The sequence below is a fragment of the Lycium barbarum genome, chromosome 7, assembly GCF_019175385.1.
Source record: "Lycium barbarum isolate Lr01 chromosome 7, ASM1917538v2, whole genome shotgun sequence".
Taxonomy (NCBI): Eukaryota; Viridiplantae; Streptophyta; class Magnoliopsida; order Solanales; family Solanaceae; genus Lycium; species Lycium barbarum.
Genome location: NC_083343.1, coordinates 7,759,150 through 7,820,097, shown reverse-complemented (window position 1 = coordinate 7,820,097; position 60,948 = coordinate 7,759,150). Strand labels below are relative to the sequence as shown.

At 34.2% G+C, this 60,948-nt stretch overlaps 1 protein-coding gene, 1 long non-coding RNA gene and 1 pseudogene across 2 annotated transcripts; all 3 read left to right on the top strand.

The window, feature by feature from the left end:
• The first annotated feature begins 5,980 nt into the window (after positions 1-5,980).
• On the top strand, positions 5,981-9,187 carry LOC132602103 (uncharacterized). Its single transcript, XR_009567598.1, has 3 exons — positions 5,981-6,638; positions 7,390-7,440; positions 8,665-9,187. It is a non-coding gene; the product is annotated as an uncharacterized LOC132602103 (long non-coding RNA).
• A 10,210-nt stretch (positions 9,188-19,397) lies between these two features.
• LOC132601227 (wall-associated receptor kinase-like 1) lies at positions 19,398-26,822 on the top strand (annotated as a pseudogene).
• Positions 26,823-35,868: 9,046 nt separating this feature from the next.
• LOC132603060 (sugar carrier protein A) lies at positions 35,869-40,973 on the top strand. Its single transcript, XM_060315928.1, has 4 exons — positions 35,869-36,163; positions 37,543-37,862; positions 38,623-39,249; positions 40,251-40,973. Exons 1-4 carry the CDS (start codon positions 36,022-36,024, stop codon positions 40,698-40,700), a joined length of 1,539 nt encoding a protein of 512 aa, XP_060171911.1. The 5' UTR covers positions 35,869-36,021; the 3' UTR covers positions 40,701-40,973.
• Positions 40,974-60,948: the final 19,975 nt, after the last annotated feature.

The following is a 60,948-nucleotide window of genomic DNA, read 5'->3' as shown; positions in this document are numbered from 1 at the left end:
ATCTTGTGTCATGGATATTGAAAAAAATTACTTTGATAATTTGTTCAACACTGTTATAGATGTTAAAGGCAAGACAAAAGATAACCCAAAAGCTAGATTGGACCTAAAGGAATATTGTAGGCGCCCTGAATTGAACTTGCAAGAGTTAGCGAATAATAAAGTGTTCAATCCCAAGTCTAGTTTTTCATTCACTTTGGAGGAGAAACGAGATATTTTTCAATGGGTTAAGAATTTGCGGATGCCAGAGGGGTATGACAAGAAAAAAGAGCGTGTAGAAATAGCTAAAATGGTAGCTTATAATTGTTTACCATTTTCCTTTCCCTCGGGTTTGGGGTTTGTTACTTACATGTAACGTTGTTATAATCCGTTATTTGAGGGTATTCCTAGAAGTACTTGTAGATCGGATGTTATAGATTTGTATAAAAAATATAAATTTTATTTGTGTCATGTATTTAAGTCTTTAACTTGTAATGTTTCTCTTACCGCTGATTTGAGTCTTAGTCTTAACAAGTTAGATTTTTTTGCTATTACATGTCATTGGGTTGATGACAATTGGGTTATACAAAAAAGAATTATAGCTTTTTTATATGATGAAGGAAAAGGTCGTCACGATGGAAATTTTTTAGCGGATTCAATGTCTACTATTATGAGATTTTTTAATATTTATAGAAAAACACTTTGTATTGCTTTAGATAATGCTTCTAATAATACAAAGGCGGTTGGTCTTTTAAAAAGAGAAATAAACCCTCCGCTAAAAAATATTTTTCATGTGAGATGTAGTTGTCACATTTTAAATTTAATTGTTAAAGATGGTCTTGCGTGTTTTGACGATTCTATTCAAAAAGTTAGAGATGCGGTTGCGTTTATTTTTTGTAATGCTAATAGGGGAAAACTTAGAGATTTTAAGAATGCTTGTGTGGAAAATAACCTTAGACCTAGGAAAATTCAAGTAGAAATTGAGACTAGGTGGAACTACACTTACATTATGCTAGAACAAGCATATGAGTATAGGATTCCCATACAACAAGTTCACAACAAATATAATATTAATAGTGATGATTGGTTAAATTTTACGCATTGGGAAGATGTTAAAGAATGTGTTGAACTCTTAGAAAAATTTTATAATGCAACTCTTGCTTTTTCTAGACAATTCTATCCCACGGTAATCGGAATTTTAGCCTACTTAGCGGAAATAGCTAGAGTTTTACAAGAGTATAAATATAAACCCGATTATCAAGCGGCCATTTTTGAGATGATAATCAAATTTAAGAAGTATTTTTTTCCCATCCCAACTTTATTTATTTTGGGTTCTCTTTTAAATCCTTGTTTAAAAGTGTCTTATACTAAAGCATTGGTTGGTCAAATTTATACATTTTTAGAAATTGAACAGGGAGTTCAGCCATCTTTAGCTGAAGCCGAACTCGCTATTGATGACGAGTTTAGAAAAGTTTTTACTCATTATTCTAATTTGGAAGAACGTGCTACACCCGTTGCTCCACGCCCTACTACTTCTCAAAGTAGCAAAAAGGGCTTGTCGGGTTTGTCGCATTTAAAAGTTTTACATTCACAGCAAACTTCTTCTTGTAATGCAAATTTTGATGAATATAACTTTTATTTGATGCAGCCAAATGTGGATATCAAGGAACTGGATGAATTAGACGTCTTAGCATGGTGGAAGAAGTATAAGGCAAGTCATCCGATACTCTCAAGAATGACTCGAGATATCCTTACGGTTCAAGTTTCAACCGTGGCTTCGCAGAGCCCATTTAGCCAAGGAAGACAGCAAATTGGAGACCATAGACATTCATTATCCGGCTTTAGCTTGCAAGTACTAGTGTACATTCGCGATTGGATTAGATCGGAGCGACGCAACCAAAACTTAGAAGTGGAGGAAGGCGAAGAGGCAGAAATTGAAGATTTGATAGCAAGTGGACCAGACCAAATGGAAGACTTTGAAGATATCTCCATGGCCGAATATGATATGGGGGAAATTAGCGAAATGATTCAGAATTGGTGAATTTATTATTCTACTATTTCTTTACAACTCATGTATTATTTGCAAGTTAAAAAAAAAAAACTACAACTTGCAAATAAATGTTATCCAAGAATGAATAAAATATATGTCTTATTGAGCTTTCTTCTATTTACTTGTGTTCATATTTTTACTTATATTAAGTTAGGAATATACCTAAAATATACTAAGAATATACTTATGATATACATCTACTTAAATTAAAAACTAGAAAGTTATATACTTGAAAAATAACTAAAATATACTAAGAATATACTTATAATATATAGTATACATATAACTTAAACATATATATATATATATATATATATATATATATATATATATATATATATATATATATATATATATAACTTAAACATATTTATATATATTATGTTATATAACCTAAGTATATTGATATATATAAGTATATTGATATATATATAAGTATATTCTTACTATATTTTAGGTATATATATATATATACGAATTTATAAACTTAGAAAAAAATTAAGCTATAAATAACTTAAGTTATAATATATAAGTTATAAGTATATATAGTATACTTAAACATATATATATATTAATATATATATATAACTTAAACATATATCTATATTAAACATATATATATATTAATATATATATATAACTTAAACATATATCTATATTAAACATATATATATATATATATATATATATATATATATATATATATATATATATATATAACCTAAGTATATTGATATATACACGTATATTCTGTATTGTTAACTTGCTGTTAGCCTGTTAGTCAGTAAATATTTAAACTTTACTTATAAACTTATATAACATATGTAAATATACCTACAATATACTAATAAATACTATAATATATATATATATATATATATATATATATATATATATATAATACAAAAAACAAAAAAAACAAAAAGTGTTTTGGACTGTTTGAACCGGACCGGTTCCGATTTGGGGTTTCAAACCGGTAAACCGGAAACCGGCCGGTTCCGTAACCGGTTACCGGTCCGGTCCGGTTTGAACCGGGCTTAATTCCCACTGCTCGAAAGCTAAGAGTGTGGATTTAGAAATAGCTATTATATATGGTCCCACATAATTTGTTAACGTGAGTTTTTGGTTTATTATCTTTTGCCATTATAACTCTACCTATACGTAGAGTATAACCAGTTTCTATTCAGCTTACCTTTAGCGTAAAAATAGTCTAACTATGATATATTATACACCGAAAGGATATAGATGGTTCCTATATCCGACCGCAGCTAGTTTGAAACTGAGGTGTAACTGATTTCTGATTCACTACAAATTGTTATGAAGCCAGAAACTATTTTCTTTCTTAGAGTTGATTATGTATGATATAGTGCAACAAACACCCCCTTGGGGTGGGTCCTTCCCCGGACCCTGCATGAACGTGAGATGCTTCGTGCACCGGGCAGCCCTTCTATAGTGTGACATGATATGCCCTCCTTTTTCTTATTTGACTTGCTTTATTTATTCTGAGCCGAGGGTCTATCAAAAGCAACTTCTTTACCTCCCAAGGTAGGGGTAAGGACTGCGTACACTATACCCTCCCCAGACCCCACTTGTGGGATTACATTAGGTATGTTGTTGATGATATGCCCTCCAACCAACTCCTAACTATTGTATTAAATAGCTGTACTAGCCTGACCCTTGAGCATATATATCGTATTAAGTGATTATGAATCTATTATGTTTATGTTCCACATAGTGATCATGTTGAGGTTTAGCCATAGATCAAGGTTCTCTTTCAGATTTCAGACACCGGCAGTGCCTGTCAAGGGCGCTAGCGCATACCCCAGGTGAGTTTTCAGTTAAGCAAACACCATATGAGGCACGTAAACAAAAACCTTATGAGCAACCATTTTGAATGAACATGACAGTGAAATATCTTCATAAAGCTAAAGAATTCAGTCAGACACTTAAACGAACACCTTACGGGCAACCATGTGAATCAACACGACAGTGAAATACACTTCACAAAGCTAATGAATTCATTCAGACACTTAAATAAACACCTTACGGCAACCATTTTGAATCAACACGACAATGAAATACCCTCCACAAAGCTAAAGAATTCATTCAGACACTTAAACGAACACCATACGGGCAACCGTTTTAAATCACCACGACAGTGAAATATCCTTCACAAAGCTAAACAATTCATTTAGACACTCAACAAACATTTTACGAGCAACCATTTGAATCTACACGACAGTGAAATTGCCTTCACCCAACTAAAGCATTCATTCAGACACTTAAACAAACACCTTACGGACAATCATTTTGAATCAACACAACAATGAAATATCCTTCACAAATCTAAAGAATTCATTCAGACAAGGACCCGTTTGGCCATGAGAATATTCACTTTTTTCTGGATTTTTTTTTCACTTCATGGTGTTTGGCCACAAAAATTCCAAATTCAACTTCAAGTTGTATTTGGAATTTGAAAAATAACCAAAATCTTTTTTTTCACTTTTTCCATTTTCTATTTTGGACCATTACTTTTGTTTTATTCTCTTTTCAATTTTTAGGATCCTAAAAGCTTTTACGTTGCTCAATTTTTATCTTGAAAGTTCATATAACTTTTTTCCCTGGTTAGAGGCAACTTATGTTGCTCAGTTGCTAAATTGCTCTGAACTCCAACAATATTCAACTTCATGTGCTAAAAAGTCTCTAAAAGAAAAGAAGTAGGTGGACATTTTGCAACAAAGCCATATCTAGAATACTATATTTTTTGTGTACACCTTTAAGCCTCCTAGTTACAGCCTTTTGATGGAAAGAAACCATCCGTTTTGAGCACTCCATAAGATGATCTCGAGTATAGTTGTTATATTTCTCTCACTGTTTATGTTTATTAATTGTTTTGGATGGTTTTGTTAGTTTTTAGAAATTGAGAGTATAATTCATATTTCCTGTTTTTTAGAAAAAGTACATTTTAACAACCAAATATATATTATTTTAAAAAACTGTAGCCAAACACAACTCCAACTCTAATTCCAACTTCAAAAATTCCAAAAAAGTGATTTTTTTTTTTGTTGCTACGGCCAAACTCCTACTCAAACAAACACATTAAGGGCAACCATTTTGAACAACATGACAGTGAAATATCCTTCACAAAGCTATAGAATTCATCCAGACACTTACACAAACACCTTGCGGGCAACCATTTCAACATGACAGTGAAATGTCCCTCTCATAGCTGATGAACTCATTTAGACAATTAAACAAATACCTTACGGGCAACCATTTTTCCTGCCCAAAAATGGGCATTCCCATCAGCAAGTAGTAAAAAACAATCATCCCCCAACACAAATATTCAGAAACAACCGCTACGGTGCCTAGTGGCTCTAAATGTACTACTCAGGAACAAGTTGGCCGCTTATGGATTTTTTATATAGTTGGGTTGGGTTTAAATGGAGAGTGTTTAAAAATGAAATCGGGTTAGGTTGGGAATTTTCGTTGAGATAGGGTATATTTGAAAATTTTAATGACGGGAGCAGTATTTTTGACCCAAATTTGTAATGAATGATATTTTTAGCCTTTTTCTAAAGTAGAGGGGCATTTTTTACCCTTTTCCCTAAAATAGTGACATGATAAGAAAATAGTAAAGACGAAGGTGATAGAGAGACCGCTTGAATGAGGTGGTTTTCGTGTGGAATTTTTTGTATTCATTATGTGAGTGTCGTCAAGGTGAAGTGGTGGTGCAGTAACGTTGAGTTTCAAGGGATGTTTTTTAGAGTGGAGATAGAGCATCAATTGTTATAATGGTGATTCATTTAGAACGATGGCAGATGGGGGTTAAGAAAAAATGAAATATGCACAATTTTGCGAAGTTCAGGTCCAAATCTAGATCAATTCACAAAGTTCAGTGGCAAATTTGAGCGTTTTTCTCTTATAAAAAGGCCACATAATGGAAAACTTTCATTGTTAGTGTTATATCCTGCATTTTCGAACGTCGAATTATTTGTAAGCTGAGGTGGGGCCCACACATCAATATTTTTTTTGGGACATGTGAAAAGTTATATGAATCGTATATGTAAAGTTAAACACAACCCGTGAAGGGCCCTGGAGCCAAATCAAAGTGGAAGCCCTCCAAACGAATATTTTTAAGAAAACGTTTTCGGATGACCTGACTTGGAGGGGCAAAAACGGCATTATAAGTTTAGAATTTGGGAAAATGCCCAGAGATAAAAGTTGTAGATAATTGAAATAGCTTTCCAACGGTAGGTCGTGGGCTCCCAGGCGACGTCGGTACAAGGAGATATGGACATTTTAAGGCGGAAAGGTCAAGCTGGGCAGTGAAATGGGCCCAACCCGATTCCAATCCGGGTCAGGCCCATTTCCTTATTATTTAAGGGAGTTTTCAGCCTCCTCCTCCACATTTCAGATCAGAAAAGATCCAAAAAATTCCATTAGAGAGAGAGAGAGAAAACTTCAAGGCTAAGAAGATCATTTTGATCAAAATCCGAGCTCCGAATCCCGAAGCTCATGAAGAGAAAAACGTTGTACGTTGCGTTGCCTTCAATTTGAGATAAATATTAGTCTTGGGGGATGAAATTTTCGTGGTGGATCTTCTGATAAGGTATTTATAAAATTCCTTTTATGTTATTAAAGTGTTTATTTAGAGTTTTAACGAATTAGAACGGAGAAAACAGCATTATAAACTCGTTTGTTGTTTTGTTGAAATTTATGGGTGAGGGGCTGTTTTAATTGAAATTGATGGACTGATTTGAATTAATATTTTGGTTGTTTTAATCATGGATTATGTGAGGAGAGTGAAGGAACTTAATGGTTATTAAGTTGTTGTAGGAAAACATACAACTTTGTTATGGTTTATGTAAAAATGGAAATGAAAGTATCAAGAGGAAAATTATGATTATTGTGGATGAATTTGGAAGATGGAAATGTATAATGAATTTGTATGTTGAAGGTTAGGAAAAATTGGAAAGTAGTGGCTTAATGGAAAGTTTGAATGTTCGCATACCTTATGAATATTGGGTGAAAATGGTATGGATGCTTCCGATGTATGTTGTAATGAATTTGGTGGGTGATGAATATCAAAATAACAAGTTTGGTTCGGAAATGTAAGTTTGAAACGAAAGATGTGTCGTTATGCCGAAACGATGGCTAGTGATGCCATAGTGTGTGTTTTAATGTCTGTTGTTGTTTTTGCTGTTGTTCTGGGTTGTTGTGTAGTGAATTGAGCCGAGCTAAGTCTCGGGGATGTCTTATATACAGAGGAAATGCTGCCGAAATTTCGGTAGGCAAACATGTGTTAAGTTGGATTATTGAAAAGTTTGAAACTAACAAATGGTAAACTTGACCATTTCTAGATTTTGGACGAGATTGGGATCGACGCCAAGCGAGCGTAAGGCGCTATCGAGGTATGTGAAGCATTTTCCTTTGTTCCTAGGCATGTTCTGGATGTGATAGGCTCGGCCGCGAGCCTTAAGTACGACTCCGTTCCCCGGAATTCGAGACGGAAAACCGCTCCAATTCCTTCAATTCAATTGAAGCTATTTTCTTACAAATTGCCTTTAAAGTGATTTTTTGTACAAAACTCCCCTAAACGGAGTCGGAACACTTCCAAACGATTATGGATGACCTCATAAGGTCTATTAGCGATAATTTACATATGTTGCCTCGAGTTGGTCCGAGGCGGGCCCGCAAGGCCCGATATCTTCTGTAATACTTTAAATACTTCCATTTTGTCCGATTTTCTCAGAAACCATCTGAACTATTATTTTGATTATGATACAACTATTTTTATGAAATTCTTATAAAATAACTTCTGAACATCTGAGAATCCGATTCTGATAATAATCTGTCGTGCCTTCCCAAGTAGGATATAGGCGCGTACTATGCATACTATCCGTATACTCTGATTTTGGCTCGCCGTTTGGCACCCTTTAGTCTGATTGAGTCTGTATGTATGTGGTTTCCCATGGATCTGTTCGTGGCTGTCTCAATGCATTCCTTCACTGCGTCCCGGGCCAGGTTCTGTTATCGTGCATATTTCTCTGCATTGTTCACCGCGTCCCTCGGCGTACGGGCCGGGATCTGTATGTTTGTATGATACTATGATCTGTGTATGGGGATGGCGGCCAGGATGGCATATGATCTGATCTGATTCTGTCTGTCCACCGCGTCCCGTACTAAGAGGGCCGGGTTCTGTTTACCGCGCCCCCAGACAGGGCCGGGATCTGTATGTCTGTATGCATGTGCCATCAGTATGTATATAAACACATGCCTCTGTATGATTCAGTATGATTCTGCACTACTCTGCATGCATAATTCTATCAGGTATACTTCTGTCTGTCTGTCTGAACTACGACTATGTCTGTATGTCCGTATGGATTCTGATTCTGTATGTCCGTATGGATTCTGATTTTGTATGTCCATATGGATTCTGATTCTGTCTGTCTGGACCATGATTATGTCCGTCTGTCGGGACTATGACTCTGTCTGTCCGGCTTATGAGCCAGTCTAGTATATTTATGCGCTTCCGGTCCAGATCATGATTATGTTTGATATATTTCTGCTTTACATACTCGGTACATTTTTGTACTGACCCCCGGTTCTTCGGGGGCTGCGTTACATGCCCGCAGGTACAGGCGCACTCGGTGACACGCCGCCAGTCTAGGGCACAGGTTCTGCTATCTTGAAGAGCTCCTTTTGATTCGGAGCATGTACTTTGGTATATATATCTTTTGTTTTCCGTATGTTCTGTATGTATGGAAGTTCTGGGTACGGCGGGGCCCTGTCCCGTCATATGATTCTGTATGTCTGTAGAGGCCTGTAGATAGATGTGTGGGTTACGGGTTTCGTCTGTATGTTAGCCTTATCGGCTTATCTGTAAATGTCTGCATGTTCAGGTATATATATATGTTTGCGCGCGTGCCGTATCTGTATCGGCCTACTTCTGTAATATCCGTTTGAAAAAAAAAAAATCTGTACGATACGAAATTCGGTCAGGTAGGTATGTACGGGTACCCAGCTAGGGTGCCAGTCGCGGCCCACGGGGTTGGGTCGTGACAGTTAGTGAATAAGAGCATATTTAGACTAATTTTGTAACGATGGGAGCATATTTTATCTCAACTATTGACGGATTACATACTTGGGTCAGTACCAAATTGCTTTTCCCCCTAAAGGCGCACACAACCCCCATATTTTCTATTTCTATTATATAGAAAGATGAACAAGTGGGACGACCAAGGGCATCATAGTCCATTTCAACAAAATTCCTGCATTGTTTGCTTATGCCTCAAGCTTCAAAACTTGATCATAAATACCCAATGACAAAAAAACCAAGACCTTTTTTTGACTGACAAATTGTTGTCCCAAGTGATGTCACATCTTACGTGGACCACACATGTCCCTGCTACAACTTCCCTTAAATGTTTTGTGTCAATATTCATCAATGATTAGTCTATTTTTTTTTTCATTTGTTTTAGAGAATTGCACTTTTCTATCCCTTTTTATGGAGTGAAATGTTCAGTTTTATTTATTCGAATGACCATACAAAAGCAAGAATTAATTGTTGTTTGCACATTTGATTATTGCACAAAATGATTATTGTAATAGAATAATAAAAAGTATTATATATAAATATGTAAAAGGTATTCATTTATCCACATTATCTTAAAGCAATTTCTAATTGAAAACTTCATATGTTTAAAGGTAATTTTAAAAGTAAAATTTGTCAAACCTAAAAAATTATTAGATGATGAGTTTCGTTCATACTACTCCCTCCGTTTCAATTTATGTGACGTTATTTTTTTTTTTAGTCATTTTCAAAAAGAACTACATCTTTTCTATATTAGTAACAATTCAACTTTAAATTTATCTTTTTACTCTTAATAAAATGATTTCTAGCCACACAAATTTCTCTGATTTATTTTAGACCACAAATTTAAAAAATATTCCTTTATTTTTTAAACTTCCTTCCCAGTCAACCACCCTCTTATAAAACAGGAAGGAGGGTACGGTTTCTATGCTTAATTAACTTGAGAATTTAATTTAAGTAATATACAATAAAAATAAAGAACTTTTACTACCATGTCACATAAGAATATATATATATATATATATATATATAAGTCAGTCTTCATAAAAAGTGAAAATTGCAATCTTAAAATATGGCAGTTTACAGGCTACAATAGATAAATGAATCTTGAAGGTGTAAAATTTCTTTACTCTAACAATATATATGCCATAAATTTACTTAATATGTGTTGTTTGTACTTGATTTCCATGAGTAATTTTTAGCTATTAATAAATTGTCTTAGAATTATTTTATTTTAATTATTAGATTGTTTCATTATGAAAAATTACCATATGATATATCTACATAAATAAAAATAACTACCTTATCTCCTTAAAAAAAATACACATTTTTACTAATATACTATAGTATTAGGTAAAGAAAACTATACTTTTTTCTAATTGAAAAGGAATAATATGTATAATTTATATGGAATACATCCAAATGTTTATTATTTTATCATCAGTTAATGTCATTTTTAAACATTAAACAAGTTATATAAAATATAATTTTACTACCTCTTAAGTTACTATAATTTATATCACGTTAATCTTTGTTAATGCCTTTAATTCTCTTTATTTGAGAAAGGATCCTATTGAAATTAATTATTTAATTTGATGTATATTTTTTACATAATGCTCAAATGAGTATTAAAGTACATAATCTTTTGATGTTTAGTGTGGTAACTTAGATAACTTATGAGTTATTGTTTAATTTCATAGAAATAGAATAGACAATTGTTGTAAAGAGTGATCTCCACTATAATTCTCTATCATTCGTAGCTGAAAATTTTGATGATCAATTTATTTTTTGAAAAAACTAGTATCCGTACCCGCGCGATGCGCGGTCAGTATTAAAAGAAACTAATGGTAGAATATTAGTATTCATACATATTTATAATATATCATACCAAAACTAATTTTTTTAATATTTAAATTGTCTTTTTTACTGGGGTTATTTTTATTTTTTTTATAAGTCAATTTCTAATACTTCCTACACATCAGCAAACTATATTATTCCCTCCGTCCCAAAATAATTGTTACCTTAGCAAAAATCACGTCCACCAAGAAGTCAATAAATACAATGTGGAGTTTACTAAACTATCCTTATTTTCAGTTTTTTTTTTTTAGAATTTAACAATATTAAAGAGGACTACTTCTTTAATACTAAGGGTATAGTTGGAAACACTTGCCAATTATTGTCTTGAATTCTTAGGTGACATTTATTTTGGGACAATAATTTTTGCTAATGTGACGCTTATTTTGGGATGGAGAGAGTAATATTCTTTGGAATTTCTTTTTTAATATTCAGGTCTTTCCAATTTATTAATCTTATCGTATTTCCTCTTTATACAACAACGACTGCACTTATTATATAAGCATCCCGCCACATTACGTCGCAAGAAACAATAAAATTCAAAATTACATTGAATAGGAAAAGAAATATTCCTAAGTAATTGACTAAAATTTGTAATTTGAGAACTAAAATTTATATTTTTTTCAAAATCTTAGATAAATAAATATAAATTACTTAAATAAGTTACAGTAATTTTGATAATATTAGTGGTACATGTAAGCCATGTCGAAGTCCTTTATCATATATATTAATTAAAAAACACATAACTTTCATTATCACTCTATTTCTTTCCTTTCCTTTGAGAGTTCAATTATGTTGATCCCTTCCCTAGAAAAAATTAATAGAAATGTCAAAGATGGATCATCAATATAAATATTAAACAAAAATTAACTCGTAGTGAAAATGAATTTTATTATGAATTCATCATTAAATATTGCAATTTCTAGTCTTAGTGTCTTAATTTCATTTCTTATCACTTATATCCGCAATTTTTTCTTAGACTCCTAATATTCACTATTTAACGCTTATTCTCTCTCATTTTTATTTTTCATATTTTTTAGAGGACTTAAGTTACAGATTTATAATAGAGGCCTTGCATTTTTTGTCAAAAACATGAGCTTTACCTTTTCTTCAATCTCTTTTTCATTAGTTTCTATTTCTCAAGCCGGTGATCAGTAATTAGAGTGTCGAGAATATTTGTGAATTATATTTATCAAACAACTTCTTGGAGATCTAAAACAAAAACAAAAATGAAGTAAAAGTTCAATGAAAATAAAATAATATCTAATCTTGTAGGCAACTTGTTATTCATCAACTTATATTTAATACAAAAAGAATTAGAGAATTTAATTACTACATCAATATTTGAAGAGCATAAATAGCAAATGCAAGTATTAAGTTTTTCTCTTTTGACTTTTGAGATAAACTCAATCGTCTTTAGTTCATTTTCAAATCCAAATTATTTTCTCAAATCAACCAAAGAAATCTTTTGATTCAAATTTAAATTTCTTTTATCTCAATTCAGATACTTTTATCTTTCAATTCAAATGCAAATCAAGAATTAAAATATTAGTTTCTACCAATGATTAATTTAAATTCAAACCGTTTTACCTAAATTTTCAAATTTAACTCTTACCCTTTTCTGTCTAATTACTCATGCGCTTTTATATCAACAATTTATCCTAAATCATTTCTCTCCATTCAATTCATTCAAAAAAATCAAAGGGGTCACGATACAAAGATTTTGTCCTCCAATTTTTTTTTTTTTTTTTTTTTTTTTTTTTTTTTGTTGTGGAAAATACTGGAGTGAAATGCAAAGATACCTTTAAAATAAAAAAGGGAGAATGTACTTAGATTAAAATATAATTGGTTGTTTTTGCTGTCACTTTTCTGTTATTGATTTATTGTGTTGAAACTTTTACCCGAATGAATAGAAGAGGAACTATGTGTATATATATATATATATATATGATGATAACTTTTAAAGATGTGAATCGGGATATAAATCAATCCTCATAATGGCAGTGGACTATCTCACTTACTACTAATATTGTGGATTAGACAATGTGAAGATGCTCTTTTAAGCTTTAAAGTTTTAAAATAAGTTACTTAATAATATTATAAATTTTGCTAAAGAGATTTGTGATGGCATCAAACGTTAAACCTCATTCACTTAAAATTATGTTGTCTCAGACTTAGATAGATATCAAGGACTCATTACGATAAATAAACAAAAGCTCTTCGTTCACAAATATACAAATTGCCTCATTAAATTTTAAAAACAATCTTCACCTGTATGTTATGGAACTTTCAATTCTAATCGATGCATAATAATCTAACCAAAAAAAAATAAAAAAAAATCTAATGCTTTCTATCTTACTGTAATCCGAAGTATTTGTCGAATGCTTCTAAGGATCCAAAAAATCTGCATAATAATTGAACAAAAAATAAAATATTATGACCTGGACACTGAAATGAAATATTCTTATCAAAGTTTCTTTCCTTTTTTCGCTAATATAATAGGAGAAATAAATAAGCAATATGGCTTGCATTGAAAATTGAAATAGAAGATTTACAAAGAAGAAAACTTACTATATGATTTATTGAAGATATCGATGAAAAGGTTAAGACGGGGAAGTAACCTATGCAAACAAAATGGTGGACAAAATAACACAAATTAGAGCATAAAATATTACATTACATGATATAGCCACATTCAATTATTCATTTAAATCGTAACTATTCAAAATTTTCATTCGGCGCTCACAAAAAAGTCATGTGTTTATCTTTTGCCATGGCATTTGTCGCACTATGAAATATGATGAAAATAAAAAAATAACTTGAAACAGATTGTGACACTTTTAACCAAAGTACGGATAAAATGACATAGATAAATAAAATGACCTAGATACTTTCATTAAAAAGAAAAGGAGAGAAAGTAACTGTTGAATAAAGACACGGTGAGATGATGAATAACTTTCAGAAAAAGAAAAAAACCTTACTCGACTTCTGCATTACTTGAGAGTATATATAAAATGTTAAGGAGGTTGAAATTTCACTTCAACTTAAATTTCATTTGAATTTAAATTAAAAAATAATACTAATTGATAATGCTTTACCGAATATGTAGTTATTTGAAAATTATCTAGATAGGCTTCTAAGATCCCATTCATCATTATCCTACATTAAGGATTAGGATTATGCCTAGCTATCTAGATAACTTTACAAAAAGTTGAATGGGGATAAAAGGAGATATATATTATGCTGTTACTAATTTTTTTATTTAGGTAATAATTATAAATTTTTTCACCTACAGGAAAAGGAAAATGGTATTTATTTCTATCCTATTGTCTATTTACTTTGCCCCTACTTTGCTGAAAGAAAAAATGGTTTTGGTATGTTCCATGTTTTTTTAAAATTCAAAAACAACAATATTATTATTATTATTATTATTGCTATTATTATTATTATTATTATTATTATTATTACATGTGAAATATTAAAAATTAACTTTTAATATTCAATGAGTTCTTTCATTATATAATCATCACTTTTTTTAGAAACCAAAAGTTGTTTAGTTTATTTACTTAAATTTATTTTTTGTTCTTTTTCCTCATTTGCTTGAAATATGCAATTTAATTCACTACCACACGGTTTAGTGCTTATAAAAAACTTGTTCGGTGACTCATAGATTAAATTACATTATTTTAACTCAATATCCTTGTAAAATTAATTAATATTAGAAAAATGTTGGTGACAAATATCACGTTCAAATATAATGTACATATGGATTCTGCTTTATCCATTAATTTATATTTCAAAAGGTTTATTTTTTTTAATATATGTATGTGTAATTATCTTCAATATACTTTAAAAATTAATATATCAATTTTGAAATGTACCCAGTGAAGATAAGGGATATAGTAGCTTTTCTCATTCAAAGATAGGTGATAAATTCTACGTTATTATATTTATATATTTATGTGTAATTGTCTTCATAGAAATTAATATATTAATTTAGTAATTAATAAGCAAAAGATGAGATGTTGTAACCACCTTATCTTAGGAAAATTAGGCTAACTTTGAATTCAAAAGTTCAACTAAAATTTATTTTTTAGTTTTAAAAACTTTGTCCTAATTCTCATTAACTTTGTCTTAAAATTGCCAAGTGGCTTGTTATTAGCTTGCCACTTGGCTTAACCACATTGCTTGTACCTCTCCTTTTATATATATATAGATAATTGAACGCCTACAAATACTACCTCAGAGTACAATTCATGTCTAGTAGAACATAGATACACCTTATTCTCACCAAATAAAATTAAAAAAAAAACGTAGATACACCTTATAGAAACTCCCTTATATTTAAACAAGAAATTTACTCAAACATAGAGAGATACCAACCCAACTCATCCTGTGTCCAAGAAATTAACTACCACAACAAACTATTCCAGTGAAATGAATAACATCTTACATTCTTAATCATAGATTTTGAATTTGAATTATGAAAATCCCTTTAACAGGTCTTACGTGAAACATATTTGAATTGATTGGGCTTCAATTCGGATACCAGACAAAATGAAAAGATTTACCGTATCATTCCCACTACGATATCACCATAATTAAAAATCTACTGCATTCTTACCACTTGACAAATAATTAACGAGTGAATAAAACTTGTAAATGCAGATTGAGTGACTTATCAAAGAGAATGCACGAAAACAAAAGGCCAAATTGAAATTGCTTTTTTTTTTTTTTAAAAAAAAAAAAACATGTGAATTGTTTTTAATTTATTTAACTTTTACATTTTTTTTAGGGAAAAGGGTCAGAAATACCCTCTACTTTGGAAAAAGGGTTAAAACTATCCTCCGAACTTATTTTGGGTCAAAAATACCTCTCTCATCCTTAAAGTTTTCAAATATACCCCTATCTTGATGGAAATTATCCCCCAAAATAACTCGAAATTATTTTTTAAACCCGACCCAGCTAAATAATAACCCATAAGATCCCCTTATTCCCCCAATTCCCAATTCTCTCAAACTTCAAACCTACGTATTGGGAGAATGAGGGGATCTTATGAGTTATTGTTTAGTTGGGTCAGGTTTAAATGATCGAGCGGGTTTAAAAAATGAATTCGGGTTATTTTGGGGATAATTTCTATCAAGACAAGGGTATGTTTGAAAACTTTAAGGATGAGAGGGGATTTTTTTACCCAAAATAAGTTTCAAGGATATTTTTAACCCTTTTTTCAAAGTACAGGGGTATTTTTTACCCTTTTCCCTTTTTTTATGGAGCAACAAACATTTGTTCCGTAAAATGATGAACATTTGGCCCCTGTATACTCCAAAATAAGTAGGACAATGCCCCGCCAACATTGTCTTCCTAAAAAGTAAATAATAATTACACCTCAATTCCAAATAAGTTGAGTCGACTATATAAATTTTTATCATCCACATTTCTCCATTTAAATTCTGTCACAAAAATGTTTAACCCATCACTAAATGTTGGTAACTAAAAATCCTTTTTCTTGTATGTCTATATATAGCACCAAATATAGAGACCCAATGGGCTATAGAGGGATCTAAAAATGTGGTCCCTACAAGTGTTTTAGGGACTATAGTACTACTCTGTGCTAAAAACCTTATAACACCAAATTATTAAACCTCATTGTTATTATTAACTTTTCCCTACAATTGTTTTAGGGACTATAGTACTACTGTGTGCTAAAAACCTTATAACACCAATTATTGAACCTCATTGTTATTATTAACTTTTAGTATTCTGATTTTATGGAATGGACCACAATAAGATTATGTCCCCTGTGACCTGTACGTCATGAGTTTGAGCCGTGAAAGTAGTCACTAATGCTTACATTAGGACAGACTGTCTACATTACACCCTTTGAGTGCGGCCCTTTCAAGACACTGCTAATGCATGATGCTTTGTGCACCGAGCTGCCCTTATTTTTGGACCATAATAAAATTTTCAGGGACTAATTTCCAGCCACATCATAATCAAAAGGGAGTAAAGTAAGAAAGAGTTAGGCATCAATGTACTTTCATAATTACATATTAGCTCCATTTTGTTGATCACTTGAACAAAAGGCAATTGAACAACCTTTTCAACACGAAGAGTAAATATCACGGAATTTCCAGTCCATGAAAAGCTCCACTATATAAAAGTAGAATCAAAGAAGTTCTCTACAATGGTCATAACAAGGAGAAACGATAGAACAAGTGAAGAGTAAGAAAAAATAACACACTGAAAACTAGCTATAGTTCGTGACTCAAAATTTATAGCTAAAATCACGACCTCCATTGTTCAATTAAGATCACGATGTTAGAAACTCCCCGTAAAAAAAAAAACAGCTCGATCCAACAATGATGTATCAAAAATGCAAATCAAAGCTAACTGATTGCCCAAAAAATTCGCAGCAAAAAGGAAATTTTCTCATATGATATTCTATCTCTGGTAAAAACTGGCTGCCCCTTCTCTCTTCTTGTATCACAAACATACCAAACCTAGAATTAGATGTTTAAAATGATTTAGAACATGAGTAATGAGCCATAAAAAGATAGGTTTAATCCAAAGAACTTTTTTCATTCACATGGGAAGAAAAAAAAAAGACAATACGTGAGTTTCACATTCAATCAAGATACGCCGGACACCAAATAATTAAAAAAAAAAAAAGATTAAAGTGCCATTCCGACTAAGATATCCATCACAATTAAAAAAAAAAAAAACTACTATGGTATGAACATACCATTTGACAAATAATAAAACTTGTAATTGCAGATTGAGTGACTTTCTCAAAGAAAATGCACAAACACAAAAAGCCAAATAGAAATTGCTTTCTATTTTTTAACCTCTGAAGTGTTTTTATTTATTTATCTCTTAAACTTTTGAATGAAGAAATGAAAAACTGGTCCCTAAAAATGATGAACATTTGGTCCCGTATACTCCAAAATAAGCAGGACAATGCCCGCCAAAAATAAAAAACAGTTGAACCTCAATCCCAAATAAGTTAAGTCATCTATATAAATCTTCATTGACCAAAATGTTGCTAGCTAAAAATCCATTTTTTGTATGTCTATATAGACACCAGATTTTTTCTCCGTTTTAGGACCAGAAAACATTGACAAGGGTGTGCTTGGTTTTCAATTTTCCTATGTTTGGTTAGTCGAAATTTTTGAAAATTCTTTTCTCTAAGAAAAAAAATTCCTTAAAAATGAGAAAAATGAACTTCCCTAGTGGAAGTAAGGAAAATAAGTACCATAAGTGGCATTTCATTCATTCCCGTCCTTCAACACACCCAATCCCACCCCAACCCTCTCATACCCCCCACCTCCACTACCCCCACATTCCTACCCCCTACCCCACCTCCATAGTGTTTGCCTAGAATTTATATTAATGCCTTTGAGACAATTTTTCTACTAACATATCAAACACCAGAAAATTAAAAAGAAAGCCACTTATTTTTACAGAAAACATTTTCTAGGAAAACACTTTCTTTCATAGCAAACTCACCTCTAAATTCTGTAAGCACAGAAAAATAGTGACCAAATAGAAAATAGAGCTAGGGATTGAAAAAATGGTCCCTACACGTGTTTTAGGGATTATAGCACTACTGTCCACTAAAAACCTTTAATAAAGAACCTCGTTGTTGTTAACTTTTGGTCTATTCTGATTTTTATGGAATGGACCATAATAAGAAAACAATAAAACAAGTGAAGAGTAAGAAAGAATACCGCTAAAACTGGCTATTGTTCATGATTCAAAATTTCCTGCTATACACGACCTCCACTGTTCAAATTAAGAATAGGATGTTAAAAACTTCCCGTAAAAAATTCAGTTCGATCCAACAATGATGAATCGAAAATGCAAACCAAGCTAACTGATTGCACAAAAATTCTGCAGCAAAAAGGAAATTTTTCTCAGATGATATTCTTTCTCTGGTCAACACTGGCTGCCCCCCTCTCTCTTCTTGTATCACAAACATACCCAACCTAAATTAGGTCTTTAAAATGATTAAAACATGAGCGAGCATAAGAAGATTCCGAAGAACGTTCATTCACATGGGAAGAGAAAAATAGAAGACAATACAAGAATTTCACTTTCTGTTAGAGAAATTCCAAACAACAGAAACAGCCATCCCATTATACCACGAACCAGTGGCTGAGCCAGGAATTCAAGGAGATTCTAAAGAAAAAAATTATGCCAAGGGCATCCAACAACTTATATATATTCGAAAGAATTCATTTTTGCTATAGTTTTTCAACCCGGGGGGGGGGGGTGTTATCAATTTGCACCCCTCTGCCTCAGCCTACTGTTAAGAACCAAACGCAAACAAAACACGAAAAACATAGAAAAAGAACAGTGAATTAAAAAATTCCACATTCATCCTCTAGATAGTGAAGGTATCTACCAAATCCAATCAAAGAGATGCTGGACCAAGATATTCAATTTACAATGTAAGTTTTAGTTTATGGATTCCACTTGTAAAGTTATTACTTTTTTGTTAGTGGGGAAGCCTTAGGAGCTTCTATTTTAAAAGTAAAATACTTGCAGAAATTGTGCCATTATAAAATATGATTCGGCCAGAGAAAGAGGCAGTAATACATACCAGTATACCATCTGGTCATTTTTTGTTCTTATTGGGCTGCTTTTTAAAGAAACAACACAAGTTTCAGCTACAAGAATATGGTCATCATCAGCAATATTATCTTCATCAAAGCCTGGCTGCCCAGAAAGATGCGGCAACTTAACCATTCCTTATCCATTTGGAATAGGAAAAGGGTGTTACTTCAATGAAGAATTCGAAGTGAGCTGCATTAACAACACTGTTTTTGTAGGTTCTTCTTCTGTGCAAAGCATATCAATGGCCTCCATCACGGTTGCTGTTGCTACAAATCCTGACCCCTATAACAAATCATCCAGAAAGAACATCTACGGTGATGAAACTAATCAGATGTCCAGCAGCGACTATTTCAGTATTTCCAACAAGAATACTATAGTAGCCATTGGATGTGATATTTATGCTTATGTCAAAGATTTAGACATTAGTAGTGGAGATAATATCATCAATGGATGTGCTTCTTTGGGAATAACGGTTGTTGTCAGTCTGCATTTTCGAAAATACCAAGAACTTTCACTGTCGCCATACAAACAATGAACACGGAAAAAACATCGTGGGCATCTAGCAATTGCACCTATTTCTTAATTGTGGAAGAGGGCATTTCTGAGTCTGGCTTCACTCAGTTACTTGGTAAGTGCAAAGAAGATGATTATTATGCAGGATGGATGGCGTTTGACTGGGTAATTGGCAATGTTAGTTGCAACAAAGCCATGAGAAGGCCAAAATATTATGCGTGTAGAAAGAACAATAAGTGTATCAATGACACTACAAGACCTGCTGGGGGATACCGATGCAATTGCTTTCCTGGTTACCAAGGCAACCCTTACCTCCCTCGTGGATGCCAGGGTACTAATTCCCCTGACCATTTCTTTTTTTTATTTTTTGTTTCTAGGATTTAACTTATGTATATTACTATCTCCATCTCAACATATGTATCTTACTTTCATTGTCAGTCTATTTAAAAAAGAACGTCATGTTTCGATACTTAGTAGGTTTTAACTACCGTTATTATCATATTTTATGCTTAAAAATACCCCCTTTAAGGAATGACATGGAATGTTTAAGACCACAAGATTCAAAGGGTACTGTTGGTATGCTATAGGCACCTTTTGTCTAATACCATGAGATCCAAAAGTGAGAGACAACATACCCAGTGTAATCCCACAAGTGGGGCCTAAGAAGGGTAAGATGTACGAGATCCAAAAGTATTCTTTATATTTTTTAAATTCGTGCAAAGTCAAACTAAGGCACACAAAATAAAACAGAGAGAGTAACAATATAACAATATCTTACATAACCAATGTATTTTAACTTGTTTTAGCATGTAATATGTCTTATTTTTAGGTTATTTATCCCTGTTTTTATGGATGATTACTTTTTTAATTTCCACAGACATTAACGAGTGTGCAAGTCCAAAAGGGAAGCATTGTCCCAACAATACTCGGTGAGTTAACACTCCAGGCAGTTTCCTTTGTGAGCCAAATAATGTGAAACACATGCTACCTATACAAATCTCCTTGGGTATCGTATAACTCTCTTCTTTGTCTTTTTCTCCCCCTCTTTTTCCTTTGTTAAGTAAATTCTGCTCTCTATAACTTTTTATTTGAGACAAATTACTCCTTTGAACTGTCAAATAGATTCATGATCCTTTTCATGTCATGATCTAACTAAAAACGCTATAATATTTATTCTAGTTAACTGCTCAAAATTAGAAGCTCAAATTAATATAAGATTTAAAATCACAAAGGGGCCTGGAAAGGCAGGGAAAATAGGAGGAGCACCAGTTCAGGGTGTTATTTGCATCTACAGCACGTCCTCTTATATTCTAAAGATGGATTTATGTTTGTTTTATATGAAATTAGTTTGCTCACAAGCAGGTATTGTAGCAGCAATTACTTTCGTAATCCTAGTAGCACTTTGTCTTTGGCTACGCAAATGGCTCCGGAAAAGGAAAGAAAAGAAAGCTAAACAAAAGTTTTTCAAGAGGAATGGTGGATTGCTTTTGCAACAGCGTCTTTCCTTAAATGGAGAAAGTATTGGTGGCTCTTTGTCAAATCTCTTTTTGAAGGAGGAGTTGGAGAAAGCAACAGACAATTTCAATGAAATTCAAATTCTTGGTAAAGGAGGGCTTGGGACTGTCTACAAAGGAATGTTATCAGATGGAAGCATTGTAGCTGTGAAGAGGTCCAATGCAGTGGATGAAGATCAAATTGACCAGTTTATAATGAGATACTCATTCTCTCCCAAATAAATCACAGACACATTGTCAAGGTACTGTTCACTGAACTAGGCTCTTGCTACCATTTTATTTATAAATGGAAGAAGAGAACAACACAATTCAATGATAAAAGCACCAAAGGGTGTGACCTAGTAATCGATGAAGTGGCTTGAGAACCATGAGGTCTCAGGTTCAAATCTCAACAGAGACAAAAATACTAAGTGATTTCTTCCCATATGTCTTAGCCTTGGTGGACAGCGTTATCTGGTATCTATTGCTATTGCTGGTGGAGGGTGATACGTATCCTGTGGAATTAGTCGAGGTGTGCACAAGCTGGCCCCAACACCAACAACAACAACAACAACAAGCCCAGTATAATCCCACTGTGTGGGGTCTGGGGAGGGTAAAGTGTACGCAGACCTAACCCCCACCTTGAAAGGTAGGGCGGCTGTTTCCGAAAGACCCTCGGCTCAAGAGAGGAGAAAAAGAGAGGAAAAGACAAAAGGTTAGATATGGTCAAACGTATCGAAAACAATATGAAAGCAAGAAATAACAAAACAAGAACGTCATGGTAAAAGGAGTATCAACTGCTATAGATAACTATGAAAATGAAACAATGAAAGTAAATAAGTCATTCGAAACCAACAGATACTCGCAGAAATCAAGATACAAGAAACTATAGAACAACATAATTACTCTTAAGGGAGGATAAACGCGACTACCTACTATCCTTCTACCCTAATATGAGTCCTCCATACCCTCCTATCTAAGGTCATGTCCTCCGTAAGCAGGGAATGCGCCATGTCCTGTCTAATCACTTCCCCCCAATACTTCTTCGGCCTACCTCTACCTCTTCTGAAACCGTCGCTGGCCAACCTCTCGCACCTCCGCACTGGGGCATTTTCATCTCTCCGCATCACATGCACAAACCATCTCAGCCTCGCTTCCCGCATCTTGTCTTCCACTGAGACTATTCCAACCTTGTCTCGGATGACTTCATTCCTAATCCTATCACTCCTAGTGTGCCCACACATCCACCGCAGCATTCTCATTTCCGCCACTTTCATCTTCTGAACATGCGATTTCTTGACTGGCCAACACTCCGCCCCATACAACATAGCTGGTCTAACCACCACTTTGTAGAACTTTCCTTTAAGTTTCGGTGGCACCTTCTTGTCACACAACATTCCGGAGGCAAGCCTCCATTTCATCCATCCCGCACCAATACGATGTGTGACTTCATCATCAATCTCCCCACTTCCTTGTATAATAGACCCAAGATACTTGAAACTATCTTTCTTCTGTATGACCTGGGTGCCAAGCTTCACTTCCACGGCAGCCTCATGTACTATATCACTGAACTTGCACTCCAAGTACTCTGTCTTGGTCCTACTCAACTTGAACCCTTTGGACTCCAGAGTTTGTCTGCAAACCTCTAACTTAGCGTTAACTCCACTGCGAGACTCGTCAATCAGGACTATGTCATCCGCAAATAACATACACCATGGCACCTCACCTTGAATCTGCCGCGTCAATCCATCGATTACCAAGAAGAATAAAAATGGGCTAAGAGCTGATCCCTGATGCAGCCCCATCATCACTGGGAAGTACTCTGAGTCTCCTCCCAAAGTCCTTACCCTGTTTTTGGCCCCATCATACATGTCCTTAATCGCCCTACTGTACGCCACAGGTACACCTTTAGCCTCCAAGCATCTCCATAGCACCTCTCTCGGCACTTTGTCGTATGCCTTTTCTAGGTCGATGAATACCATGTGCAAGTCCCTCTTCCTCTCTCTATATTGTTCCATCAGTCTCCGTACAAGATGAATAGCTTTTGTAGTTGAGCGCCCCGACATGAATCCAAACTGGTTCTCTGAGATAGACACGCCTCTCCTCACCCTCATCTCTACCACCCTTTCCCACACTTTCATAGTGTGGCTTAGCAGCTTGATCCCTCTGTAGTTGTTGCAACTTTGAATGTCGCCCTTGTTCTTGTACAATGGAATCATTGTACTGCATCGCCACTCTTCGGGCATCTTAGTCGTCTTAAAGATGACATTAAAGAGTCGAGTCAACCATTCTAAACCTGCCCTGCCTGCAGTCTTCCAAAATTCCCCCGGAATCTCATCGGGCCCGGTCGCTCTTCCCCTACTCATCCTACGAACAGCACCCTTAACTTCACTAACTTCTTCAACCTTTATATTCCTACAATATCCAAAATCACGACACCTTTCGGAGTACTCCAAATCTCCCAACACAATATCTCTGTCCCCTTCATCGTTTAAGAGTTTGTGAAAGTATGACTGCCATCTCCGTCTAATGAGAGCGTCCTCCACTAGTACCCTACCATCCTCGTCCTTGATGCACTTCACCTGATCCAAGTCACGCGCCTTCCTCTCCCTCGCCTTGGCTAGTCTGTACAACTTCTTATCCCCGCCTTTGTCCTCTAGTTCTGCATACAGGCGTTCAAAAGCTGCTGTCTTTGCCGCCGTAACCGCTAACTTTGCCTCCCTCCTCGCCATCTTGTACAATTCCCTATTCGTTCGCCTCTCTTCATCATCCTTGCTGTTTACCAACTTCGCATACGCCACCTTTTTTGCTTCCACCTTCTCTTGAACTCCTCCATTCCACCACCAGTCCCCTCGGTGCCGACCACGGCTACCCTTCGAGACCCCCAGCACCTCTCTAGCTACTTCCCTAATGCAATTGGCCATCCTATCCCACATATTGGTCGCCTCCCCACTACTCTCCCAGGCTCCCATAGATCTCAGCTTCTCCCCCATCTCCAGTGCACCCGTCATGGTCAAACTCCCCCATTTGATCCTAGGCCTGTCATCCACGACCCTCTTTCTCTTCTTCATCTTGATTTCCAAATCCATCATCAAGAGCTTATGCTGGGTCGTTAAATTCTCACTCGGGATCACCTTGCAGTCTTTACAAAGACTTTTATCATCCTTCCTAAGGAGTAAAAAGTCTATCTGCGTCTTAGCCACCGAACTACGAAAGGTTATCAAGTGCTCCTCCTTCTTCGGGAAACTCGAATTGGCCACTATCAGGCTTTTGCAAAATCCAACAGTGCAACTCCTCCTCCGTTCCTGTCCCCGAAACCACAACCTCCATGCGCATCGTCATATCCCCCTGAAATTGACCCAATGTGCCCATTGAAATCTCCTCCGATGAATAGCTTCTCAGTGGACGGTATACTTCCCATCATCTCGTCCAAATCCTCCCAAAAACGTCTTTTCTCCTCCACGCCCAAGCCCGCTTGCGGCGCGTAAGCACTAATAATGTGCAAAATAGACCCTCCAACAACCAGCTTAATCGTCATCAACCTATCGCTGACTCTCTTAACCCCTACCACCAGTTCTCGTAAGTCATTATCTACTAAAATGCCTACCCCATTTCTATCCCTTGACCTACCTGAGAACCATAACTTATACTCATCCACATCTTGAGCCTTGGATCCTACCCATTTAGTCTCCTGGACATAAGCTATATTGATCCTCCTCTTCTTAAGAATCTTAACTAGTTCGATAGACTTCCCCGTTAGAATCCCAATATTCCAAGACTCTACTCGTAGACTAGAGACTCCCTTAACCCACCTACCCCCTCTAACCCTCACCCCTATCCGAGAACATGACCCTAGTCCACCATCGTCTACCAAAGTCAGTAAAGCAAATATAAACTACTAGATCAGGCAGTAATCAATACTAAAACACAAGTACTAATCTAGATGAAAGTGTAATTACTATGACAAGAACGCAACAAGTAATGCAAGAATGCAAATTAGCAGCAAGGCTAAAATACAAAGACTTTAAAAATAAAAATTTTAAAAAAACCGGAGGTACCAACACCACTGTTATTAAAAAAAACAATTCAAAGATATAAAATCTATATTGCCTAAACAGGATGGAAGATGGAGGTAAATATAAACGCACTAACAATATTAGAAAACCTCCAATACTCTTACAAAATAACACACTAGACTTACACACACATGCGCACACAGAGCTACTACATCAACGCTTGCTCCGATTCACTTCAACCGTGATGAATGAACAATTTAGGATAACTCAATAGTCACTCACCACACCAAAGATAACTCAAAATACAAATGCTTAGCATTTAGTCACAATTTTAACATTTAAGTTAACTATTCCCAACAGGTACTTGGTTGTTGCTTAGAAACTCAAGTCCCACTATTAGTTTATGAGTACATCTCGAATGGATTCACAGAAACCTCAGTCACAGTTCTAACCATACTGTCTCAAAGTCCGAATTGGATGTTCAGATTCTTTCCCACCCAGCAACAATATTAGCGTGGGATAATCGCTTGCAAATTGTTGCAGAAATAGCAGGGGCACTTTCTTACATGCACTGTGCTTCTACTCCCATTCTTCACAGAGATATCAAATCACGCAACATATTACTAGACGAAAATTTTAGAGCAGTGGTTTCTGATTTTGGAATTTCGAGATTTTTGTCTATTGACAAGACTCATTTAACAACACTAGTAAGGGGTACATTTGGTTACATAGCTCCAGAATACTTCCGATCAGGTCAACTTACTGACAAATGTGATGTCTATGCCTTCGGTGTAATTCTTGCTGAGCTTCTAACAAGTCAAAGAGCTGTCTCTTCAAGCGAAATAGAAGATCCAGGTTTGGCCATACGTTTCACATTATCATTGAAACAAAATCGTATAATTGAGATTGTAGATCCTGAAATTGTAAAAGAAGTTGAGGATGAACATGTGATTCTTGCTGTGGCCAAGCTTGCCAAGAGATGCTTAAATTTTAATGCAAGGAAAAGGCCATCCATGAAGGAGGTGGCAGCTGAACTTGACCGACTAGGGAATATGAGGCAAGATATGCCTCATACTGAGCGTTTTCAAGATAACATTTCTCCAAAAAGTGAAAGTTCATGTAGCAATGCTTCTGATTGTATAGAAGAAGATAATCAGAACTCAGGGTCTCACAATGAGATGCATTATGACGGAAAGGAAACTTTGTAACTTTTATAACTTCAAATTTTATCTCTTGTAACGTTTAAGTAATTGCACGTACAGACCCATAATCTAATGAAGATTTAACACGACTGCATTAATATTTAAGTTGTTGTAAATATGATGAAACTTTTTGTTATGATTTTCTTTTATTATCCTTTATTACAGGGCTGTTCATGGGTTTGCTTCAGTTTTCATCAAAACCAAAACCAAACCAACTATCTACCTTTTTCGGTTCGGTTTTTTTCTTCTTGGCAAATGAAATACCAATCCAATTCATTCAATTCAATCTATCAGAGTTATGGATAAACTTTTCCATAAGTTAATGTATGTTTAGCTTTTTGGGTTTCCTCGAACACCTCTATAGTTTAAGCTTCCAATCTAACTTTTGAAATAGACTGTATGAGCCAGAGTAATGATCAAAACAAAGTACCATGAAAGGACTCAGAATTAGCGATTGAAAAATTGTGCAGAAAACTAATTTATGAGTCAAATGAAATTCATGTTATTCCTTATCCAAGTGATACGTTCAGATGGTATGATTTCAAGGTATCGGATAGATTTTCTATTGAGTTTAATTAAAGTGTAGACAACATATTTTCTTTTTATTTCAAGTTATATCTATGGCCCCACATAATTTGTTAATATGATTTTTTTGGTTTATTATATTTTTACCTTAGCCCGTTTCTTTTTGCATTGGTGATGGATGAATTAACGTGGCATATCCAAGGTGAGGTGCCATGCGTACGCTATTTGACGATGACATTTTGATTGACGAGCTCGTGGAGGACTTAACGCTAAGCTGGACGTCTGGAGATAAACCCTGGAGTCAAAAGGGTTCAGGTTGAGCAGGACCAAAACTGAATACTTGGAGTGCAAGTTCAGTGACGGAACGCACTGGTATGGAAGTGAGGCTTGATACCCAAGCAGATGGGAGATTGGTGATGATGTCACACATCGCATTGGTGCAGGGTGGATGAAATGGAGGCTCGCATCAGGAGTCTTGTGTGATAAGAATGTGCCTCCAAAACTTAAAGATAATTTCTACAGAGTAGTGGTTAGACCGACTCTGTTGTATAAAGTGGAGTGTTGGCAGTCAAGAACTCTCACGTCCAGATGATGAAAGTTGCGGAAATAAGGATGCTAAGATGGATGTGTAGGCATACAAGGAGAGAAAAGATTAAAAATGAAGATATCTGGGACAAGGTGGGAGTGGCCTCGGTGGAGGGCAAGATGCGGAAAGCGAGGCTGAGATGATTCGGGCATAAGAAAAGGAGGTGCACAGATGCCTCAGAGGTGTGAGAGGTTGGCTATGGATACTTTCGGGAGAGATAGAGGTAGGCCGAAGAAGTATTTGGTAGAGGTGATCAGACTAGACATGGCGCTTCTTCAACTTACCAAGGACATGACCTTAGATAGGAGGTTATAGAGGACACGGATTAGGGTAGAAGGCAGTTGAACGTTGTCTCTGAGTTTATTGTCCGCTTAGTTATCAGTACCAATAATAGTAGTACTATTCTCATGTTCTTCAATTTCTCTTACTATCGGTGATTCTTGTACTACGGTTATTGTATTCTTTTGCTGTTATTACTGCCACAATGCTTTTCTTTTTATTTTCCATGCTTTCCGAACTACTTTGATATGCTTTCTCCGAGTGTGGGGTCTATCGGAAACAGAATCTCTACCGACCAAGGTAGGGCTAAGGTCTACGTACACTCTACCCTCCCCGGATCCCACTTGTGGGACTACACTGGGTATGTTGTTGTATCTTTTGCCATTATAACTCTGCCTATACGAAGAGGATAACCAGTTTCAATTCAGCTAACATTTAGCGTTAATGTAGTCTAACTATGATAAGTTATACACCGAAAGGATATATAGGGTTCCTATATCCGACCGCAGCTAGTTTGAAACTGAGGTGTAACTGATTTCTGATTCACTACAAATTGATATGAAGTCAGAAAAAGAAAACTATTTTCTTTCGTGAGTTAATTATGTGCCCTTAGGGTGAGGCTCTTTCCCGGGGTGAACGCAGGATGCTTCATGCACCGGGCTGCTCTTTTATAGTTCGAAATGATATGCCCTCCAACCAACTCCAAAATACTGTATTAAATATCTGTACTAACGAATACCCCGCGGTGATCACCACCACCTGTATTATACTTGAAGTTTCAGTTAACCAGAAACATCTCAATGATAGACATTCTCAATTGGAAAATGAAAAACTCAAATACAGTCCAAAGAAAGTGCAATGCTATAGTCACAGTGAAATATCCTTCATAAAGCTAAACAATTCATTCAGACACTGTAACAAACACCTTATGGGCATCCATTATGAATTAACATGCAGTGAAACACCCTTCACGAAGCTAAAGAATTTCATTCAGACACTTAAAACAAACACCTTACGAGCTACCATTTCAAGATGACAGTGAAATTTCCTTCCCAAGGCTAAAGAATTCTTTCAGACACTTTAACAAACACCTTACGGGCAACCATTTTTCCTGATCGCTTACACAGATTCAATCCACATATAAAAATCACAATTTCAGACTTTGGAATGAAATTACACAGACAAATGTGAAGAAATTTCATACCTGGAATTTAAAAGAGCATCCAGGTACACAAAGGTATAGCTGTTTGTCCAGGTTATCACACGAGACAACTTTAAATTTCTACAGTAAGCTTTTCTCCAAGTGACACTTATGTTATTGAAATATATATATATATATATATATATAATTGTAAAAAAAAAAAAAAAACAGTTTGAACTAACACTTCTTCACGAGTTTTACCTCCCACTATCAGCTGCCATATGAATTATCAACACGTAATATATTTCCTACCTGAACTATAAAAGAGTTAATGGAAAAAAAAAAGTACTTGAACATGTAATATATTTCAAATAATTTTTTGAAACAGCTCATGAGACTACCTTTCTTCTATTTGAAAGGTTAAATGATTGTCAAATGGAGACAAATACTTTCTTGATTATAGAAGACACGACCAAATAATTTTTTGAAGCGGCTCATGCGATTGTCTTTCTTCTATTTGAAAGGTTAAATGTCGGTAAGAGAAAAATAAGAGTCTTCTTGATTACAGAAGATCAAATAATATTTGAAGCAATTTAACTTTCAACCATGAGAAATGTGGAGCTTTATCTCAAGTGTGCTGCATGTACACACAAAATAAATTAAGGTAACTAATTTTCTTTCTTCTTTTGTTCCTCTTTCTTTTTCTTTCCTTTTTGGTGGTTTTGCGGTAATATTGGTATATGAATAATTAGTAAAGAGAGACCATATGGTAACAAATATAAAATGAGTTATGGGGGTTAACCGTTGTTAGAAAGGTTATTTTAGTTAAATAAATATTAACCACTAGATCTAAAAATGGGCAACTGTCACTAAATTAAAAGCGCACTGGAGGCACTGGAGGTGAGCCGCTCCCCCTTATTTATATGGAGTATTAATAAATCATTTAAATTTGTATGAATATTTTATTGTGAACCCAGTTATTATCGTATATTAATATGAGATTGATATTAAAATTCATAAACTTCAAATCTTAAATTCGTCTTTGCATCAGTCCTCTTTGCAACTTGCAAGAATTAGTCCTCTCATCACCATTAATATGAAAAATGTAAAGTCTAAAGATTGTGAAATGCATTTATTTCGATAATGACACAGCATAACATTTATGACTCACCAAACTAAAAAGAAAATGAGTTTCATTAATCAAGGTTACCAAACTTGACACAATGAAGAATGAGTCTCCAAATTCATCTCAAAATAAGGAGAAAAACCAGCAAGATGAAAGACTACTATTTTCCCACTTCAATGATTCTCATTACAAACCTAATCTGGTTTTACATGTCCACGATATAGCTATGACAAAAGATTGATCAATCAAAATCGAATGACCTTAGAAATTTAGGAATGCATTTCCTGATTTCTCTATCTACCTTCTATTTAAAACGTAAATGTCCGTCACAAGGGAATTAAGCATTTTCTTGAATATAGAAGATCAAATAATTTTTGAAGCAATTGATGCGACTATACTACCTTTTCCTATTTAAAAGGTAAATGGTCGTCACATGGAGACAAGTGCTTTCTTGAATACAAAAGATCGAATAATTCTTGAAGCAACATAATAGTATGACTATCTTTGTTCTTCTATTTGAAAGGTTAAATGTCCGTCAGGATACAAGTGCTTTCTTGATTACAGAAGACGATCAAATAATTTTTTGAAACCGTTCATGAGATTATTTTTCTTCTATTTGAAAGGTTACATGCTTGTCACAGCGTGACAAATACTTTCTTGATTACAGAAGACGACCAAATAATTTTTTGAAGCGGCCGATGCGACTATCTTTCTTCTATTTGAAAGATTAAATGTCCGTAAGAGAAAAAAAAGTGTTTTCTTGTTTACAGAAGATCAAATAATATTTGAAGCAATTTAACTTTCAACCATGAGAAATGTGGAGCTTTATTTCAAGTGTGCTGCATGTACACACAAAATAAATTAAGGTAACTGTAGTTTTCTTTCTTCTTTTGTTCCTTTTTTTTTTTTTTTTTTTTTTTTTCTCTTGCCTTTTGGTGGTTTTGTGGTAATATTGGTGTATGGATAATTAGTAAAGAGAGACCATATCGTAACAAATGGAAAATCAATTATGCCTTTTTTTTTTCACAAACAAAAATAGTTTCTACTTCATTAAGGACATCATATGATCAAAGAAATGAGCAACGTCGTTTACCATCCAACTTGAGCACATCCATCTCCTAACATGGACCAAAGAAACGTCAAACTTAGCCCCGTACAACCCTGTTATATCCCTTATTGGTTATGCAAGAGTTTTAAAATAATTTTTTATTGGTCCTGAGCTACTAATCTCTAAAAAATAGTTAAGACTGTTGATGGTATATATTTTTAAAAAATTTGGAATTATTATTCGAATTTGGTCTATCAGAAACAACCTCTCTACCTCTTAAGATAAGAGTAAGGTCTGTTTATACTCTAATCTCTTTAGACCCTACTTATGAAATTACACTAGTTATGTTATTGTTGTTGTAACTATTATTCGGATTTGAATGGTTCACTGAACTAAAAGCTGTATAATTAGTGAACAATATAATGTCTACTGCGTTATTAGGAACAATTATGTTAAAGATTTTAAAAGTAAGAAAATTTATCGCATAAAATGAGACAAGATACATGATAAATCATTATTTGAACATTGATCATTGTCACCCCGCAGCCACAATAAGCAGAATGGATATTTTAGCATACTAGCTCTTATTTCTCTTTAGGGAAAATATAAAAGTTGTCCCCTAAACTTATTGTTATACAAAATATTGAAAGATGACATCTAACTAATTTAGTCCCTTTTTTTTTTTTTTTTTTGCATTTTTCATGCCATTCCCGCCCCGTAAAGAAATTACTGTCAAATCTCTCTATAATAACATTATTTGTCTCGATAGTTTTAAATTGCTATAGCGAAATATTGTGACACAAACTACTATATCATACCATGAAAGACCGGTTTCACATAAAACAAAGTTGTTACATTGAAATATTATCATAGAGGATGATTTTTAGTGTCACATCATCAGTACTCAGGGTAATTATTTTACTTCAAATAATAAATTACGTAAATTAATTTATGGATAAATTTAAGGAATAACTTGTGTATTTTTTCTTTTCTTTAATTTGCTATATACTTGGTCAGACATTGGAAGGAGCAAATAGTGGATCATCCACTTACTGAATCACCAGTTCTAAAGTAAGAATGCTCACCACTTACCTGGCAACAGAATCTTGTTATTTTAATTATTTTTATTTAAAATGTATATACGCTCAGTTCAGTTGAAAATTTTATACAATCAATACAATTAATTACTTTGCTGAAGATTGTTTATACTTTCCTAGTTTCCAATGTTATCCATCCACGTTAACAAAAATAGTTAGTTGTCATCATCTTTACTCTTTAGTAATTTGACTGCAATATTTTCTTTGTAAATTGTTTCAAAAATTGTGCATATATTTTTTTTTCAAAAAATGAGGAACACCTTTATACGTATAAATTTTTTTTATGGTTTATATGATTGTATATAAGAATAATGTAATGTATTAAAAAACAAAAAAAAAATAATAAAAAAAATATATATATATATATATATATATATATATATATATATATATATATATATAAAGCTCAGTTTCATTAGTCTAGTTTTGTCTAGTCTTAGTAGGTTTCTAGCTTTGAAAATGAGTCTTTAAACTCTCTTAGTAATCTTTTAAGAGGGACAAAAAAAGCATTTATCTTATATTTTCTAGCTTCATCGGCTAAAAAGATAATTCTTATGCATCAATTATTAGCCCAAAAAATAGGAATAAGCGGCGGTTTTTTTGTTGCTAAACATCAAAATATTTCGCTAATTTTATTTATGACTGGTTGGTGATGAATTGTAGAAGCTATGAACTATTTAACTGCAAATTTCGTAATTAACTTTAATTTTTTTAGTGAATAAAAACTATCAATTTATTTTATTGTCTCAGTCAGGAAAGATTGATAAAATAAGATGGAAGATATACTGTAATTAATTAGGATGTCATGTGTGGAACACTCAAATCTGACCAAACTACAAGTATCCCACCAAAAATATCCCATGCATTAAATTTGGGCATAGATAGATTTAGCCACGTAATACCATGTTACTAGGCATCATCACAACTTCACAAGTCCTACACGCAATAAATAACCAAAATATTCAAAAGAAAAATATCTCTAATGTCTCTGTGGGACCCACCTAAAGCTACCACTTGCAACATTTGAAGTGATATGATTTTGAACAAATATAAGTGCCGTTTCAATTTAAGTGGCTTACTTTTATCAAAAGAATGCATTTTTTATAGGGAAAATGGTCAAAATTGCCCCTCTACTTAAGGAAAAGGGCTAAAAATATTCCCCGTTATAAACTTGGGTTAACAATAACCACCACCCCCTTCCTCCCTTTTAAAATTTTCAAATATACGCCTATCTTAACGGAAATTCTCAAATCTCTCAAAATAACCTGATTTTATTTTTAAACCCGCTTTATTTAAACGACGACCTAACTACATAAAAAAATCTCATATGCGATCAACTTGTTCCCGAGTCCTACATCCGAAGCCACTAGGACAGGAACGGGCAATCCATATGGGTTTTTTATTTGGTTGGGTCGGGTTTAAAAATGAAATTGAGTTATGTTGGGATTTCTGTTAAGACAGGGATATATTTGAAAATTTTAATGACGTGAGGGGTATCTTTGACCCAAATTTATAATAGACGATACTTTTAGTTCTTTTCCTAAAGTAGAGGGGTATTTTTTATATTAAGTAAACTTTTCAATTTCAACATTCTATATGAAAAGTTTAAGATCACAAGTTTTAAAGGACTACTCATATTTTTAATTTGAAATCACAAGATTTAAAATTTTCATTTTATTTTTTAAACTTTCAATTAAATTAAGATACTTAAATTGAGACGAGACCAAGGAAATAGAAAAACTTCCAATCTTGGATGGACCACGTTTTCCGTATCAACATATCTTTCTAGCTATGATACGTAATTCTTGTCCTTTTCCCCAATTCCACTTTCATTTTTTTTATATTTAACTTATGATTCTATTAGTTTTTCTAAATATTATATTGTACTATTTATTTATTTTTACTTGTTCAGCGTATTAAAAAAAAAAATTACTTATTTATTTTATCAAATCAAGAGAGAATTAATTATTTTTCAATTTTATCTTTATCACTAAATAACTAATTATCAAACTTATTGTAGTACAAGTAGTAGAATAAACACTAAATTATTGATTTTTTAAGGAAAGTGCAAAATGAAGGACAAGTAAACGGGACAAATAGAGTACTAGTATCATTTAACTTGGCTTACTTTTTTTATGGATGATTATCTTACTTATTTTTCAGGTGATTTAAATGTGTAGAAATTCGTTTACATTACCAGTATATTAAAAGTTATAGACCCATTTTTAATTTCAGTCATGTGATTTTCTTTTCCCCCTTTCTCTGCGGTGCTTAGCTAGATGAAACTTCCAGGTACCAAACTTGCAGTGAGCTAAAAAATCAAGGACCTGAAAAAAAATTAAAATATGAAGGACCTGAAAAAAGAAAAAAAAAAAGAGTAACAACTTTTTTATCTTCAACGTCACTTCATTTATTTTTTCGCTGCTATCATCAACTAGCTATATATGCAAATTTTTATCACATGTTTACAGATTGGCCATTTTCTTGGTTAAGTCAAAAATGGTAGACATGGAATCATTACCAATCACCACACAGATGAGACAACTAAATGAGGAGTCAGCTAGAGCAAAAATGTATCAGTCGAAGTACTTAGCACTTACAATCCCAATTGGTACCAAAAAGGTAAATTTCCTTTTCTCTTCATATATGTGTTTTTAAATAAAGCTTATAGTGGACAGAGAGAGTATTTCTTTACTTTATTCAAGTGAAGCTGAACAAGTACTCCCTCCGTCCAACCCCAATTATGTGACACTTCACTTCTCAAGTTAAAATATATTTTTAATCATATTTAATATGAGAAGACCGACATCTTATAAGTAGTATTTTATCTCTGGTTTTTGAATACCTAAATTTTATTTAAAATATTAAATCGATTTGATTTAATTTAGCTTTAAAGATGAGTCAAATTAACTCTCGATTAGTGATCACATAAATCGAAACAATTCTTCGTCCCAATTTATATGACATCTTTTTTTTTTTTTTTTGTCCTAAAAAGAATGTCATTTTTCTATAATTAAAAATAAGTTAATTTTAAAATTTTACTTTTATTCTTAATAAAATGATTTATAACCACACAAATATCGATTGTCTGAGATTTGTTGTGACCAAACAATGACAACAACCTGCCTAGTGTGGTCCCACAAATTTTAAATTAAAGTCTTCCTATCCTTTTTAAATTTTGTGTACAAAATAAATTATGATGGAGCATACTTTTCCAAGATTTTTCACCTTTTTTCATTATATATGTTAATGGTTTGTTATTGAAAAGGTACTGTTCAAGTCTCAGACACATAAATAAAGTGAAAAAGGGAACATAGAAAGAAAGGTGTACATATTTTATGAAGGTGTTTCATTAAGAAAAAATTGCTGCTCTTTGCTTCACTGTTTTGCCAAGAAATTGAAGATGGCAGGAGGAGTTGCTCCAATTGGTGTAACCAAAGAAAGAGCTGAAAATTACAAAGGAAAACTCACACTTTATGTAATTATAGCCTGTATTGTTGCTGCTGTTGGTGGATCACTCTTTGGATATGACATTGGAATTTCAGGTGATATATTATTCTTTCATAATAATAATTCTTAAAAAGTTGTTAAAACAGTAATTTTCCTGTAGCTTTGTATAGTTCTTTTTCTGAGTGATGATTATATGAATATACTAAGAAGAGTTATAAAGTGATGATGATGAAATGTAGAAAAGCAACTCAAAAAGGGGCTAAAAAGAACTATTCCTTTTCCTTTTGTATAGTTCTTTCTCTGAGTGATGATTATATGAATTATGAATATGCTAAAAAGAGTTATAAATTGATGATGATGTAGAAAAGCAACTAAAAAGGGGGCTAAAAAGAACCTTTTTTTAATTCTTTTTCTTTTTTGCTATGGGGAAGGATGAAGGAATAATCACGGATATGTTGTTCGGATTTTTTAAAAATGTCACCGCACCCCTACCAAATCTTTCAAAAAATACATGTTTTAAGGATTTGAGCAATGAGTTACACTCACACCTTTAAAGAGTGCTAAAAAGAACTTTTCCTTTTTCTTTTTGCTGTTGGGAAGGAGGGATATCTAGAACTGGAAGAAAGACGAGGGAATAATTACTCATATTTTGTTTGGATTTTTCATAAATGCCAGCATACTCAAATCATCCAGAAATTTCATTTTTTTTATGGATTCGATACAAGTGCAGCGACATTTTAGACGATCAGAGCAATGAATTACACCCACCCCACTTCAAGAAGAAGGGGCTATTGATAGCTATGACTATTCCAGTTAGTCTCTGGAACTTGTTGAACTTCCAGGATTTTCAAAGAAAACAAAGACTATACTAATGATAATGGTAAAAGTATCAGAGATTAATCTTCCCTTTCGAAAAAAAGATTTCTAAGATGAAGGGTAGAGGAATTCAGGTTGTTATAATGTTTATGGATTCTCAACTTAAAGTGTAAACATACTACTACATCATTATTGTTGAGTTGGACATTCATCCAATTTTTTCACCTTTTTGGATTCTTTGGAATTTCTTTTCCTGTCCCTGCTGGTTTCACAATGCCGGTATATCAATATATCTTATCTGTCTCTCCAGAAAAAGGAATATATCCGGAAAAGATCTCAAGTTCAATTCATTTTTTCCTCTCCACCCGGACCAACACACTGATTCAGTGTCTTAGATTTGGCCTAAATTCCTTGCGTCGACCATTCCATTTATATATATACAAGCCTGAAAATGCACATGAAATTCTTTTTGATAACAGGTGGTTATGACACGCGAACACGAGACATCTTCCTCCTCCTTTACCATGTTGCATTGTACGACCATGTTATCTAAAAGTTTAAACATGTCAGAGAAGACAAACTTTTATGTACTTAATTATATCTTCAACGATTATTCTATACCTGCTTGCCTCACTAACTACTGCATGTAACACAACAGGGGGAGTGACATCAATGGATGAATTTCTTCGTAAATTCTTCCACTCGGTGTACCAAAAGAAGCAGCACGTCCACGAAAACAACTATTGCAAGTACAATAACCAAGTTCTTGCTGCATTTACCTCGTCTTTATACTTAGCTGGTTTAGTTGCATCTCTGGTAGCATCTCCTATCACAAGGAACCATGGACGTCGTGCAAGTATAATATGTGGTGGCGTTAGTTTCTTTGTTGGAGCAATTCTTAACGCTTCTGCTATCAACCTTGGCATGCTTCTTTTCGGACGAATTATGTTAGGCGTTGGCATTGGCTTTGGCAACCAGGTGATTCCCCTTGAGATTTATTTATCACATGCTCCTGTTCTGTTATCTGTATACAACAATAACTAGGCCTCAGTCCCAAGCAAGTTCAGATCTTTTATATTTATATGAATCCTTACTGACCATGTTGGACATATTCAATTATTTGTACAAAAAGAAAAAAAGAAGGGGATTTATCCTGTCACATGCTCCTATAATGGTATTTGTACAATAATAATTGTGTGATATGTCTCAATCTCATGCAAGTTGGGGACGGCTATATAAACACCCATTGACCTTGTTGGTTATATTCTGTTATTTGCACAAAAGATTAAAAAAATGGATTTAGCTTATATGTACTTTATCTTCCAAAAGGTAGATTGCTTTAAAGAATTTTCTCGAATCACATATGTTTTCTTCTTGTAAGACTGGAGGAAATGAATGTATGACATTGAAAAAAAAAATCAATCAAATCACACCATTTCTCTGTAATAGGTGTTTGCCTCTGTCTCCCAGCAAATTTTTACAGTATCGGCGCATTTTAACATGTTATAGCAGGTAACATGACTTAATTTTCCGGCGTACTGATGGACAATTACCTCTAGTTATCTTTTAGATAATCTAATCATGCATAAATTCTTCTTTATTTTCAGTGTATACAAGTTAAACTCATAGAAAGTTACTGCTATATATTTGCCATGATACCTAGTTAGATCATTCAACATAAACTCTAGTATGGGAATTTTTTTAGATAAATGTTTTAATTTTGTGTCACTGCTTGAAGGCAGTTCCATTATATTTATCAGAGATGGCACCAGCACACCTAAGAGGATGCCTGAACATGATGTTTCAATTAGCAACAACACTTGGAATCTTCACAGCTAACATGGTAAACTATGGAACACGTAAACTCCATCCATGGGGATGGAGACTTTCGTTAGGCCTAGCAGCAGTACCGGCTTTTGTAATGACAGTTGGAGGCCTGCTTCTTCCCGAGACGCCAAACAGCTTAATTGAACAAGGAAATAAAATAAAAGGAAGACGAGTTTTAGAGAAGATACGGGGAACTGAGGATGTAGATGCAGAATTTGAAGATATGGTGGATGCTAGTGAATTGGCATGTTCGATTAAGCATCCGTTTAGAAATATTTTGAAAAGGAGGAATAGGCCACAGTTAATTATGGCGATTTTGATGCCGACTTTTCAGATACTTACAGGGATTAACATCATACTATTTTATGCCCCTGTATTGTTTCAGAGCATGGGGTTTAAAAGAACGGCCTCTCTTTATTCCTCTGCTTTGACTGGTGCAGTTCTTGCTTCATCTACAGTTGTGTCGATGGCTATAGTCGATAGATGGGGTCGGCGAATTCTGCTTATTGCCGGTGGAATCCAAATGATCACCTGCCAGGTAAAGATCTTCTAGTTATTCGATCCACATTTTTGTGTCCCGATTGATTGCCAGCATAAAACTAGTCAATTTCTGAAGAATCCTCATAATAAAGAACAAGGAAATACATCAATAAAGCAAGGCAAAAAAAAAAAAAAAACTAGTATGCATGTCTATATTGCCAATACTTATTAGTCATTATCAGTAATCTAATTCATATATGAAACAAGCACTCTGATCTAACTACATGCAAAAATTACAAAACAAACCAAACTTACATAATCTTAGTGTAAAGCAGTAAAGATCTTCTATTCTGAACTTAGTAAAGAATATTCAATAACATTTGTTAAAGAACTGCATATTGAATACATATCAAGCAGCTTTTCTTCCATATATATATATCGGGGAAGGATTTAACTTATATACACCGATAATGTAAAGTTTTTCTACATATCAGTGAATTTTTGTAGCAGGTAAACTACCTTATTATATATATATATATATATATATATATATATATATATATATATATATATATATATCGGGGAAGGATTTAACTTATATACACCAATAATGTAAAGTTTTTCTACATATCAGTGAATTTTTGTAGCAGGTAAACTACCTTATTTTCCAGGTTACTACTCCCACTTTTGTGGATTGTTACCTGAAGTTCTTTTCGTAAGGGAAGAAAATTGCCTAAGGAATATAAATCTATGCAAACTAACCAAATCTTTGGGGAAGGATGGTGGGGCAGATTGACCTTTTCCCTTCTACTTTCAAAAGCAAAAAAGACTCATCATTCTGATCGTGACCAAACCTGAACAAGCCTTTTGCCTTGATTCATAATCAAGAAAGATGGGATCTAAAGGCACGCAATTCTTGATCTTTCTAGAAGTATGAAGGACATCGATCTTTCTCGTTGTGTAGTTATCTATTAGGAGTAAAAGTTCTTCCGCACTGTCAGTGTATAGAAGTTATATTCATCGGTAGATCATAGGAAGATAACTTGCTTTCCTTTACAGGTTATTGTTGCCATAATCTTGGGACTCAAATTTGGTAGTGACAAGGAGCTTACAAGAGTTTACTCAATTATAGTAGTGGTTTTTATCTGCCTATTTGTAGCTGCCTTTGGATACTCATGGGGTCCACTTGGCTGGACAGTGCCAAGTGAAATTTTCCCCTTAGAGACAAGATCTGCAGGCCAAAGCATCACAGTGACTGTGAATTTGTTCTTCACTTTTGCAATAGCACAATCTTTCCTCTCACTTTTGTGTGTTATGAGGTTCGGTATTTTCCTCTTTTTCTCCGGTTGGATTACTGTCATGACAATCTTCATCTACCTCTTCTTGCCCGAAACGAAGGGTGTTCCTATCGAAGAGATGATGCGCCTTTGGGAAAAGCATTGGTTTTGGAAGAAAATTGTCTCGGAGGATCAACAAGCTAACAACACCAATGGACTCAATCATGCTTAACTAACAGAAGTACATTTTTAACAATGTGAAAGGAGATCAGAGAAATCGATCTTGTTCATGTAGAATTTTGGTCTTCTATATATATGTAGAAGTGTTTAATTTTAAGAAGAGCCACCCGCGCCAAAGATTAACTAGTGGCGAATTCAAAATTTATACGTTGTGGGATTCTAAGTTGCGAGAGTTGGTAGTTTTAAAGTGTATGATTAATTCTACTTGTACTTGTTTCCTGCACATATATATGAGGTTAATTCTACACCAAAAACATTGGGTTCTGCTGAACTCGCAAACCTATTGTTGGATATGTTGACAAAGATAAATATCTTTAATATAGCTAAGATTATTGAGAGAGACAATATCACACTTGCACCGTAACTCCAAAAATTAGACAAAATAGATGAGCTTACTTGTTTCAAGGATAGCCATATACTGTTGTACTACTCCATGTGTTTCAATTTATAAGTTTATTTTCCTTTTCAATTTATTTCAAAAAGAATGTCACTTTCTATATTTGGTAATACTTTTTTTAACATCATAAGATTGAAATGACATTTTGATATATTATGGACCTCATTAATTTAAGTGTACAATATTCTAAAGTCTTCATTATTTTTTTAAACTCTGCTTTCAGTTAAATTAATATACACAAAATAACACGGAGAGAGTAAAATTTAGCCAAGTAGACACAAGTTTACTCCCTCCGTTTATTTTTACTTGTCCACTATACTAAAAATAAATTTTCGCTTTTATTTGTCCACTTTAGCATATCAAGAGAAAGATAATTTTTTTAATTTGTTTTCTGTTTTACCTTAATACTATTAACAACTCATTCCCCAAGTTATTTTTCAAGCCCATTGAAACTATACATCAATTAATATAGATATTATAGTAAATTATATACTTTATTTATTATAGTAATTATTAAGGGGAGTGCAAAATTCATTGTGCACAAGTAAAAATTAAAGGCGGAGGAAGTATAGTGGGGAGAGATTTTAAGTACTCCCTCCATTCCATAATAAGTGAGTTTTAAAGCTTATGCACACTCTTTAAGAAATTGCTCACTTCTAGAAAAGTAGAAGTGTTTTACTAACTTACCACTAATCAAGTTTTACTACTTTCTAGAAAAAAAAAAAGGTAGTTAATGAATCTTGACTATTTAAATAAGGGTAATCTTGGAAGAATCTGCCCAAAGTCTTTTTAAAATCCTAAAGTACCACTTATTTTGGAAAAAATTAAAATGTTTAAAACACCGTTTATTATGAAATGGAGGGAGTACAATCTTAGAAGACATGTATATTAGTATTAAAATTAATTATGAGGAAGTAAGTCACTGTTACATTTCAAATTTCAATATAAAGTTAGGTTATCAAGAAAGTCAACAATTGAATACAAAGTATACATACTCCTCTGTTTCAATTTGTTTGAACCTATTTTCTTTTTAGTCCGTGCCAAAACGAATGACCTCTTTCCTAATTTGGAAATAAATTCACTTTATGAATGATTTACAGCCACACAAATTTTTAAGGCTTATTTTGAACCATAAGTTTCAAAAGTCTTCCGTCTTTCTTAAATGTTATGCCCAGTCAAATGGGTTCATATAAATTGAAACGGAGGGAGTATGTATTTGCTGGAAGGGCCGGAGAATCAGGGATACAAGTTTTGGCTTTCCCTCGACCGTTAAAGTTTTTCGCCTTACACAAGGATTGAAAATAGAGTAAATTTGCCCTTATTTTAACTTTGGTCCCAAAAATGTCTTTTATCATTAGTGGATTGGTACGGATTTGCCCTTCAAATATGAGAAATAGAACAAATTTTTCCTCCATTTGACTTTGGTACAAATATACCCTCATCATGAGTGGACTAGTTCATAGTTCCCCTAAAAGATAACGTACTTCCAACTTCTTATTTTTAACCAATTAATTTTTTTATTGTTAATTTAAATTTTGTGCACCGTGTCAGTGTATAAAATTTTCTACACTATCAGGTAAATTTATCTTCTATTGCAGGTTACCAATTCTTTTTAGCTATTTTTTTTACTTTTTCTGACAATTAAAAAGAAGAAAAACACTATATGCACTGTTTCTCTCCAAATCTTACGTCTGACTCTACTCCAAACCCTCCTTTCATGTTTATGGAGTATTTTGTTTGGCTTTCTTTGCAACCTCATATGTTTCTGATCACTTAATGTGATTGAAGCGTGTAATACACTTTAAGATTTTGATGCAATTTTTTTTATAAAACGTCTGTGATTTTAGATGCTTCTCAAATAAAACTGGAATTTGCTTATATAGCAGTTAGAAAAAATAAACTTGCACAACTAAAAAAAAAAGAGTAAAAATCAACCTCCAAAACCAGGGAAATTGCAAACTGATCGAGCTGGGTCCTATTTTTTTTTTAAAAAAAAATTATTTCGAAAAAACCACCTCCGGAGGTCAGTTTTTCAGAAAAGAAAATTTTAATTCGACCTCCGCAGGTCATTTTTTCACTAACAATGAATTTGTTCTTACTCTCGTTGTTGTAGAAATAGAAGTCAAATAAATTTTTAACTCTAAACTAAAATGGTTGATTTAAAGGAAAAAATATGTTAGTTTTGAAGGGCAAATATGAGCTAGGCCACTCATGATAAGGGTATATTTGAGTCAAATGGAGAGCAAATTTATTCTATTTCCCATAGTTGAAGGATAAATTTAAGACCAAAGTTAAAATAAAGGTAATTTTGCTCTATTTCTCATAGTTGAGGGGTATTTTTAACCCTTTTCCCTCATCTTTATTATAGAGATGAGATGTAGAAAAATAGAGATAGAATCAAGACAGATTTCTATCTCTCTTGTGGCATTCTTTATCTTGAGTGCACAATGTGTCTATCTCTCATGCTAATTGAGAAAAGCAAGATAACAGAATAACTTCGACATACTAAGTTAAAATATGCTCTGTTTAGTCAAGGGTCTATTTTAACCACCACAGGAAACGAAAAAGAGGACAGTACTCTTATGAAAAAAGAGAAAAAATTGAGAACCTTACCTAACAAAATGAAAAAGAAAATAAGAGAGAATAATATGCTTGTTGCCTTCTCCATTTTTTATCAACTATATGTTGATGATTTTTTTTTTAATTTGTATATGAATGCACTAATTGTCTTGTGATATTTATAGGTGGTGTAACAAACAACTTACCTAATTGTTGCACTCCAAAACTATTAAATCTTGAAAGTATATAGTAAGTAACAAAATGAAATTAACCAACTTCTTCGGAACGTGAGAATCTAAATTTGCTTGGGCCTAATATTTGATTTTATTGTAAGATATAAAAATCAGATGTACTTTTATTATATTATCATTTTTTTTTAATCACAAAGCTTGCATAAACAATAGATAAACTAAGCTGAATGTGATCCTCATGGTTTGGTCTTCAGTTTTAGTTGAAAACGAAACTAAACCAACTATATTTTTTTTTTCAGTTTGATATTTTTAAATTGTCATTTTTTCTATTTTTTTCCTAGCACATAAAATACAAATTTAATTCTTTTAACATATTGCACTACAAAAAAAAGAGTAATTGTGGAGGTTGAAAGTTGCAATTCGCAGAGGTTTTAGCCTCCGCTAGCTGCTAGAGAGGGCTAAAACCTCATCGAATTGCAACTTTCAGACTCCGCAAATTACTATTTTTTTTTAGTGTTAGAGTTGTGGATAAACATTTTCATAATTTAATATACGTTTAATTAGCAAAATTGATAAATGAACGACTTTATGATCTATTGAAAATTTAGGGGCTGACGTTTGGTTGTTCAAAATTTCGGTTTGTGGTTCTTCACTGGTATATATTGAATTCCCAAACAAAATTAGTTCGGAGCTGTTCTTCGATATGGGCCTTATCTACTATGCTGTTTTTCTACTTGTAAAATGGGCTATTTTCATGCACAAGCATAATTTTTTGTTGATTATAAATAGAAGTTTCTAATTGTCTTATGCCTCATTTGTTTTTAGGTTGAACCCATCGGAAGACACCTGTGGTTGGCAGCATCTTTCACTTAGACACCTCAACTAAATCTTATTCCACTTAGACAAACGAGATAGTGCCCGAATGTGCCATTTAGGCACTTTTCGCTGACTTGGCATAGTGAGAACGGAAAAGGGCCAAGTATATCACTGTACTATCGGAAAGGGTCAAATATATCCCTCTTTATACTTTGGGTCTAAATATACCCCTACCGTTATACTATTGGTTCAAATATATTCCTCTTTTGTTAAAGTTGTCTAAGGTGGATATCCAATCCCATGTGGCACGAACATTTGATGAGATGGATGCCACGTGCCTCACCACCCCTAACCCATTTTACCCTCCCATCTATTTGTTCTTCCATCACTAGAGTTTCCTTTCCCTTTAATCGTTATCGCCATATAGTTGAAGCTCTGATGTTCTTCCAATTCTCCAGCCTCCCCCCACTGTAACATCTGTGTGTTTCTTCTTTGTATTCCAACATAAATATACGCAAAAGAACCAAAATTAGTTGAGGTGGCACTAACACAAAAGATACAAGTCTTAGTTGAGGTGTTTAAGTGAAAGATGATGTCAACCACATGTGACTCCCGATGAGTTTAGCCTTGTTTTTATTAAGATTAAGACGTCTGAATCTGAATACATATCTGAATATTAAGACATGCATTAAGATCTAGATGTCTGAATCTGAATATTAACATGTTGTATTAATTAGATCTGAATACTAAATAATTAAGACTGTTTATTTTTCTGCATCTGGATGTATACAATTTATCTTCTTTTTTTAAAACATTAATAAAATAATAAACTAATCTAAGACTATCACAATAAAATATTTATAAAATTATATGGAGGTTGGTGATGGTAGTGGCTAGCGGTGGTAGTTGTGAGTATCGATTCAAGATGATATTGGCTAATGGTTGTGTTGTGAGTGTAGCTAGTGGAGTTGGTAGCTACCAGTAGAAGTTGATGGTGGTAGTTGGTGGCGGCGACAGATAGTTGTGGTGGATGATAATGATAGTTATTAATGGTGATGGTGATTGGTGATATATAATGGTAGGAGGTGATGATGATTGTACATAGTGGCTAGTTATCGTGATTGCTGATTATAGTAATTGACAAATTCACTTCAAGAGGTATTTTAATTTATGTTTGATTAAATTATGTAGGATTGTTATTTATTTTACATGCATGCAAGTCATAATTGAATTAATTACGCTATATGCTATTTCCATCGGTTGTATTATTTTTTAAAAGACAGAATTTGAGAATTCTTTTTGTTAAAGGATTCTGATTTGATTTGATTTTCTTATTAGATAAGATCTCTAATTGATTTCCTTTTTCATATGCTCACTAACATGATTAATATATATATTGCATACCACCTTGTAGAAAAAACTTATTCACACAAATTGAGAAATTGTGCAAATGATTAGAGCTTTTAAATAACTTGTCTTTCTTGGAAACACGTAAATTGTTTATCAGAAAGTGTGTGAAGAAGCAGGATAAATCTGGTCCATGCATCATTGTATTGATTCTTTGAGTCCAATCCTTTTTCACTTGTAATAGAATTTCGAATTGTAACCATCTGCTAATTTTGAAGTACTATTAAGTTGTTGTTTGATTATTAAGGGAAACATTTTTTATGTTTCAAGACAGTGTGACTTGAGGGGAGTATAACAATCTGATGATTGTTGATGTTAAGGCTTAGAGTTTAGTCTTAGATTGCAGTGTTATAATATGAATTTTTGGCTCATTTTATTTAGTGAAGTTTGAAGTTAAATCCTACTGGGATAGGTAATAATATTTTCACCTTTGAGCTGAGTATATTTCCATGTAAAATCTGTGTTTTTACCATTCCGCACTTTACTATTTTAATTGTTTGAAAGGTCACAAGCCAAATTTGGGATATCTAAAAGTTTGGGGTCGTCTAGTTTATGTAAGGCTAATGGATCCCAAAATAAGTAAATTGGGTAAAAAAAAGTTACTACTTGTGCTTTTCTTGGTTATGCTTCAAATAGTACAACCTGTAGATTTTTTAGTCTTGAAGATAATATAATAATAGAATCAGGAGATGCTATTTTTCATGAAAATAAATTTCCATTTGATTCTAAAAATAGTGGGGGTCATAGGACTAACGAAAATATTTTATTACTACTTAGTTCTTCTACTTCTGTTTTGAAAAATAAAGAAAGTGATAATTTTGAGTTAAGAAGAAGTAAAAGAGCTATAGTAGAAAAAAAATTTGCTCCTGATTTTTATGTTTTTAATGTTGGAAATGACCCTCTCAATTTACAAGAAGTTTTATCTTCACATGATGCTATTTTTTGGAAAGAGGCTGTAAATGATGAAATGGAATCACTTATTTCCAATAAAACTTGGAAGTTAGTTGATTTACCACCGGGTTGTAATACAATTGGGTGTAAATGGGTCCTTAGAAAAAATTTAAAATCGAATGGCTCTGTTGATAAATATAAGGCTAGACTAGTTGCCAAAGGTTTTAAACAACTAGAAGGCCTAGAATTTTTTGATATTTTTTCTCCGGTAACTAGAATTACATCCATACCTACTGCAATTAGGAGCTTAATGTCATATCGGCCATATACATGCGTCCCATCTATCGATATCATATTCCGGTAGTGAGCAAAACCATCAATACTTGGTTTGAACGCCCAAAAGACGAAGTAAAAAATTTTGCCCTCTAAAAGCCGCCACTGTACGACAGTGCCAGGATTAGCATGTTGTAGAGCCGCCATATACCCCGACAACGCCGAAAAAGAGGATTCCCAAGTTCCAAAGATCATCTCAAAAGCACGTCTATGCCCGAAAAATCCCTTTCTCTTGCTTATGATTTTACCATATTTGGAGTGGACCATGCTAATACAAGTTTTGATGGGCATCCTGCATAATTTTAAACAAACAACATTTAGCAATGATATTTTAATTGTTATGAGATATATAATGTACTAGGTCAGATAAGTTACCTTGGAGTATCCTCAATGTGTTTAAGTAACACATGAGCAATCATGTTTATATCTAAATTAAAATTATATGCTCGACTTTGTCCCATATCACAAGTGTGATTTGGGTGGAATTTTGTGATTTCCCACAGACCATCAGGCTTAACAATTCCCCGAAGCAACCACCGATAGCCTTGAATCTGTCGCTTACAAACCAGCCTCCATACCGATTTGTTTGAGTCATCAACCTTAAACTCCCTCATATCCTTTATACAATACATTCTGACAGCCCATTGCAACATCTTTTTTTATGTGAACTGCATTCTGTTTGCAAGGAAGCATTCATCAGTCATGAGATTTTTTGGTTCAATCCACGTTTTTTGGCGACTTTGATCATCATCTATTGTGAAGACAAATGCATCCTTACAACCTTGTAGACTGTTAAGATATGAAGTATAGTCAGAATGCCACTGCATTGGGCTGTCAGGAATTGGGTTTTCCGCCATCGGAGGTAGTACGTGGTGGTGAGTTGGTTCTGGGGACTAAAATGCGTATCTTCTTCATCCCCTTCACTATCTTGATCATCGGTTACCTCTGCATTATTAGCTGGTTCATCGCCATCACTCTCTAATGTATCCATATAACTTTGACAATCAGCGCCTCTAAGAAAGGCCTCCTCCTACCCAATAAAAAGCATATGTTAAATTCCACATTCATATATATATATATATATATATATATATATATATATATATATATATATATATATATATATATATATATATATATATATATATATATTTAACATCAAGGTGATGAACCTACACATATTGAGAATGAGCATAACATCAAGGTGATGAACCTACACTAGCGAGTTTTGATAATAATCTGCTGCACCGAACTGAGAATTATTATAATAATCAGCTCCACTGAACTGCGAGTTTTGATAATAATTAGCTACTCCACTATATTATTATTTTGTGCAGTAGCACGTGTTTATTATATGTATTGGTAAATAACCATTTTTAAATCTTTGTAGGGGTTATAGAACTCATACGAGTAATATTGGGTAATCATCTCAATTTAGTGGAACAACTCATTATTATCAAAACTCTCAGTTTAGTGGAGCTGATTATTATAATAATTCTCAGTTCAGTGGAGCTGATTATTATAATAATTCTCAGTCCGGTGCAACTGATTATTATAATAATTCTCAGTTCAGTGGAGCTGATTATTCTAATAATTCTCAGTTCGGTGCAGCTGATTATTATCAAAACTCGCCAGTGGTACCAACTGTGGATGAAAGGCAGTCCTCTCAGTTTGGTGGAGTTGATCATTCTCCACACCATGCTCATTCTCAATATGTGTAGGTTCATCAACTTGATGTTAAATAATTAATATATTTATATATATAATAAGTGCCAAGGAGGGACGAACACAGCAGTCCCTCCTTGTACCCACTGCTTTTCAAATTGTACCCACAGTGAATATTTGTACCAAAAACTATATAACTTGTACATTTTATTCAATTATTTTTATATCCTACGTAGACATATGTCATAATAGTTAATATTTATTCCATTCTTATGTATAGACATATGCACTTCAAATTTAATTCTCCGACATATTTATTTCCTCCGTGCACTTTTACTTGTTCACTTTTGATTTTTCGTGTTCTAACCGAATATTTATTCTCTTCTCATGTATAGACATATGCAGTTCAATTTTAATTCTCCTACACAAATTTATTTCCTCCATGCACTTTTACTTGTTCACTTTTGACTTTTTACATTCTTATAGAAAAAGTACCAAAAGCTATATAACTTATACACTTTATTCAATTATTTTTATATCCCACGTAGACATATGTCATAATACTTAATATTTATTCTCTTCTCATGTATAGACGTATGCATTTAAAATTTAATTCTCCGATATATTTATTTCCTCTGTGCACTTTTACTTGTTCACTTTTAACTTTTCATGTTCTAGCTGAATATTTATTTCTTCTTATGTATAGACACATGTAGTTCAATTTTAATTCTCCTATATAAATTTATTTCCTCCGTACACTTTTACTTCTTCACTTTTGACTTTTTACATTCTTAACATATTTATTTCCTCCGTGCACTTTTACTTGTTCATTTTTAACTTTTCATGTTCTAACTGAATATTTATTCTCTTCTCATGTATAGACATATGCAGTTCAATTTTAATTCTCCTACACAAATTTATTTCTTCCATGCACTTTTATTTGTTCACTTTTGGCTTTTTACATTTCTATCTATATTATTTTTCTATATATAATAAGCGGCTTGGGGGGGGGGGGGGGGGGGGGGGGGGCGAACACGGCTCCCCAAGCTTGTACCAACAGCTTCACGAATTGTACCCACATTAAATTATGTACCATGAGCTATATAATTTGTACGCTTTATCCAATTATTTTTATATCCCATGTAGACATGTGTCATAGTACTTAATATTTATTCCCTTCTCATGTATAGACGTATGCACTTTAAATTTAATTCTCCGACATATTTATTTTCTCCGTGTACTTTTACTTGTTCATAATTGACTTTGCGTGTTCTAGCTGAATATTTATTTTCTTCTCATGTATAGACATATGCAGTTCAATGTTAATTCTCCTACACAAATTTATTTTCTCCATGCACTTTAATTTGTTCATTTTTGACTTTTCACATTCTTTGAGAATTAATAAATCCCATGTGGATATATGTCATAATACTGAATATTTATTCTCTTCTCATATATACACGTGTGCACTTGTATTTTAATTCTCCGACACATATTTATTTCTTTCGTGCACTTTTACTTGTTCATTTTGACTTTTCACGTTATTTAATAATTAATAAATGAAGTACTCCTTCCATCCCATATTACTTGGTCACGTTACTATATTTGACTTTTCATGTTCTTTAAGAATTAATAAAATAAAGTACTCCCTTCGTCCATATTAACGTAGACATGTGTCATAGTACTTAATATTTAATAAGTGGCTGGGGGGGGGGGGGGGGGGGGGGGGACGAACACGGCTCATAAGTGTCTTCGGGGTATGAACACAGCTGCCCAAACTTGTACCAAAAGCTTAACAAATTGTACTCGCAATGAATGCTTGTACCATAAACTATATAACTTGTACGCTTTACCCAACTATTTTTTAATCCCACATGGACATTTCTAAAATGTCATAATACTTAATATTTATTCCATATATGTATGCATTTCAATTTTAATTCTCCGATACATTATATCCTCCGTGCACTTTTACTTGTTCACTCTTGACTTTTCGCGTTCTTGAAAAATATAATATGTGTGTCCAAATTACTTGTTCATTTATAAAACCAAAATAAAATTAATCCTTTCTAATCAATATTCTTGAAAATAGTCTATTGGAGAGAGACTATGACAAATGTCTAAGTGGATAAAAAAATAGTTGATTAAAGTGTGCAATTTATATAACTTTTGGTACAAATTTGCATTGCTATTGTTCATCCTCTTTTCACGTTTAAAGTATTAAGAAAGAAGGAAAACTCTTTGTCAATACTTTACTTATCTTACTCTCTTTTGCATTCTCTTATTATTGTTTCTTTACATTTATAAAATGTATTAGTTTATATTTTCATTTCAGAATTAAAATTTGGTGATTTACGATATAACATATCGCATTTCTAATATGTTATAATACTTAATATTTATTCCATAGACGTATGCACTTCAATTTTAATTATCCGACACATTTATTTCCTCATATTTTTTAATTAATTTAATAAAAATATTTTATTAGTTTTGCTTTTAAAAAAACCAATATATACAACAATGGTTCTTATGTTTGGATCTGAACAGTTAATTGATTGAGGATATCAACTTGTCAGTATACATTTAAGATATTAAAAAATTTAAAAGAAAAAATCTAAATCAAATTATTAATTTTCCCTCACCTTCTTACTAACTTTCTTTTTCACATTGATGAACAACTTTCATTGTCATGATTATGACAAATTTTTAAAAATTATTTACAAAATACAAACCTTAAAGACAGGCTAATTAAAGTGAATAAATATGATGCACGGGCATATATATATATATATATATATATATATATATATATATATTGAATTTGGAATTTAACATATGCTTTTTATCATGTAGGAGGAGGCCTTTCTTAGAGGCGCTGATTGTCCAAGTTATGTGGATACATCAGAGAGTGATCGCGATGAACCAGCTAATAATGTAGAGGTAACCGATGATGAAGATAGTGAAGGGATGAAGAAGATACGTATTTTAGTCCCCAGAACCAACCACAACCAACTCAACACCACGTACCACCTTCGATGGCGGAAAATCCAATTCCAGATAGCCCAATGCAGTGGCATTCTGACTATATTCCATATCTTGACAATCTACAAGGTCGTGAGGATGCATTTGTCTTCACAAGAGATGATGATCAAAGTCGCCAAAAAACGTGGATTGAACAAAAAAATCCCATGACTGATGAATGTGTCCTTGCAAAAGGAATGTAGTACACATCAAACAAGATGTTGCAACGGTCTGTCAGAATGTATTGTATAAAGGATATGGGGGAGTTTAAGGTTGAAAACTCAAACAAATCGGTATGGAGGCTGGTTTGTAAGCGACAGACACAAGGCTGTCGGTGGTTGCTTCGGGGAATTGTTAAGACTGATGGTCTTTGGGAAATCACAAAATTCCACCCAAAGCACACTTGTGATATGGGACAAAGTCGAGCAGATCATTTTAATTTAGATATAAACATGATTGCTCATGTGTTACTTAAACACATTGAGGAAACTCCAAGGTAACTTATCTGACCTAGTACATTATATATCTTATAGCAATTAAAATATCATTGCTAAATGTTGTTTGTTTAAACTTATGCAGGATGCCCATCAAAACTTGTATTAGCATGGTCCACTCCAAATATGGTAAAATCATAAGCAAGAGAAAGGGATTTCTCGGGCGTAGACGTGCTTTTGATATGATCTTTGGAACTTGGGAATCCTCTTTTCGGGCATTGCCGGGGTATATGGCGGCTCTACAACATGCTAATCCTAGCACTGTTGTACAGTGGCGGCTTTTAGAGGGCAGAATTTTTGACTTGGTCTTTTGGGCATTCAAACCTAGTATTGATGGTTTTGCTCACTGCTGGAATATGATATCGATAAATGGGACACATGTGTATGGCCGATATGACATTAAGCTCCTAATTGCGATAGGTATGGATGCCAATGGGTCAATATTCCCTCTTTCTTTTGCAATTTCCGCCAACAAGAGCAACGAGACATGGGGGATGTACTTGACTCATCTAAAAACTCATGTTATTAAAGGTCGTCAGGGCATATGTGTCTTATCGGATCGTCATAAAGGCATATTGCACAATATGCGTACTCTGGAAGGGTGGCAGCCTCCACATGCTTACCATCGATATTGTTTAAGGCACTTAAAAGCTAATTTACAAACAAAATTTGGAAATGGCACTGTAAACAAATTGATGTGGGGGGGGGGGGGGGTGCGATGCAGCATCAACAAAGAAAATGGGCTGCAAAAATGGAGCTGATAAGGGTAGCGAGTTAAGAGGCATATGTTTAGTTGATGAACTTAGAAGTTGAAAAATGAATGCTTTATGCTGATGGAGGAAGGAGATGGGGCATGCTCACAACGAACAGCTCGGAGTCTTTCAATGGACTCCTCAAATCTACTTAAGGACTACCTGTCACCGCAATGGTAAGACTAACTTTCAAGCAGGTCATGGAGCGATTTTCGGATAGGACAAGACAGGCTAAAGCCATATTAACCGAGGACGGAACATGGATGCCAAAGCCCTACAAAAAGATGGAGCACCATAGAAGAAAGGCAGAGGGTCAGCAAATGACCGAGTATGACGTCGTTCAACGAGTGTATGAAGTTAGAACTGGTTATTTACTGGAGCTTCTAAATTATTAACGAGCTAAATACTTTATTTTTACTATTTTATTTTTCACCATTACCAGCAATATGATATTTCATCATCATTTCACTTTCTACATATTAATTACTAATCATATTACACAAATTATATCACCTAGGAGCTAATTATTTATCACAATAGATGTCAAATTAATGGCCCAAACAACAAACAACTGAGCCCATTACCCCTAAACTTTCGGACCAGCCCAACACTAACAACCAATACTCCAGCCCACACCACAATACCCGGTCCAGCCCATACCTTCACCCGACCCGGCCCATTTTTTTCCCCCTAAAACCTAATCCCTTTCTCTTTCTCTTTCTTTTTTTCCGCCTCCCTCACCTCTTTCTCCTTCCTCTCTCTTTCCCGCTTCTCTCTCCTCCCTCACCTTTCTCTCCACCGCCGCACCCCTACCCTTTCCTCTCTCTTCCCACGTTACCCGCTCCTCTCCACTCTTGCCTGTCCCCCGCTCCTTCATCCCTCTCTCATACGCTCCTCTCTCTCCTCACGCTATAAAGAGGGAGGAGCTGGAACCTTAAAGGGCAAAAAAAAAGGATTGAAGAAAAAAAGAGGGGATTTGGGAACGGAAAGCCTAATCAACCAAAATCAAAGAAAGAGATCGGAATTAGAAGCCAAAAAACTTTCACTCTAAAAACACTTTGGTTTTCTGCCAAGATTTTCGGGTCAAAAGGTCTGGAATTTTTTCTTAAAAATCTGGTCTTGAACTCTCTAAACCAGAAAACATTAGGTTGAAATATGAAATCGGTGACGAAAGGTTAAGTTCGTGGCGATTCTACTGACTCTCGTCGCTGTTCGGCAAAAGAACTTTAATTACCACAGAGATACTTTAATTTTTGACTCGAGTTTCGAAACGAGAGTAGATTCGAGGCCTCGACGATCCCATTTCACTGTACCCAAAACAGGTCGGCACCATCTCTCTCTCACTCTATTTATTCAAGCAATATACTCTGTCATGAGTGTAACCTGTTTGGGTTAGACACGATGAAATGATTATATGATATGTTGGTGTTGTTTGCCGTTTCGATTTGGCCTCTAGTTTACGTTCTATGCTCAATTCCATTAATAACTAGGTATTAGGCCTAGTTCTATTGTTTTTCTGATTAGTATGTTTTATATGAAATTAAATATGTCTTAGACCCTGATATCAGTTATGTACGAGTGTTTCGCTTATGAAAATTTATGAAATAAATCATGTCTATGCTGTTTCTGGATATCATACTCTAATTCTCATGACTTGAAGTGAAACCTTTCGTTGATTCAAATGATCAGATAAGCTTAAGGCTGTTTGCAGTAAAAAGAAAAATCAAGACTTATCCTTTCTGTTAGTAGGAGTTAGCATTTGTATGGGCTACTCTTTTGGTTCATAGACACAGAAAATTCTATGTTAATCGTTTGCTTATAGTTGGTCAATTCAAATTCTGCTCAATGAGTATATTAGTAAAATCTGCCTACATACCGTGTTTGCAAAGATTTAATTTTCTTAAATAACTCTGCTATACCTGTTTAATTGAAGCTGTTTGTGCTATATATAATAGAGCATGTTCGATTCGATGTTGTACAACCCTGAATATTTTTTTTCTAGTATGCGTTTGATCAAAATCAGTTCAATCCCTGTTCTATTCAATATCTTTTCCTATTCATGTTTTACTATTATACCCTATCTGTTTTTGAAGTTAATAAAAATGAAGTCATGCTAGTACTAGTTGAAAGGATCGTGACCTGTGTATATCTTGCATAGTTTATGCTTCGGTCGAAATATTTCATGGTATATTAGATAATGTATTCGAAATGATGCATCATGCTAATTGGGATTAGAATTGGTATCACTGGGTTGAATATCTGTTTTCCTTGAAAATGGAAGGAACAGTCATTTTTCTTCATTTTAGTCTTGTCCCACGCGTGAAGTTTATTATTTGACAACTGTTCTTGACTTTAACATGAATCAAAGACTGCTGCCCTCGTTGAAATCTTTTTGCTGTTTGTTTGGGGCTGTTAATACCCTAACTGTGAGCAGTCCCCTGTTTTAAATTAAAATCATTAAGTTGTTAAAGGATTGCCATACTTAAGGAATATTTTTTGGAGCACTGAATCACTGTTTTCTGCCCCTGAACTGCTGCAGTGTAGCCACTTTTGTTGTTGTACTTTCGGGCCATGAACCACTGCATTTTTAGTTGAATTTCTGCTACACTTTGAGTTAAATTTCTGCTTCATTCTGAGCTGAATTGTCATTGCATTTCGAGGTCAAAAATACTGGTTTTAGATCGACTTTGCTGCTGTAAATTTTCAGCGAGTGATCATTACGCTTTCCCGGGCCTCTATGCTGTTTCTTTGAGTCTCACAGTGCATTTCTTACTCGTATTTCCCTTGAGTATCCTATTTATCTTGTGAAATGTATCCTGCACGTTTTGAGAGATAAAAGTATAGTATAATAATCGAATTTGAGGTTTGCTTGTTTGTGTGTTTTTAGTATTCTATATTAAATTATAGGATGATATACTCAAATATACCTAAAGTATACAGCCTCGCGATGCCCACGGGTATACTGAGATTTGTATATTCACGGTATACTGAGGTATACCAGTTCTAGTATGTTTTTTTTTTTTTTTTCAGATTGCTTCTATATGAATGTGTATAAATGAAATATATTAGGTATACATAGTACGTATATGAGTTATTAATCTGTCCTTCTCTTGAGTTTACATTATGTATGTTTAGTTTTATTCGTCGATCATGTAATAATCCTTTTCTTTTCATTTTATGCATGACATCTCGCATACGAGTCCAAGCGACTCGTCATCTCCTTTCTCATTTGGCGTTGGGCTAAAAGCCCAACGTGACTCCTCTTGTGTCAGCCCAATCCGCAGCCAAACGAGAGAACAAAAATCTGGGCCAAAGCCCCATAGGCAATGAACAATTCGCAGCATATATTGAGGTTGTTGGGCCGAAGCCCAACAGTGAACAAACTGCCGCAGTCCACCAAAAATGATTGGGCCAAAGCCCAACAACAGCCTAGTCACAACAGTCCTAAAAAGGGCTGAGCCCATTTAAATCGTCTTACTCTTCTATTTTATTTTTATTCTTGCGCATTTAATTTGTAATTACATGACTAACACTTTATTTGTTTTATTTTCTTAGATTAGGCGAGCCTTAGCAGAATTAGTAGGATTGATTTTAGTAAAATGGGTGGGAAGGACCAATAATTAATTTCATAGTTTCGTTTTCTTCTTTCATATTAAATTATTTATAGTACCTACAATATTTTAAAGCAAATTGATTTTCGAGGACGTGAAGCCATAAACATGTATTTTGAATTAAGATCATGTTTTCATTCTTACTGTATTAGAAATTTCAAAACATTCACTAATGCACAAATATAAACTCAAGTATATTCTATAAATTTTTTCCTAAGTTTCATCCAATTGTATGTGTTCTCTTAGCCAAATATAACTAAATAAGAGTGATAAAAAAAAATAGAAAGAAACTTATGGCCTTTTCATCATATTTAAGAATATAAGCCTAGACATTTCTACACCATCATATTCATATAATATCACTTTTATCTAAAGATCACATTTGTCAAATAATCTTTTAAAAGACTATTATTCATACGTAAATTATCCTATTTTTTACAAATTTTATTTTTGAATAATATTACTATATTTTTCATTTAAGGCCTTAGCAATATCTTCAAATCTCATTTAACCTTTAGAATCTTCTTTTTTACGCAAACTATTATGTTTTCTACAAGTATTATTTTAAACAACGATATTATACTTTTGTTTAAAGTCTTAACAACATTTATAAGTCATGTTTTCAAAATAGCATTAGAAGTACTCTTTTATACAAATTATTATTTTTCTACAAATCTTATTTTAAATAGCATTCTTACATGGTTGTTTACAACTTTGGGCCTATTTACAAAGCTGTATTATTTTTTTATAATACTATACTTACATTTAGCCTAATTAATTATAAGTCCGGTCGGTTAACCATTGTTAATGGGTCTTAAAGGATGCCTAATACCTTCCCTTTAGACTAATTGAACCCTTACCTAGGATCTTAAGTTTCGCAGACCTTAAACAGAGCTAACTTTAGAAAATAACTTTAATAAACTTTAGGTGTCCTAATTCACCATAAATAATTAGGTGGCGACTCCTTAACATAAACAAAAAATAGGAATCACCAATATGTCGTACTTCTAATATAACCCGGTTAAAATGGGGTATGACAATTACGACGGTAAAGAAGGAAACAAACATATCGTTACTGTGCGTACAAAATCATGCACTTGTGGTAAGTGGCAAACGTACCACATGCCATGTTCTCATGCAGTCAAGTGCTTTGAGAGAATGGCCAGAAATGCAACTGATTATGTGGCGGAGGAATATAAGGTCGTAAAATATGTTGGAGCATATTCTGGCCACTTCCATCCCCTGGTGATCAAGCTTATTGGCCAGCCGCGCCATTTTCTATGGTTGCGAACAAGAAGCATATCCGTAAATTAAGAAAAAACAAGCTAACCCGTTATCACAATCAAATGGATGTTATCGAAAAGACTTACTCTCGCAAGTGCTCGACATGTAAGCAATTTGGGCATGATAAGCATTCATGTGGGCAAAACTCCCGTGGTGGCAACACATCTGGAAGTAGAAGAGTGTGTAGAACTTGATTTTTTTTAAGTCTATTGTAATTTAAAGCAGCAACAAGGCACCAGCAACCACCGCCGCTGTCGCCGCCACACCGCTGCTGCCGCCGCCACCGCAGCAGCAGCAGCAGCAGCAACAAGGCAGCAGCAGCAACCACCGCCGCCGCCGCCGCCGCCGCTACACCGCCGCCATCGCCGCCGTCGCCGCACCGCAGCAGCAGCAACACCGTAGCAGCAGCAGCAGCAACAAGGCCGCCGCCGCCGCCACACCGCCGCCGCTGCTGGAGGAAGAATGTGTGTGTGTGTTAATAAAAGAAAAATCAAATGAAAAAAGTGACAGTGACGTGGCAGTGACGTGGCGGAGAGTGTGCAATGCTCTCCACTGTGCAACTGGGCTTCAATTTTTTTTTGCCACGTCAGCCAAAAAATGGTATAAAAATACAGAAAAATTAAGACTGGGGGGGTAATAGGCCGCCCGCAAAGGTTGGGTGCGTCATAATTTATCCGGCTATAAGTTAGGGGGGTTTTAATGTATTTTCCCAAGGAAAAAACAACCTAATACAAAGCAGAGTAATTTTTTCTTTTCTATCTTTCTTGAACAAAAAAAGTAGTTTCATAGCTTTGGGAGTAAAACAAAAGAGATTAATCAAAACCCTATAAAATATGACACTTAAACCTAAATATAACAAGTTTTTCAAACGTACTTCGGACCACTTTACAACCCCTAAAACGACGATCCAAATGTATATGTATACTTGATGTAATGAGCCGATATTATTGTACACTAAAAAAATATTAAGTTCTATATAAAATATTTGTATTCCGATGTTTTGAAACGTGACTAATCTTCGGTCAAAGTACGAAAAAAATCTTAATTTTGAATTTGATTTCTAAAGAATAAAGGTTGGGGTCGGGGGGAAAAGAGGCTTCACGCACAGAATTTGTGCGTGAAAGGGCCAAAGTAAATGTACACTTTGGCCCTAGATTGAAATCAGTTATATTTCTGGCCATTCTCTCAAAGCACTTGACTGCATGAGAACATGATATGTGGTACGTTTTCCACTTACCACAAGTGCATGATTTTGTACGCTCAGTAACGATATGTTTGTTTCCTCCTTTACCATCGTAATAACTAGTTCTAACTTCATACACTCGTTGAATGACGTCATACTCGGTCATTTGGTGACCCTCTGCCTTTCTTCTATGGTGTTCCATCTTTTTGTAGGGCTTTGGCATCCATGTTCCGTCCTCGGCTAATATGGCTCTGGCCTGCTTTGTCCTATCCGCAAATGGGTCCATGACCTGCTAGAATGTTAGTCTTACCATTGCGGTGACAGATAGTCCTTGAGTAGATTTGAGGAGTCCATTGAAAGACTCCGAGCTGTTCGTTGTGAGCATGCCCCATCTCCTTCCTCCATCAACATAAAGCGTCCATTTTTCAACTTCTAATTTCATCAACCAAACATATGCCTCTTAACTCACTGCCCTTAGCAGCTCCATTTTTGCAGCCCATTTTCTTTATTGATGCTGCATCGTAACCCCCCACATCAATTTATTTACAGTGCCATTTCCAAACTTTGTTTGCAAATTAGCCTTTAAGTGTCTTAAACAATATTAATGGTAAGAATGTGGAGGCTGCCACCCTTCCAAAGTACGCATATTGTGCAATATGCCTTTATGACGATCCGATAGGACACATATGCCCTGACGATCCTTAATAACATGAGTTTTTAGATGAGTCAAGAACATCCCCCATCTTTCGTTGCTCTCGTTGGCGGCAATTATGAAAGCAAGAGGGAATATTGACCCAATGGCATCCATACCTACTGCAATTAGGAGCTTAATGTCATATTGGCCATACACATGTGTCCCATCTATCGATATCACATTCCGGCAGTGAGCAAAACCATCAATACTTGGTTTGAATGCTCAAAAGACGAAGTCGAAAATTCTGTCCTCTAAAAGCCGCCACTGTACAACAGTGCCAGGATTAGCATGTTGTAGAGCCGCCATATACCCTGGCAACGCCCGAAAAGAGGATTCCCAAGTTCCAAAGATCATCTCAAAAGCACGTCAACGCTCGAGAAATCCCTTTCTCTTGCTTATGATTTTACCATATTTGGAGTGGACCATGCTAATACAAGTTTTAATGGGCATCCTGCATAAGTTTAAATAAACAACATTTAGCAATGATATTTTAATTGCTATAAGATATATAATGTACTAGGTCAGATAAATTACTTTGCAGTTTCCTCAATGTGTTTAAGTAACACATGAGCAATCATGTTTATATCTAAATTAAAATGATCTGCTCGACTTTGTCCCATATCACAAGTGTGCTTTGGGTTGAATTTTATGACTTCCCACAGACCATCAGGCTTAACAATTCCCCGAAGCAACCATCGACAGCCTTGAGTCTGTCGCTTACAAACCAGCCTCCATACCGATTTGTTTGAGTCATCAACCTTAAACTCACTCATATCCTTTATACAATACATTCTGACAACCCGTTGCAACATCTTTTTTGATGTGAACTGCATTCCGTTTGCAAGGATGCATTCATCAGTCATGGGATTTTTTGGTTCAATCCACGTTTTTTGGCGACTTTGATCATCATCTCTTGTGGAGGCAAATGCATCCTCACAA

Bases quoted from the DNA above. Each gene is read 5' to 3' on its own strand.
- LOC132603060 (XM_060315928.1), top strand. From the start codon at position 36,022: ATGGCAGGAGGAGTTGCTCCAATTGGTGTAACCAAAGAAAGAGCTGAA. The intron at 37,863-38,622 runs GTGATTCCCCTT...CACTGCTTGAAG, and splicing joins GCATTGGCTTTGGCAACCAG to GCAGTTCCATTATATTTATC. The intron at 39,250-40,250 runs GTAAAGATCTTC...TTTCCTTTACAG, and splicing joins TCCAAATGATCACCTGCCAG to GTTATTGTTGCCATAATCTT.